The 69,358-nt window shown below is 54.6% G+C and overlaps 1 protein-coding gene across 1 annotated transcript; it reads left to right on the top strand.

The window, feature by feature from the left end:
- Positions 1-11,920: 11,920 nt before the first annotated feature.
- Positions 11,921-46,099, top strand: GABBR1 (gamma-aminobutyric acid type B receptor subunit 1). Its single transcript, XM_054721966.1, has 23 exons — positions 11,921-12,188; positions 12,435-12,525; positions 12,932-13,135; positions 13,760-13,945; positions 15,020-15,040; positions 16,164-16,324; positions 19,285-19,419; positions 19,687-19,857; positions 23,267-23,368; positions 23,744-23,809; positions 24,229-24,420; positions 37,348-37,590; positions 38,144-38,207; positions 39,728-39,805; positions 40,848-40,998; positions 41,388-41,520; positions 42,275-42,391; positions 42,471-42,578; positions 42,779-42,872; positions 44,175-44,302; positions 44,769-44,897; positions 44,990-45,133; positions 45,540-46,099. The coding sequence occupies exons 2-23, from the start codon at positions 12,435-12,437 to the stop codon at positions 45,711-45,713; spliced, it is 2,892 nt and encodes a 963-aa protein (XP_054577941.1). The 5' UTR covers positions 11,921-12,188; the 3' UTR covers positions 45,714-46,099.
- The last annotated feature ends 23,259 nt before the right edge of the window (positions 46,100-69,358 follow it).

Here is a 69,358-nt window from a genome sequence, read left to right as displayed (position 1 = left end):
AGTCTGAGTAAATCTGTGCACTGGTCCTTTAAGAGGAACTGCCTGGAGCCCTGAGGGAGGAACCAAGATGGTGGCATAGTTAAACAACTAATCTGCTGCCTCACACAACAATTTCAAAAACACAACTAAAAGACAAAAACGTCTACCACCCAGAACCACGGGAAAGCTGGCTGAGTGGAAGATTTACAACTAAGAAGAGAAAGAAGCACAATCACTGAAAAGCTGAGGTACGGAGGCACGCGAATCGGGCCGGCGGCGGGCGGCTGGGTGCGCGGCTTTTCTTCAACCCGCAGAGAGATAAGCTCCTGATCACTCTAAAATCCAGTTTCTGGGGACACTCGGGGGACCCAGGCACCTACGGGGAGAAGCTGGACTCTCGGCCATCAGGTCGGAAAGTGAGAGTGACTTTTTTGCAGTGGTGCGCCCAGCAATCATTGTTTACTGCGCTGGAGCGCGGGGCGCAGGGACTTGGAAACGGGAAAGGCAGAGATGGCTGACGGCAGCCATCGCCGTTGGCCACGCCCTAGCCTAGTGACGCCCTGAGACCCCACCCAGCCCTGAGGCCCCGCCCTGAGGCCCCGCCCCGCACATTCTACAAACCCGCCCCGGCTCCACACAGCGGCTTTTGCATATAAATGGCCTGTTCTGTGGCAGCTTAACCAACTGCAGCTCCAGTCAGACTGCTCCAAAACCGCCCAAGCAAAGGAGGAGAAAACTAGCCCTTGCTGTAGCTCCTGCTGGGGGACACACAGTACACAAGGGTACACCAAGAGTGTCCACCTCAAGTAACTGGGAGGCTGACCCGTTGAACCAATAGGACACCTAGTACACAAAACTACCCTACCAACTTAGGGAAGCAGAGAATATGAGAAGGCAAGGAAACAGATCACAAACCAAAGAAATGGAGGAGAACAAGCGACTGGACATAGAGTTCAAAACCACGGTTATAAGGTTTTTCAAGAATTTCATGGAAAAGGCCGATAAATTCAATGAGGTCCAACTAGAAATTAAACATACACTGACTGAGATAAAAAATATTATACAGAGACCCAAAAGCAGACTAGAGGATCGCAAGAATCAACTCAAAGATTTGGAATACAAAGAGGCCAAGGACACTCTTCCAGAGAAGCATGAAGAGAAGAGAATTCAGAAAGTTGAAGATAGTGTAAGAAGCCTCTGGGACAACTTCAAGAGAACCAACATCAGAATTATAGGGGTACCAGAAGAAGAGAGAGAGCAAGATGCTGAAAACCTATTTGAAGAAATAATGAACGAAAACTTCCCCCACCTGATGAAAGAAGTAGACTTACAAGTCCAGGAAGCGCACAGAACCCCAAACAAAAGGAATCCAAAGAGGACCACACCAAGACACATCATAATTAAAATGCCAAGAGCAAAAGACAAAGAGAGAATCTTACAAGCAGCAAGAGAAAAACAGTTAGTTACCTACAAGGGAGCTCCCATACGATTATCAGCTAATTTCTCAACAGAAACCATGCAGGCCAGACGGGAGTGGCAAGAAATATTCAAAGTGATGAATAGCAGGAACCTACAACCAAGACTACTCTACCCAGCAAAGTTATCATTCAGAATTGAAGGGCAGATAAAGAGCTTCACAGATAAGAAAAAGCTAAAGGAGTTCATCACCACCAAACCAGCATTATATGAAATGCTGAAAGGTATTCTTTAAAAAGAGGAAAAAGAAGAAGAAAGATAAAAATTATGAACAACAAATACATATCTATCAACAAGTGAATCTAAAAGTCAAGTGAATTAAAAATCTGAGGAACAGAATAAACTGGTGAACCTAATAGAATCAGGCATAGAATGGGAGTGGATTGATAATTCTCAGGGGGAAAGGGGTGTCTGTGTGGGAAGTATGGGAAGAGACTGGACAAAAATCATACACCTATGGATAAGGACAGCGGGGGGGGGGGAGGTAAGGGAAGAGGGGGGGGGTAGGAACTGGGTGATGGGGAGATATGTGGGGAAAAAGGAGAAACAATTGTAATCTGAACAATAAAGATTCATTAAAAAGAAAAAAAAGAAAAAGAGGAACTGCCTGGGTCTCCAGCAGCCTCTGCCATTCAGCCACAATCCCCACTGGGTTTTACATCGCAAAGTTATGGGGACTTCTCTTCCCAGCACTGGAACCCTGGGCTGAGGGATTCAGTGTGGGGCTGGGACTCCTTGCTCCTCACAGGGGGCCTCTGCAGCCAAGATATTCCTCCCAATTAAAAACATGCCACACGTGGGTGTCGGACCAGCCCGTCCCTTGCCTCTGCCCCATCCTACATCTCAATGTGCTTCTTTTCTACTTCTCTAGTTGTAGGGTTTCCATTCAGCTGGGTTTCAGGCGATTCTGAATGATGGCTGTTGTGGGTTTAGTTGTAATTTTGATGTGGTTGTGGGAGGATGGGAGGATCGCTTTACCTGCACCTCCACCATGGCCCCTCCTCCTCTTTGGTGATCTTTTATTAAGCTTATAACCAGATAGCAGGCACTGCTATTCCCATTCTTGTAGTGGGAATGCAATGAGCACCACAATCAGGGGCCTGTCTTTGCAGGGCTTAAGTTCTGGTCAGGAAGGCAGATATTAAATAAATAATTCCATAATTATTTTAACTGACACTGAATGATGAATACAATGTGCTGAGTCACCAGCAGGGTGAAGTGTGGGATCTAGTCTGAGGCCTCCCTGACGAGGTGACACTTAAGCTGTTAATGAGGTAAAGATGGCTTGGGGTGAGGAGGCTGAGGGGGACACTTGCAGGCATAAAGAGCCTGGTGTTATTGGAATGGGACTTGGAAGTATGTCAGCGAGTTAAAGGAATGCGACCAGCCAGCACGGCTGGGCATTGGGAGTGAGATTAGCCCCTGTTCTCTTCCTCGGTGTGTGACCTCGGGCAGTTGATTTAAACTTCCTGAGCTGCAGTTCCCTCATCATGGAGTTACTAGCACACAGAAATAGCTGAAAGCATTAGGTGCGAGGTTAGTTTTGCTGTACTTATGCACTAATAAGTTCTTATGTGTCTGTGCTGACTGAAGTGCACTAATACTGAAAGCATCTGCAGGGCTCTGCTGGTCATGCTGGCTCCTGGCATTTCAGAGTGGCAGCTGGGAAGACAGGGCAGGAAGGTTAGGAGACACTGTGGACTCTGATGCTAAAGAGCTTGCTTCCCATCAGCTCGACTTTCCCTTCTGCAGCATCGAAATGGGACGTCCGGGCCCTGGACCTGGCTGACCCACTGTGATAGGGGCATGGTTTCCAGAGAGGCCGTTATGGGGGTTCTCATGCTATTCTGAGCAGAATTTCTATTCTGTTGCCTCAGATTGTTCATTTGACTTCTAGAACATCTATTTGTAAATATTTTCTCATGTTTATACTTTCAGTTCCACACACCCTTTTCTGTAACTCCAAAATGCACAATGCTCTGGAAATCAAAAATTTTGTTTGATTTCAAACTCATTTGGTGGAAAACCTGCCCTGATTTGCATTCATTTTGTGGCAAAATCAGATGCGAAGCTATATATAGGCTTTGTCTACTTCACCTAATGTTAATAATCATGCATTTTTTGTCTGGAGAAACACAACTGTGCTTATTATGGGCATTAGACCTGCATATACATATGAAGTATTGGAGTCTTCAAGCTTCCTGTACTTTCTAATACAAAACTCTGGGAGATGTATCACTTTTACTGTATTATTTGGGCAGTGTGCTATGTGCTTTGAATAAATGTACAATCATTACAGGTAGCTGAATTTGACATAGTGGCAGAGACAATTTTATTGCAGCTAAATGAACAGACTAAATCCCTACCAACCAATTGCATACACATGTTATGCTGCATACGCTTTTCACACTGGTATGATTGTCTATAGATATTCAAATTCCATTTAAATATAATTATACTAGAGGCCCGGTGCACGAAATTTGTGCACTGGTGTGTGTGTGTGTGTCCCTCAGCCCAGGCTGCACCTTCTCCAATCTGGGATCCCTCGAAGGACATCCCTCTCACAATCCAGGACTGCTGGCTCCCAACCGCTCGCCTATCTGCCTGCCTGATTGCCCCTAAACACTTCTGCCTGCCAGTCTGGTCACCCCCTAACTGCTCCCCTGCCAGCCCTATTGCCCCTAATGAAAGAGGACCTTCCCCTGCCGGCCTGGTCACCTCCAACTGCCCTCCCCTGCTGGCCCGGTCGCCCCAAACTGTCCTCTCCTGCAGGCCTTGTCCCTCCGAACTGTTCTCTCCTGCTGGCCCGGTCACCCCCAACTGCCCTCCCCTGCCAGCCTGGTTGCCCCCAACTGCCCTCCCCTGCCAGCCTGGTTGCCCCCAACTGCCCTCCCCTGATGGCCTGGTTCCCCCCCAACTGCCCTCCCCTGATGGCCATCTTTAACCACATGGGGGTGGCCATCTTGTGTGTTGGAGTGATGGTCAATTTGCAGTCCTGGGCTACAGGCTCTCAGGGTTGGTAGAAGATGAAGAGAGGAAAGAAAGTGGACGTATGGGAAATAAAATGAACATGAAGTTTGGTAATTCTTTTTTTAATTACTGGTAAAATATATTTCTATTGATTTCAGAGAGGAAGAGAAAGGGAAAGAGAGAAACATCAATAATGAGAGAATCCTTGATCGGCTGCCTCTCGCACGCCCCCCACTGGGGACTGAGTCCGCAACCTGAGCATGTGCTCTGGACAGGAATCGAACCTGGGATCCTTCAGTCCACAGGCTGACGCTCTATCCACTGAGCAACACCAGCCAGGGCAGGTTGGTAATTGTTAAGTAATCTGAGTAGGAACTCCAAATCTTAATGAAAACAGCCAAAACCTGCAAAAGGAGGTGTGTCACCAAAGGCACAAAGGGTACAGGAGTGGGCGAGGCATGGGATCCAGGCCAGCGTCTTCTCAGATCCTCCGGGGAGAGGACCTTGTGTGTAAGGGGGAGAGTCCTTCGGGGAGAGGACCTGTGTGTAAGGGGGAGAGGACCCTGTGTAAGGGGGAGAGGACCCGTGTGTAAGGGGGAGAGGACCTGTGTGTAAGGGGGAGAGGACCCGTGTGTAAGGGGGAGAGGACCCATGTGTAAGGGGGAGAGGACCGGTGTGTAAGGGGGAGAGGACCGTGTGTAAGGGGGAGAGGACCTGTGTGTAAGGGGGAGAGGACCTGTGTGTAAGGGGGAGAGGACCTGTGTGTAAGGGGGAGAGGACCCGTGTGTAAGGGGGAGAGGACCTGTGTGTAAGGGGGAGAGGACCCGTGTGTAAGGGGGAGAGTCCTTCGGGGAGAGGACCTGTGTGTAAGGGGGAGAGGACCTGTGTGTAAGGGGGAGAGGACCTGTGTGTTTAAGGGGGAGAGGACCCGTGTGTAAGGGGGAGAGGACCCGTGTGTAAGGGGGAGAGGACCTGTGTGTAAGGGGGAGAGGACCCGTGTGTAAGGGGGAGAGGACCCGTGTGTAAGGGGGAGAGGACTGTGTGTGTACGGGGGAGAGCCCTTCGGGGAGAGGACCTTGTGTGTAAGGGGGAGAGGACCCGTGTGTAAGGGGGAGAGGACCTTGTGTGTAAGGGGGAGAGGACCTGTGTGTAAGGGGGAGAGGACCCGTGTGTAAGGGGGAGAGGACCCGTGTGTAAGGGGGAGAGGACCTGTGTGTAAGGGGGAGAGGACCCGTGTGTAAGGGGGAGAGGACCCGTGTGTGTAAGGGGGAGAGGACCTGTGTGTAAGGGGGAGAGGACCCGTGTGTAAGGGGGAGAGGACCCGTGTGTAAGGGGGAGAGGACCCGGGTGTAAGGGGGAGAGGACCCGTGTGTGTAAGGGGGAGAGGACCCGGGTGTAAGGGGGAGAGGACCCGTGTGTAAGGGGGAGAGGACCCGTGTGTAAGGGGGAGAGGACCCGTGTGTTTAAGGGGGAGAGGACCCGTGTGTAAGGGGGATAGGACCCGTGTGTAAGGGGGAGAGGACCCGTGTGTAAGAGGGAGAGGACCCGTGTGTAAGGGGGAGAGGACCCGTGTGTAAGGGGGAGAGGACCTTCTGTGTAAGGGGGAGAGGACCCGTGTGTAAGGGGGAGAGGACCCGTGTGTAAGGGGGAGAGGACCCGTGTGTAAGGGGGAGAGGACCTTGTGTGTAAGGGGGAGAGGACCTGTGTGTAAGGGGGAGAGGACCTGTGTGTAAGGGGGAGAGGACCCGTGTGTAAGGGGGAGAGGACCTTGTGTGTAAGGGGGAGAGGACCTGTGTGTAAGGGGGAGAGGACCCGTGTGTAAGGGGGAGAGGACCCGTGTGTAAGGGGGAGAGCCCTTCGGGGAGAGGACCTTGTGTGTAAGGGGGAGAGGACCTGTGTGTAAGGGGGAGAGGACCCGTGTGTAAGGGGGAGAGGACCCGTGTGTAAGGGGGAGAGGACCTGTGTGTAAGGGGGAGAGGACCTGTGTGTGTAAGGGGGAGAGGACCCGTGTGTAAGGGGGAGAGGACCCGTGTGTAAGGGGGAGAGGACCCGTGTGTAAGGGGGAGAGGACCCGTGTGTAAGGGGGAGAGGACCCGTGTGTAAGGGGGAGAGGACCCGTGTGTAAGGGGGAGAGGACATGTGTGTAAGGGGGAGAGGACCCGTGTGTAAGGGGGAGAGTCCTTCGGGGAGAGGACCTGTGTGTAAGGGGGAGAGGACCCGTGTGTAAGGGGGAGAGGACCTGTGTGTTTAAGGGGGAGAGGACCCGTGTGTAAGGGGGAGAGGACCCGTGTGTAAGGGGGAGAGGACCTGTGTGTAAGGGGGAGAGGACCCGTGTGTAAGGGGGAGAGGACCCGTGTGTAAGGGGGAGAGGACCGTGTGTGTAAGGGGGAGAGCCCTTCGGGGAGAGGACCTTGTGTGTAAGGGGGAGAGGACCCGTGTGTAAGGGGGAGAGGACCTTGTGTGTAAGGGGGAGAGGACCTGTGTGTAAGGGGGAGAGGACCCGTGTGTAAGGGGGAGAGGACCCGTGTGTAAGGGGGAGAGGACCTGTGTGTAAGGGGGAGAGGACCCGTGTGTAAGGGGGAGAGGACCCGTGTGTGTAAGGGGGAGAGGACCCGTGTGTAAGGGGGAGAGGACCCGTGTGTAAGGGGGAGAGGACCCGTGTGTAAGGGGGAGAGGACCCGTGTGTAAGGGGGAGAGGACCCGTGTGTGTAAGGGGGAGAGGACCCGTGTGTAAGGGGGAGAGGACCCGTGTGTAAGGGGGAGAGGACCCGTGTGTAAGGGGGAGAGGACCCGTGTGTTTAAGGGGGAGAGGACCCGTGTGTAAGGGGGAGAGGACCCGTGTGTAAGGGGGAGAGGACCCGTGTGTAAGGGGGAGAGGACCCGTGTGTAAGGGGGAGAGGACCTGTGTGTAAGGGGGAGAGGACCCGTGTGTAAGGGGGAGAGGACCCGTGTGTAAGGGGGAGAGCCCTTCGGGGAGAGGACCTTGTGTGTAAGGGGGAGAGGACCTGTGTGTAAGGGGGAGAGGACCCGTGTGTAAGGGGGAGAGGACCTGTGTGTAAGGGGGAGAGGACTGTGTGTGTAAGGGGGAGAGGACCCGTGTGTAAGGGGGAGAGGACCCGTGTGTAAGGGGGAGAGGACCCGTGTGTAAGGGGGAGAGGACCTGTGTGTAAGGGGGAGAGGACCTGTGTGTTTAAGGGGGAGAGGACCCGTGTGTAAGGGGGAGAGGACCCGTGTGTAAGGGGGAGAGGACCTGTGTGTAAGGGGGAGATGACCTTCTGTGTAAGGGGGAGAGGACCCGTGTGTAAGGGGGAGAGGACCCGTGTGTAAGGGGCAGAGGACCCGTGTGTAAGGGGGAGAGGACTGTGTGTGTAAGGGGGAGAGCCCTTCGGGGAGAGGACCTTGTGTGTAAGGGGGAGAGGACCTGTGTGTAAGGGGGAGAGGACCCGTGTGTAAGGGGGAGAGGACCCGTGTGTAAGGGGGAGAGGACCCGTGTGAAAGGGGGAGAGGACCCGTGTGTGTAAGGGGGAGAGGACCCGTGTGTGTAAGGGGGAGAGGACCCGTGTGTGTAAGGGGGAGAGGACCCGTGTGTGTAAGGGGGAGAGGACCCGTGTGTGAGAGGACCCGTGTGTAAGGGGGAGAGGACCCGTGTGTAAGGGGGAGAGGACCCGTGTGTAAGGGGGAGAGGACCCGTGTGTAAGGGGGAGAGGACTGTGTGTGTAAGGGGGAGAGGACTGTGTGTGTAAGGGGGAGAGGACGTGTGTGTAAGGGGGAGAGGACCCGTGTGTAAGGGGGCGAGGACCCGTGTGTAAGGGGGAGAGGACCCGTGTGTAAGGGGGAGAGGACCCGTGTGTAAGGGGGAGAGGACTGTGTGTGTAAGGGGGAGAGGACCCGTGTGTAAGGGGGAGAGGACCTTGTGTGTAAGGGGGAGAGGACCCGTGTGTAAGGGGGAGAGGACCCGTGTGTAAGGGGGAGAGGACCCGTGTGTAAGGGGGGAGGACCCGTGTGTAAGGGGCAGAGGACCCGTGTGTAAGGGGGAGACGACTGTGTGTGTAAGGGGGAGAGCCCTTCGGGGAGAGGACCTTGTGTGTAAGGGGGAGAGGACCTTGTGTGTAAGGGGGAGAGGACCCGTGTGTAAGGGGGAGAGGACCCGTGTGTAAGGGGGAGAGGACCCGTGTGTAAGTGGGAGAGGACCCGTGTGTGTAAGGGGGAGAGGACCCGTGTGTGTAAGGGGGAGAGGACCCGTGTGTGTAAGGGGGAGAGGACCCGTGTGTGAGAGGACCCGTGTGTAAGGGGGAGAGGACCCGTGTGTAAGGGGGAGAGGACCCGTGTGTAAGGGGGAGAGGACCCGTGTGTAAGGGGGAGAGGACCCGTGTGTAAGGGGGAGAGGACTGTGTGTGTAAGGGGGAGAGGACTGTGTGTGTAAGGGGGAGAGGACGTGTGTGTAAGGGGGAGAGGACCCGTGTGTAAGGGGGCGAGGACCCGTGTGTAAGGGGGAGAGGACCCGTGTGTAAGGGGGAGAGGACCCGTGTGTAAGGGGGAGAGGACTGTGTGTGTAAGGGGGAGAGGACCTGTGTGTAAGGGGGAGAGGACCTGGTGTGTAAGGGGGAGAGGACCCGTGTGTAAGGGGGAGAGGACCTGTGTGTAAGGGGGAGAGGACCCGTGTGTAAGGGGGAGAGGACCTGTGTGTAAGGGGGAGAGGACCCGTGTGTAAGGGGGAGAGGACCCGTGTGTAAGGGGGAGAGGACCCGTGTGTAAGGGGGAGAGGACCCGTGTGTAAGGGGGAGAGGACCCGTGTGTAAGGGGGAGAGGACTGTGTGTGTAAGGGGGAGAGGACCTGTGTGTAAGGGGGAGAGGACATGTGTGTAAGGGGGAGAGGACCCGTGTGTAAGGGGGAGAGGACCCGTGTGTAAGGGGGAGAGGACCCGTGTGTAAGGGGGAGAGGACCCGTGTGTAAGGGGGAGAGGACCCGTGTGTAAGGGGGAGAGGACCCGTGTGTAAGGGGGAGAGGACCCGTGTGTAAGGTGGAGAGGACCTGTGTGTAAGGGGGAGAGGACCTGTGTGTAAGGGGGAGAGTCCTTCGGGGAGAGGACCTTCGGTGTAAGGGGGAGAAGGAAGCGGACTGACGTGGGGAAGTGGGGTTAGATACTCAGTGGGGGAAGGACCTCAATGCATGTCCCTAAGGAATATGTGGGCCAGGAGTCTGGAAAGTGACAGAGCAGGGTGAAAAGTGAACAGGGAGTTTAGCTCCTGGTGGAGAAGCTGAGCACTTGTGGGGTAAATATGACCAGAGCTTCTGCCCACGTGACGGTGCGGGCACACTATTTCAACGCTTCAGGTTTAACGGAACCCAAACTAACAACAAACGGCGTACAGGTAACACCCATAGACGTTTGAACAAAGACTGACCCAACAGGACAAAAGAAGTGGCGGTAATTCCGGCCGCTGAGGCCACTCTACGGACATGGTGATTTTTCTTTGCAGCTGTTTAACGTCCACATGCTACGGCTGTATGAACTTTGTACCCTTTTTATTCTCAAATTCTCTCTTTTTCAATGTTAATGTCATTGGAAGATACTTTTTTAAAAATTATTTTTGTTACTCCTCACCTGAGGAGACTTTCCCATTGCTTTTCGACAGAGTGGGAGGGAGGGAGGGCGTAGGGGGCGAGAGAGAGAGAGAGAGAGAGAGAGAGAGAGAGAGAGGGCGAGAGAGAGAGAGAGAGAGAGAGAGGGTGAGGGCTGGGGAAGGAACCTTCAACCCAAGTAACGTGCCCTTGACCTTGACCGGGAATCAAACCGGTTCCCTTTGGTGCACTGGCGACACTCTAACCACTGAGCACACCAGCCACGGCGGGAAGATATTCTTTTAAACATGTTTTCATGACTATTCCTTTGAATTCCAATGCACTGAACGGGATCTGTGATTCGGACATTGCGGGTGTTTCTTTTTCTGCTGGTAAAGAACATCACCAAGATACTTTAAATGCCAGAATACAGATTCCTCTTTCCAGGGGCTTCCATCAGTCCACGCCCGCATTCCAGGCAGGACTCCGGGAAAGCGGGACACGCTGCCAGAATGCAGCACCTGGGAACTTGTTTGTGGGTTCCCGGGAGAGCCCCTCCGCTGCGCCCCTGCAGGAGGCCCTCTGGCCGGGAAGGGTGTCCTCGGGCTCTCGGCCCGCCAGGAGGCGGCCACTCAGTGGCGAGGTGGCTGTCCTTTTGAGTGTTAGAACCCTGCCCCACTCTCTACTCTCTTTGTAAAAGATATTTTTACTGATTTCAGAGAGGGAGAGGGAGAGGAGAGAAACATCCACGATGAGAGAATCATGGATGGGCTGCCTCCTGCACGCCCCCCGCTGGGGATGGAGCCGCATCCTGGGCCTGGGCCCTGACCGGAAGCTGAACCCTCAACCCGAGCCGCACACGGACTCCACTTCCCCGTTTTCTAGCCGAGGGTTCCCACCCCGTCCCTGGGGCGCGTTTTATAAACGTGCGGGCTTTCTTCTTGTGATTGCAGCCCCGCGGGGGTGCCACGGCCCCGGGCTCCGGGCTGAGGTGTTCCGGGCGCGGCCCGCCCGCTCCTGTAGGTGAAATCGTGTTTAATTATCCGAGTCTGAGAGGTAACGCGGCCCAGGCCGGCTTCACACCAGGGAACCTTCCAGGAGCCGCGGCAGCTGTGCCCGCAGCGCGGGTGGCCGCCGGGGACGGAGCGCGCGGCCGGGGCGCACAGTGTGTGCCTGTGATTTCACCACAATCACGTCTGGCCGCTCCCTTCACGTTCTCCGAAAGCCGCCCGCGTGCAGGCGGGTGACAGCGCCGACGGTTCAAACCCGCCCGGGGGGCGGTCATCACAAGACGTTCGTTAGGAAAAGGTCCAAGGCCGAGCCCTCGGGCTGATGGGCCCACAGGGCCTGGTTCGCCCGCCCCTCGCGGGCCCAGCGGACGCCGGCTCCTCTGCCAAAGCCCCGCGCAGGGCTCCGGGCGCCTCCCCGGCCCCCGAGCGGCCGGCCGTTCCTCCGCCGGGAAGCACCGATGGCCCCGCGGGACCCGGAGATGATGCGGCTCCCGCCGGCTCCGGGAGGCTCCCGTCTGCGGCTTCACAGGCCCCTCCTGTCTCCTTTCTCCCCGCGGCAGCCCCTCCGTCTCCGGCCTCCAGTGCGAGCAGCAATGCGGGGCGAACGGGCCCGGCCCGGCTCTCAGTCCCGCCCCCTCGCGCCCGCTCCCGCCGCTCGGCCCAGACGTCTCCCCTCCCCTCCGCCTCCGGCGCCTCCGGGCCCGTCGCCTCTCTCCTCACCCGGGTCCGAGCGGCCTCCCTCGGTGCACCGCCCTTCGCCGCCGGAGCCCCGCTCCCGGCTCCGCGCCCGTCCCGCTCCGGTGCCGCAGGGCCCCGCCGAGCGCGCGCCTCCCCGCGGTGGGCGGGGCGCCGGGCCGGCCGGGCGGTGGGAGGGCCCTCGCCGCTCTCCCCTCTCTTCCCCCGCCCGCCCGCCTCCCTCTCCCCTCCGCCCGAGCTCCCCGGTCCCCGGCACCGCCTCCTTCGCTCCGGGCTCCCCGCTCCCACGGCCGCCGCCGCGGGGAAGGAGAGACGGGGGTGGGGTCGGGAAAGGAGAGGAGGCCGAGAGCCGGGCGGCGCCCGGGTTCCAGGGCCGGAGGTCGGGAGGAGGGGAAGGTGGAGAGGAAGGCGGGGGAGAGACGAGGGGAGCGGGGAGGAGCGGCCGGGCTTGGGCCTTGAGGCGGGGACCGCGGGGGAGCTGGGCCGGCGCCGAGGTAAGAGCCGGGCCGGGGCGGGGCGGGGGCGGGGAGGTGGGGCCCCGCGAGGGCGGCGGCCCGGGGAGGCTGCGGGCGGTGCGGCGGCGCGATCCCCTCGCCCCTGGCCGCCAGCGCCGCCCCCGCTCCTCGCGGGAGCCTCCCGTTCCCGGCGCCGCGGGCCGGAGCCCGGAGGTACGGGGAGGCCGGCCCGGCCCGGGGCGCAGTGCCGGCCCCGCGGGGCTCACGCCGCCGCCTCTCGCTCAGATGCCGCCGCCGCCGCCGCTGCTGCTGCTGCTGCTGTTCCTCGGCCCGCAGGGCGCGGGCGGGGCGCAGACCCCCAACGCCAGCGCGGAAGGTGCACCCCCCCACCCCACCCCTCTGGGTCCCCGTCCCGGCCCCGCCAGCCTGGCCACCCCGTATCCCCGCTGCCCTTCGGCCACCCCGACGCCCGCGGGGCCCCTCCCTGCGGCCCGCGCGACGCCTCGGCTCCGCCCGCTCGGCCCCGTCGCCACCAGCCCAGCCCGTCCCTGGTCCTCCCGGCCCGTGGGCGCCTCTCACCCGCTCACTCCGCTGTCCTCCCGCTCAGCACCCCCCCCCCCCATCTCTCAGTCACTTTTCTCCGCACCCGACCGCTCCTTCCCTCCCCGCTTGTGGGCTCCGGACTCCGAGCCGAGTTCTGCTCGGTACCCCCCCCTCGCCCCCGTCCTCCCGGCCCTGGGACCCCGCCCTAGCCTCCCCCCGCGCCTCCCGCCTCCCCGCAGGCTGCCAGATCATACACCCGCCCTGGGAAGGGGGCATCCGGTACCGGGGCCTGACTCGGGACCAGGTGAAGGCCATCAGCTTCCTGCCCGTGGACTACGAGATCGAGTACGTGTGCCGCGGAGAGCGCGAGGTGGTGGGGCCCAAGGTCCGCAAGTGCCTGGCCAACGGCTCCTGGACGGAGATGGACACCCCCAGCCGCTGTGGTGAGTGCCTGCCCGGGCCCCACTGTCAGGACCGAGCCTCCCGCTGCCCCGCAGCCGCACCGGGCTCCCGGGGCCAGTGCAGACACATGCCCGTCGGCGGGACCTGCGGTGCGCGGCGAGGCGGCCTGCAGCCCGGGTCCCCTTTCCTCCACCGGACACCGCACATGGAGGCCACAGCCCGGTTATCCATCTTGGGAGTCCATTCTCTTCAAGGCTTATTAGTGCAGGTGATGCAGAAACGTTCTAAAGGATTGATCGCATTTCCGAATAGCTGTCTCTCATGCAGAGACTGCACACCCGGGAGTCCATCTAGCGTGAACACGAGGCACGTAACACACAAAAGGCCGATGTGGTCGCAGCTGAAGTCCCCGCCCTCCCCGCGCCGCCAGCACCGCCCACTGGAGAGCGCCTTTTGCGCGCTTAGAGCGCCCCCTTGGGCTCCTGCTCGGCGGCGCTGCCTTTTCTCCGGGGCCGTGGCTGCCGCGGGGCGCGGGGCCTGGGAGCCGAGGCCGGTCCTTTCCGCTCACGTCCTGCTCTGCGGGTGCTCGGGCCGTGCCCGCCGGCCGCCCGCCCCCCGAGGGGCAGCAGCCTCTCACCGGCCTCTCTGCTCCTGTCTCTCCACAGTCCGAATCTGCTCCAGGTCACATCTGATGCTGGAAAATGGGAAGGTGTTCCTGACGGGCGGGGACCTCCCAGCCCTGGACGGAGCCCGGGTGGACTTCCGGTGTGACCCCGACTTCCATCTGGTGGGGGCCTCCCGCAGCGCCTGCAGTCAGGGCCAGTGGAGCAGCCCCAAGCCCCACTGCCAGGGTGAGGGAGCTGGGAGCGGGTGGGAGGAGGAGGGCTCTGGGGAGGCGGAGGCCAAGGCCCAGCTTCTTCCTCACCCACCGACGGCCCCGGGCCCCCGCAGCCGCTCCCTCGGAGCCGGTGTTGGGTGGAGCTCCCTCTATGTGCCTTCCTCTTCCGTCTTCTGCCCCGGTGCTTGGCCTCACCTTTTCTCTTCTCCGTTAGGAGCCGCACCCTCCGGCACCCTCCTTAAGGTGTAAATTCCCGTTTTCCCTAGCCCCAGGCCCTTTCTAAACTTCGAACTTTCTATGCATAAACCGACCCCTCCCCACTTATTGGATAGCTGGGTTATTGTACGGACTCCGAAATAAATCACATCATACTTAGAGAAGTTAAGATTGGGAAGAACACATGGGCGGAAAGTTATCAGGATAAAATTAAAAAGGCTTAACACTGGGCCGAACTGTCAGCTCGAGGAGCCCCTGCCCCGCAGACAGCCCGGCCTTCCCGGTCCAGGCCCGCCGCCGGCCCCTGGGCGCCCCCCTCCCCGCAGCTCCGCCCCTGGGGTGCAGGCACACCTCGGCTTCCTCTGCCCTCGTCCACTCGGCTTCTCACCTAACTGTTGTGCAGTTTGTCTTTCCGTCCTGGCAGGTAGGAGGGAGCCCTCGAGGCTGCATTGGCCGCGGGGGAATGAGGCGGCCTGGGGCCTTGTGCTCTGACCGTGTGTCCGCGTGGCCACAGGCTTTGGTAAAATGCATGGGATATTTTAACAGCAACAGCTTAAAACAATTGTGTTTGTAATTGTTTTCTCTTAAAGCGAGACCCCACAATTTGTAACATTTAGGTTCCACCAATCAGGATCTGCCCGTGTCTTAGCTGTAGGCATTTGTCTCAGATTCTGTCGTCCTACGGAAAACCCCACACAGACCCAAGTCCTGACCCACAGCCCGCCTCGCTCTCCTCCCCAGGCACCCTCCCCCAGAGGCAGGCTCCCGCCCTCCCCGCCTCCGGCCCGGACAGGTGTGGGGGGCTGGGGGTGCGGCCGGGGAAGCCGGGCGCCGTGGTAACTCTTCTCTGATCCGTCTCTCCCGCTGCCAGTGACCCGAACGCCGCACTCAGGTGAGAGGAAAACCCCACGCGCCCACCCGCCCCCTCCACCCGCGACCGGCTTCTGCCGAGGCGATGGGATCCGTGTCCCCCCGCCCCCACCCCGTTCGCAGCAGCCCCTGTCCTGCCGGGTTCCCGCCTCCAGGCCCGGTTTTCTGCGCGGCCGCCTCCCCGCTCGGCTGCACTCCCCGGCGCCGCCTTCTCCCCGGCTCCCCGGCCCCGGCAGGGCCCCGGCTCCCCGTCCTCCCCCGGCTCCCGACCCCAGCACCTCCCTGCCCGGCCTTCACCTGAGGACGCCCGCCCCTCCTCGGCTTTCCCAGCCGCCCCCCTGCTCCCCCTCTCGCCTCGGCCCCTCCCGCTCCGTCCCACTTCCCCCCACCGCTCCCCCCCACCCCCAGCTGTCTGGTTCCAGAACCCTTCCCGGCGCGCGCCCTCCCCTCCCCTCCCCCACCACGCTCCCAGCAACCCCCCACTCTGTGGCCCGGCCCCTCCCCCTCCGCTCTCCTCCCCGCGGCCTCCGCCGTCCTGCTCGGCACGCTGCTCCCCTCCTTCCGGCCCCCCACCCCCTCCACGTACTTTCCTCCTCCCCGGGGGTCGCCTTCTCCCTCCAGCCCCTCCCCGCCCCTGCCCTCCCCTCCGCTCCGGGGTCCTTCCTCCGCAGAGCCCGCCTCCTTCCCCGCCCCCCTCTTCCCACCTCAACCCCCGCCCCCGCCGCGAGCCTCCGTGACGTCAGAGCCCCTCCCCGCCGCATCCCCCCACCGGGTCGGTCGGTCAGTCCGCGAGGAGAGTCCGCGGCGGCGGCAGAGCCGGAGCTGGAGCCGGGGGTGGGGAGCCCATCTTCCCTGCCTCCCTGAGGCCCTGGCCCCCTCCGCCCCACGCAGCCAGGGATGGAGGCGCCTCCGCGACGCCCGCTGCGCAGCCCTCTCCGGGACCGGTGTCCGCCCTGAGCGCGCTCCCCCAGCCGCGGCCTCCCGCCCCCTCCCCGCCATGGGTCTGGGGGGCGCCTGTCCCCTGCTGCGGTGGCCGCTGCCGCTTCTGCTGGCGCTGGCGGTGGGGGTGGCTCCGGCGGTGTGGGCCTCCCACTCGCCCCACCTCCCGCGGCCTCATCCGCGGGTCCCCCCGCGCCCCTCTGCAGAACGGCGCGCAGTGTACATCGGGGCGCTGTTTCCCATGAGCGGGGGCTGGCCCGGGGGCCAGGCCTGCCAGCCGGCCGTGGAGATGGCGCTGGAGGACGTGAACAGCCGCAGGGACATCCTGCCGGACTATGAGCTCAAGCTCATCCACCACGACAGCCAGGTAGCCCCGGGGCCGGGGGGGGGGGGGGGGGGGGCTTCAGTCCGACCACTTGGTTCCGGCCTGACCCCTCCCACGTGTGACCAGCGGGAGAAGGGCTGGGAGTGCAGGAGCGTGGGAGTCACGGGGGCTGGGGGTTCAGGATGAGGGTTTAGGGGTTCACGGTGGTTAATCCTGCTGCAAGGCAGACCCTTCTGCTCTCAGGGACCCACGGACGGACGCGCTTGGGTTTGGGGAAGCGGGATGATTTAGGGTGCCAGCTGATCCTGGTCCTCTGGGGAGTAAGCTAACCCTGGGATGGGTGTGTGTGTGTGTGTGGGGGGGGGTGTCAGGTAGGAAATGGATGGGGTCGCATTCACCACGGGAACAAGGCATCAGGTTGGAGCTGGAAGGAAAAGGGGCCGAATGAAGAGCATTTTGAGAGACTTGGGCTCTGGAGTTCGTTCATCCCCAAAACCAGAAGGGTCGCTGTGAGTCCCTCCCGCCCGGCCGGCGCAGGACGCCTGGGCTGTGGCTGTGGCTGTGGCTGTGGCTGTGGCTGTGGCTGTGGCTGTGGCTGTGGCTGTGCAGTGTGTGGCTGGGAGGCTCATTCGTGGTCAGAGACGCCGGGAGGATGAACTGGATTAGAGGCCCACAAGGGAGCCCCGCAGTGGCGGGGGCGGGGGAGGGCGGGGAGCAGGGTCCAGCAGCAGACGGGGGCAGGAGGGGGGTCCTGGGGGCAGGGAGGAGGGGGCAGGGAGAGCTGGCATGCCTGGGAGCTTGGGTCTTGAGCAGGTCTTCCCAGCGTCACAGCAGGTGGCCTCTCAGAGGGCGCGGGCAGAGTGGGGCAGAGTGGGGAGGGCGCCGGGATGGGAAGGAAGTCGGTCCGGGTGTGGTAGGGGCGGCTCCCCAAGGCTGTGGCCGGAGGAGGGAGGCTTGCGCTCACACTGATCTCTGACCTGTGCCCACTTAAGGGAGGCGGGGAGTGAAATAGAGCCCAGGGGAGGGCTGGCGACCTCACCTGGGGTGTGCTGAGCATTTACCTTCCTGCTTTAATCCACACCTAGCCACAGGTAAGTGAGCCAGGAGGGCAGACGTGGGGAGAGCAGGGCTGTCCGGAGCTTGGAGCCGGAGCTTCGGGTCCCGGGACAGTGCTTCTCCAACTTCAGTATTCCTAAGAATCACCTCCGCGCGTTGCTAAATGTACAGTCTGACTCCTGGGTTGGGGATGAATCCCAAGGACCTGCTTTTTACCAAGAAATCCCGCCCTTGCGGTGCCTGTGCAGCTAAACCCGGATGTGAGTGGGAAGAGCAACAGGCCACAGGAAGAGAGTTAGTGTCACTGGGAGCCGCAGGGGGGAGGCGGTCAGCTGGTGGGAAGGCCCAGCTCCGGAGAGCAAGAGAAGCACTTGGCTGTGGGAGGTGGGAGTCCAGGTGGGGTAGACTTTATGGTAGGACGCCTGGGGGGGGGGGTGCAGATGCATCCACCATACCAGGTGAGGCCCTGGAGGGGGGGCCCAGATGGGGGCCCTGAGAGAAGGGAGGAGAAAGGAGAAAGGAGCCAGGCAGCAGGGAGAGATGGAAAGGCAGACACACGGGTGTATCATTTCCCGTCTGCAAATCTGGGTCCTTGCGAGAGCAGAGAGCAGAGAGAGGCGGGCAGGAGGTGCTAGGAGGTGGGAGTCCGGTGGGAGGAAGCCTGCGGCTGCTTTGGGTGTGGGAGGGAGGGGGGTGAGAGCAGCAGGGGGGAGGTGGGCACAAAGGACAGACATCGAGGAGCACGCGTCGCCCTCTTTGTATGTGTCTTCCATGTTCTATATCCTCGTTCCTAACCACCTTCCTTCAGACAGGAAGGGGAGGGGCGCGGGGAGCTTTGGGGAAGCTGGGGCAGGGGCAGGGGTCACAGATCCTGGGAAAGATACACAAAGACGCCTGAGTGGGAGGGAAGAAGCACCTTCAAAAATCAGCCACTGAGTGGGCACTGAGCACTGCCCTTGGCGTGGGGGCAGGTGGGCGCTTCAGACTGCCAGCCCCCCACTGCCCTGAGCCCCCACAGTGTCCCGCGGTCAGGCCTCGTGCAGAGGGAGCAGGCTTTAGGGGGCCTTCTTTATTTCCTTGCAACTGGCTCCCCACTGAGCCTCCTGTCTGAGTCCCTCCGGCCTGGCTCCCCACTGGCTTCGTTGGGGCTCCAGCGGCTTTTGAAAGGTCATCTTTCAGAGGCGGCAGCGGGCAGTGAGGGGCCTCGGCTTCCCTGCCCCCCCCATCCTTTTCTTTTCAGGCTTTCTGTGTGGTTACTTTCCCATCCCCTTGCCTCTCCTCAGGCCCCCTAAAAGTCATCTCACTTCTTGAGAGTCATTCTGTTTATTCTCCCCAGTTCCTCCCTCATCCTTGTTTCTTCCCCCACGGCTGCCCCTGAGTCTCTTTTCCTATGGACCCATCAAAGGTCAGGCCCAGCAGGAGGGCTGGCTGCTGAGCAGGCCCCGGTGCACCTGCTCCTGCTGTCACTGGCCCAGTACAGAGGAGAGGGAGAAAAAGGAAGGTGGAGAGAGGGAGTTTGCAGATGTGAGGGAGGGGTTTTCATAAAATGGCTTTGAGGAGGCTGCCTGGGCCGTGGGGAGAGGTTATCCATTTCCTTCTACCCGTTGATGTTGGGGCGTGGGAACGTGGTAGGAAGCAGGCGTGCTGGAGAGAAGGTGGCCGGGTCTGGGTGAGCCGGAGGGGAGGGGTGTGGGCATGGTACTGCGGGTGGAGGGGAGGCTGTGGGTAAGCAGCAGCTGGAAGGCACTTATTTAACGGGTGAGGGGAACCGAGAAGACAGGAAACGACGCTCAGAGGCAGAACACGGCAGTAATGACAGAAGGGTTCAGCGGAGGGGTGGGTAGTTGGGGGAAGTAACTCGGTTTTGGGGGGAAATGGAGTAGGAGTTGCAAGGATGGGAGGAGCTAGGAGAGCCGACCCTCACTGCCCCCCCCCCCCCCATTTAGTGTGACCCAGGCCAGGCCACCAAGTACCTGTACGAGCTGCTCTACAACGACCCCATCAAGATCATCCTCATGCCCGGCTGCAGCTCGGTCTCCACGCTGGTGGCAGAGGCCGCCAGGATGTGGAATCTCATTGTGGTAAGAGGGGTCGGGTCAGAAGACAAGCCGTTTTTGGGGTGTGTTTAAGAGGATGGCTCCCAGGATTCAGAGCCCTTTGCAGACTAATCCGCCTCCTAGCACAGGCCCACCCTTGGCCGCCACTGGAAGGCGCTGGCGTCAGACTGCGAGGGTGTGCAGGCCTCTGACCATGGGTGCCCAGGGCGGAGGCAGAGGTGCTCGGAGAGAGCGGGCAGCTGTTGGCGGGGCCCATGGATGACGTCCCTGTTGCCCTCCTGCCCCTCGTAGCTTTCCTACGGCTCCAGCTCACCCGCCCTGTCGAACCGGCAGCGCTTCCCCACGTTCTTTCGAACTCACCCATCAGCCACCCTGCACAATCCCACCCGCGTGAAACTGTTTGAGAAGTGGGGCTGGAAGAAGATCGCCACCATCCAGCAGACCACCGAAGTCTTCACATCGGTGAGGGGCGCTGGGCACGGGCGCCCACTCCAGCTCCGGGCAGAAAGGGGTGACCTGGGACTCATTCTGGGAGAGACCTGGGTTCTTTGTCACAAGAGAACACATTCCCCGGGGCTGAGTGCATGTTCTTTCTATGCCAGAGGAGTGAGCACGTTGAATTTTAAGGATCCTTCAACTTTCTGGTTATAGGGCTCCCCCCCTTTGATGCTTTGTTCCCCAGACAGGTAGTCCCCAAATGACCCAGTTCTACTAAAGTAGGTTCACTCCAAAGTCGGGACACAATAAGGGAGAAAATCTGCGACAGGAACCAGGGAGGTAGCAGATTCGGAGGCACTCCAAGGGCTGGTGTGTGTGTGGATGGGAGCAGAGGGTGGAGCTATGAAGATGGCACGGGCATGGTGAGGGAGAGGGAGGGAGAGAAAGATGGAGACAGAGACAGAGAGAGGTAGAGAAGGGAGAGGGGGAGAGGAGACAGGGACAGAAAGATAAGTATGAACATGGGTCAGGTAGCTGACAAGGCCAGGCGGAGGGGAGGGGAGCTCGGTGAGGGAGAAGACAGTGGGTTTCTTCTCCTTTATTCTGTTCTTGAATCCTCTCTTTACTCTCACTTTCATGGTCCTTTAACACACACACACCCCCCCCCCCCCCTACACACACACTATCTTTTAGTGATTCAGGACACTCTTTTTTTGTCCTTTGTCTGCTCATGTGCCTCTTTTTTCTTTTTTTAAATAAATCTTTATTGTTCAGATTATTACAATTCTTCCTCCCCCCCCCCCATAGCTTACCTCCACCCGGTTCCCACCCCACCCTCTGCCCTTACCCCCACCCCACTGTCCTCATCCATAGGTGTACGCTTTTTGTCCAGTCTCTTCCTGCACGACCCACACCCCTTTCCCCCCGAGAGTTGTCAGTCCACTCCCTTTCTATGCCCCTGATTCTATTATATTCACCAGTTTATTCTGTCCATCAGGTATTTTATTGACTTGATTTTTAGATTCACTTGTTGATAGACATGTATTTGTTCTTCATAGTTTTTATCTTTACCTTTTTCTTCTTCCTCTTCTTAAAGAATACCTTTCAGCATTTCATATAATACTGGTTTGGGGGTGATGAACTCCTTTAGCTTTTTCTTATCTGTGAAGCTCTTTATCAGCCCTTCAATTCTGAATGATAACTTTGCTGGGTAGAGTAATCTTGGTTGTAGGTTCTTGCTATTCATCACTTTGAATATTTCTTGCCACTCCCGTCTGGCCTGCATAGTTTCTGTTGAGAAATCAGCTGACAGTCGTATGGGTACTCCCTTGTAGGTAACTAACTGTTTTTCTCTTGCTGCTTTTAATATTCTCTCCTTGTCTTTTGCTTTTGGCATTTTAATTATGATGTGTCTTGGTGTGGTTCTCTTTGGATTCCTTTTTTGGGGTTTTCTGCACTTCCTGGACTTTAAGTCTATTTCTTTCACCAGGTGGGGGAAGTTTTCAGAAGAAGAGAGCAAGATACTGAATACCTATTTCTTCAAATAGGTTTTCAGTATCTTGCTCTCTCTCTTCTTCTGGCACCCTCGTAATTCTGATGTTGGTACACTTGAAGTTGTCCCAGAGGCTCCTTACACTATCTTCATATTTTTGAATTATTTTTTCTTTTTATCTTTCTGGTTGGGTGTTTTTTTGCTTCTTTGTATTTCAAATCTTTGACTTGATTCTTGCAATTCTCTAGTCTGCTGTTGGATCTCTGTATATTACTTTTTATTTCAGTCAGTGTATGCTTAATTTCTAGTTGGTCCTTTTTCATATCCTTGAGGGTCTCACTAAATTTATCGGCCTTTTCTAGAAAATTCTTGAAAAACCTTATAACTGTGGTTTTGAACTCTATTTCCAGTCATTTGCTTTCCTCCATTTCTTTTATTTGTGACCTGTTTCTTTGTCTCTGCATTTTGGCTGCTTCCCTGAGTTGATAGAGTGGCTTTGTGTGCTGGGTGTCCTATAGGGCCCAGTGGCTCAGCCTCCCCAGTTACCTGAGGTGGACACTCTTGGTGCACCCCTTTGTGGGCTGTGTGCACAGTCTTGTTGTAGGTAAGCCTTGATTGTTGTTGGTATCACTGGGAGGACTTGACCTCCAGGCCAATTGGCTGTGAGGATCAGCTATGTCTACAATTGAAGAACTTCTGTGCTGGAGACACCCTTATGGGGCAAGACTTGTTTCAGTGGGGCTTTGGTGCTCACTGAGTCTGCCACCTGAGTGGTGTCCCTTATGGATCTGAGGAGTTTTAATCGGGATGGTCCCACTCTGACCCCTGGGTACACTGGCTCTTGGATCTCCAAGGAGGTGCTAATTTAGCCTCTGCCTGAGGCCACCCAGCAGGAGCTACGGAGAGATCTGCAGATTCCTCCTCTTTGTTTGGGTTTTGGAGGTGCCCAGATGAGGCCCAGCTGTGAAGCAATGCAAGCTGCTGTGGGGCCTTGGGCCTTCTTTTGGATGTTCTGGGTCTCTCTGACTCAGCTGCAGTTTGTTAGGTAAGTTTAGATTTCAAAGGACCAGGCCATTCATATGCAAAAGCCTCTGCGCTCAGCTTGGATGGGGCGGAGTCTCAGGGCAGAGCAATCAGCAATGGCTCCGTGCGGCGGGATCTCAGGGTGGAACAAACAGCTATGGCTTCCCGTCAGCCCTGCCCTAAGAGGCCCCCGGGTCTCAGTGTCCCTCGGTAATCACTCCAAGCACCTCTGAGAGAAAGCCGCCCTCGAGTTCCGCCTGCTGCCAGACAGTCCAGTTTCTCTCCGTATGAGTCTGGGTCCCAAGTCTCACCCGGAAGTGGAGTTCAGAGAAGTCGGGAGCTTTTGTCTCCCTCCCGATTGAAAAAGCCAGCCGCGTACTCGGTTGCCAGTGCGTGCGCGCGCCTCCGTACCTCTGCCTTCTGCAGCTCCTGTGAGTCTCAGTGTGCTTTTCTCTTTCCTTCTAGTTGTAGAATTTCCATTCAGCCAGCCTTCCTGTGGTTCTGGATGATGTCCATTTTGTCTTTTAGTTGTAGTTTTGAAGTGGTTGTGCGAGGCAGCAGTTCAGGTGTTTACCTATGCCGCCATCTTGGTTTCTCTCACGTGCCTATTGAGGTTGACATCATCCTGTCTATCCAGGCCCTGCCTGTCTTTTATGGTTCCTGTTTGCTGTCAGTGGTGAGAGGGCTGAGTGGGTGACTTGTCGGACACAGAGGTGCAGGAGGGCTCCCCGTGCACATCCTTGCTTGGAAGCTACCTCCCGAGACTCCGGGGCCATCCTCCGACCACTCCCACCCGGGGCAGAGGATGTTGGCGGAGGGAGGCTCGCACTGCCGTTCCTTTGTGGGTGTGCGATCCCAGGCCAGATCTCTGGTCTTCACCTGCTGTGCACCCGTGTTTCTGTCCCATTCCCACTGAAGACTTTGGACGATCTGGAGGAGCGAGTGAAGGAGGCTGGAATTGAGATTACTTTCCGCCAGAGTTTCTTCTCAGACCCAGCGGTGCCCGTCAAGAACCTGAAGGTGGGATGGCCGGGATGGCCCGGGGCACAGTGGTGGGTTGGTGAGAAGAGCCGGTGGGGCGATGTTGGTTTTCTGTTTTTACGTTGAGATGTAGTCGACATAACATCGTGTAAGCTTAAGGTGCCCACATGCGGGTTTGATACATGTAGAGATTGCAGTAGGGGCCCCCCTGGCGTGGGCTGATGCCCGCATCAGTCACCTCATCTTGGTTCTGTGAGACAGTAGCCTCTCCTGGGAAGCTTATCTCCACATTCCAGACGACATTCACCCACTCCTGCTGAACAGACCGTGCACACCGCCCTGGCGGGAGGCCACAGCGTGCAAGCCCCCGCATCGCCCTGGCACTCAGGAGCTGTTTCTCCCTCCTTCCTACAGCGCCAGGATGCCCGCATCATCGTGGGACTTTTCTATGAGACGGAAGCCCGCAAAGTGTTCTGTGAGGTGGAGTTGGAATCTGGAGAGGGAGGGACTGGGCGGGCTCTGGCCCTGGGCGCTGCTGGGGCCTCCTCCATGGCTCTGCTGAAGTTGATAGCAGATGATCTGAGGTGATGATTAATAGTCTGTCCCCGTCGGTTGGCTCTGACTCCACCTCTTGGCTTCTCACACACATGACACTTTCTCCAGATCTCATTTTTCTACCACTGTGTTTCCGGGGGTCTGTAGCCCCAGTCTTTCCTTACGGGCTGCAAGAGGCCACTTGAAAACAGAGACTGGGAGGAGGCGAGCCTTTCCCGCTCCCCGCCTGAGACCTGCAGATTTCTCGTCATTTCTCCCTTCCCTGATTCCCCAGAGGCCGGATAGTGACGCACGAGACAGGACCAAAACACAATGGCAGACCCAGTCCCCTCCTCTGCATCCAGGTGTACAAGGAGCGGCTCTTCGGGAAGAAGTACGTGTGGTTCCTCATTGGGTGGTACGCGGACAATTGGTTCAAGACCTATGACCCGTCCATCAACTGCACAGTGGACGAGATGACCGAGGCGGTGGAGGGCCACATCACCACCGAGATTGTCATGCTGAACCCTGCCAACACCCGCAGCATTTCCAACATGGTGAGAGGTGGGGGCTCAGCGGCCGGACCGGGCAGCGGGGAGCACTGAGGGAGCCTTGAAGGGGAGGGGAGCAGGCGGCCTGTGCCCACCTTGAACTTGTTTATATTGTTTCCTCTGCATTCCACTTCTGCTCTGACTTCCTTGGGCAAGAAAGAGAGGCAGTGAGGTGGTGCGATGAGGGTGGTCTGCTGAGTGGAAGGGCTGTTACCATGGAAACAAGGAGCTGTTGGCAAGAAGGGAGCTGAGGGAGAGGTGTTAATAACAGATGCTGCACACGCAAGCACACCTTTAAGGAGCACCATTCTGGGCAGGAATAGAGTTCATTTTCTTGGTGGCTTCAAAGCTTTTTTCTGGCTGGTGCTCAATCAGCAGTTCTCCTCTTTTGGATAATCCTTCTAGAATTTCAGGTGTAAAGGGACTTTAGAAGTCATTCAGCCCCAGCCCTGCAGGTGAGGGCCACAGGTGAGGGTGTGAGGGGAAGAGGCACTACATCATTTTTTTTAAAATTTTACTTATTTCAGAGAGGAAGGGAGAGGGAGAGAAAGATGGAAACATCAATGATGAGAGGGAGTCATTGATCAGCTGCCTCTTGCACACCTCTTACTGGGGATTCCAGGCATGTGCCCTTGATTGGAATCGAACCCGGGATCCTTCAATCCGCAGGCCAATGCTCTATCCACTGAGCCAAACCAGCCAGGGCAAGGCACTACAGCGTCAGGAATACAGAGTCTTGGGTGAGCTGGACAGGACTACCTAAGTGTCTGCTTATTGTGCCCAGGGCGGTCCCAGGTCTGGAATGCCTGCTTTGGGCAGCAAGCTGAGGGTGAGGTAATGGTTATAAAGCCCCCAAATATCTCGTTAAAACAAAGTTGTGGTAGTAATTGCTTTTGTGTAGTAAACCAGGAGCTTGATACATAATTTTAGTGATCCTCACAGCAGTACTCATGTCAGGTTTTCATTTCCATTTTATAGGCCAGGAAACAGAGTCAGAGAGGGTAGTGACCTACTGTCCAGGCCATGGAACCGTGGGTGGGCAGACTCGCTCCAAACCTGTGCCCCCATCGCCTTCCGGGGAAACCAGGAAGTCTGACTAAAAAATTCCTGCTTTTCTTGGCTGACACTTTCTGAGCGAGAGAGAAAGGAGATTTGAGAAGTTGATCCTGGCAGTGGATTGTGCTTGAAGGCCCACTTGCCGTGTGGACTCTGCCTATGGACACGGTTCTGGGGCGTTCTGAGGGGTTCTGTGTGTGAGGCATCTTGGTTGGAAAGTTCCCTGGGAAAATTCTGAAAGGTCACTTGACCCGGGAGTCGTCCTCGAGAGCCTGGGGAAGTGGAGGAGCTGTAACTGAAGTGAAAGGCTTGTTGGTGCCCTGAGCCCAGAACCTTGCAGTTGTGGCTTCTGCCTCCTAACAGGGAGCTGGGGAGCCCCTGCCCGGAGCAGGGGTGTGGGTAGGGGGTGCAGGGACTTCTGGGCTTTGGAGCAGAGTGAATTTTGGGTGGAGGTCTTCTTTCTCTTGGTCTCTAGAGAAAGATGCTGCCTGCCTTCGAGCTCCCAGGCTCTAGGGACACCAGGCCTGCTCCGTAGCCTGAAACACCAGGGGAGAAGCCCGATTTTCCAGAGGAGAAGCAGCCATGACACTTAACTAGGGAAGAGACTGTAGGCGAGTTAAACGGACCCGGAGAGGTGGATCAGAAGCAAGGGTCGTCTTAGGGGCCCAGAGTCATGGCGACGTAGAAAAGGAGCCGCGTGGGTGGCCGTGAGTCGAGGTGACTAGTCCTGAGCGCCCAGAACTGCCCGGCAGGTTGGTGAGTGTGCAGGTTACTGGCCTCTCCCCTCGGGAGTTCTGGTTCCGGAGGTCTGGGTGGGCCGCCGGGCTGACGTCTCTGACACGTTCCTGGGATGTTGATGCTTCCGGCTTGGGGACCGTATTTTGAGGACCACTGGTTAGGGCGGTGGTTTTCAACCAGAGGTTGCAACGTCTAGGGGTGATTTTGGTTGTCACAACTGCTGTCTAGTGGACAAGCCAGGGATGCTTCCAAAGCACCCTACCCTGGCCGAAACCGGTGTGGCTCAGTGGACAGAGCGTCGGCCTGCGGACTGAAGGGTCCCCGGTTCGATTCCGGTCGAGGGCATGTACCTTGGTTGTGGGCACATCCCCGGTGGGGAGTGTGCAGGAGGCAGCTGGTCGATGTTTCTCTCTCATTGATGTTTCTAACTCTCTCTCCCTCTCCCTTCCTCTCTGTAAAAAATCAATAAAATATATTTAAAAAAAAACAAAAACAAAAGAACACACACCCTCCCCTGTCCCAGACAGTCCCCGGCAACGGAGAGCTGTCCTGTGCGCCCACCGAGGAGCCTGGCTGAGGAGCCAGCCGAGCGCAGCGGGGAGAGCGGCGCTGGGGAATGGAGATGGCTCTGGGCTAGAGGGGCCAGTGGGTGGTGGGAGGAAGATTGTGAGTACAATGAGTAAATTCTTTCTGTTGTGGCTGTTAATCCTCACCTGAGGATGTTTTTCCATTGATGTTTAGAGAGAGTGGAAGGGAGGGGGAGAGACACATGGATTGGTTGTCTCCCTCACCCACCCTGACCAGGGCTGGGGATCGAGCCTGCAACTGAGGTACACGCCCTGGACAGAAATTGAACCCGGGACCCTTCAGTCTGTGGGTGGAGGCTCTATCCACTGAGCCAACGAGGCTGGGCTAAATGAGTAAATTCTGACAGCAATACGGGTCCCATCAGATCTGGAGAAAATACAGAATGAAACTTACCTCATTAGATACATGTTAGGTCTCTGTGGAGCATCCACTCTTACATGCAGGAACTGCCAGACAGGGCTGCTAAATAGTTTCATGGATTTGAACTTGGTGACGTCACTCATTTCTACGGGTTGTGGATTTTTGTTCTGTTTTCCTTGAGCGGCCTGGTAACGTTTTTATTTGAGAAGCGCAGCCATGCCTTTGCTGGCCCGAGCGGAGCCGTTTCTGGTAGCTGGTTAAGTGGGCTCGGGTGCCAGCAGCGGCGGCCCGTGGCGGGAGGGGCACAGCGAGCGGAGGGGTGAGTCCCTGCCCGCCGGTGGCCTTCTGACAGTGCTTACTTCGAACTGCGGAGTGGATGGACCTGGAGGCCGAAGGGCACGGGGACCCTGCCCGGTGGCCCAGTTGCTTAGAGCGTTGTCCTGGCATGTAAGGTTGTGGGTTTGATCTCCGGCCAGGGCACATAAAAGCATCCCAAGGATGTATATACAAGTGGAACAGCAAATTGATGTTTCTCTCTCCCTCTCGCTCTAAAAAGTCAATCAAAGATTATTTTAAAAAGCCTCAGCCCGCTGCTGTCCTCTCGGCGGCACCGGCTCAGGGACTCGGGCTGTGGGTGCTGCTGCGCAGCTGGACTTTTCTGTGCCTGTTTCCTTCTAAAAGGGCCGTGCACCGCATTTAAAGGCGAAGTAAGTGATGCATGTACCTTAGAAAAGTGCCTGGTGCTTACAGACGTTGTAAACGTCAGCTGTTGTTATTACTATTAACTATTCTGTGTAGGGAGGCATGGTATTAATAAAGCATTTCAACAAAAGAATAAGAAATTTGGTGATTTGATAACGCCAAGGTCGCGGGTTCGATCCCCGTACAGGCAACCAAAAAAAGAAAAGAAAAGAAAAAAAAGAAATTTGGTGATTTGAAAGAGTCTAAGGTGATTTTAAGGATTCAGTCTTATGTGCTGGGAAGTGTTACGGAGTGAGGAAAATCGAGCTTTTGGTCTTAGATATTACTATTATTTTTTATATTGTTTAAGTATTACATATATTAGTACATATATCTCCTTTTTTCCCCCCATTGACCTTCCCGCAGCCTCCCCTACCCCCTGTCACATGCCCTCATCCCCCCCCCCCCCCCGTGTCTTGTGTCCATTGGTGTGCTTATATGCATGCATACAAGTCCTTTGGTTGATCTATTTCCCCCCCTCCCCAACAGTTCCCAGCCTTCCTGCTGTAATTTGACAGTCTGTTCAGTGCTTGTGGGGTTTTTTTGTGTGTGTGTGTGTTTTTTTTTTTTAAAGAGAGGAAGGGAGAGGGATAGAGAGTTAGAAACATCGATGAGAGAGAAACATCGATCAGCTGCCTCTTGCACACCCCCTACTGGGGATGTGCCCGCAACCAAGGTACATGCCCTTGACCGGAATCGAACCTGGGACCTTTCAGTCCGCAGGCCGACGCTCTATCCACTGAGCCAAACTGGTTTCGGCTGTATCTGTCTTTTTGTTCATCAGGTTATAATGTTCTTTATTTTTCATAAATGAGTGAGATCATGTGGTATTTTTCTTTCATTGACTGGCTTATTTCACTTAACATAATGCTCTCCAGGTCCATCCATGCTGCTGCAAATGGTAAGAATTCCTTCTTTTTTATAGCAGCGAAGTATTCCATTGTGTAGATGTACCATAGTTTTCTAATCCACTTATCTGCTGATGGGCACCTAGGCTGTTTCCAAATCTTAGCTATTGTAAATTGTGCTGCTGTGAACATAGGGGTGCATATATCCTTTCTGATTGTGGGATATATTCCTAAAAGTGGGATCACTGGGTCAAATGGGAGTTCCATTTTCAGTTTTTTGAGGAAACTCCATACTGTTCTCCACAGTGGCTGCACCAGTCTGCATTCCCACCAGCAGTGCACGAGGGTTCCTTTTTCTCCGCATCCTCTCCAATACTTGTCGTTTGTTGATTTGTTGATGATTGCCATTCTGACAGGTGTGAGATGGTACCGCATTGTCGTTTTGATTTCCATCTCTCGGATAATTAGTGACTTTGAGCTTGATTTCATGTGTCTCTTGGCCTTCCTTCTGTCTTCTTTCGAAAAGATTCTATTTAGGTCCGTTGTCCATTTTTTATTGGATCATTTATCTTCCTTTTATTAAGTTGTATAAGTTGCCTGTAGATGTTGGAGATTAAACCTTGATCAGTGATAATATTTGCAAATATGTTCTCCCATACAGTGGGATTTCTTGTTGTTTTATTGATAGTTTCTTTTGCTGTAAAAAAGCTTTTTATTTTGATGTAGTCCCATTTGTTTATTTTCTCTTTAGCTTCCATTGCCCTAGGGGCAGTATCGATGAAGAAGTTCTTTTGGCATATGTCTGAGATTTTGCTGCCTGTGGATTCCTCTAGTATTTTTATGGTTTCCCGCCTTATGTTTAAGTCCTGTATCCATTTTGAGTTTATTTTTGTGTATGGTGTAAGTTGGTGATCTAGTTTCATTTTTTTGCATGTATCTGTCCAATTTTCCCAACACCATTTATTGAAGAGACTGTCTTGACTCCATTGTATGTTCTTGCCTCCTTTGTCAAATATTAATTGAGCATAGTGGTTTGGGTCTATTTCTGGATTCTCTATTCTATTCCATTGGTCTATATGTTTGTTCTTGTGCCAGTACCAGGCTGTTTTGAGAACAGTGGCTTTGTAATACAGCTTGAGGTCTGGTATTGAGATCCCTCCTACTTTATTCTTCTTTTTCAGGATTGCTGTGGCTATTCAGGGTCTTTTTTTATTCCAGATGAGTATTTGGAGAGTTCTTTCTAGGTCTGTGAAATATGCTGTTGGTATTTTAATGGGGAGTGCATTGAATCTGTAGATTGCTTTGGGTAGCATGGACATTTTAATGATGTTGATTCTACCAATCCATGAACATCTGTTTACGTCTTCCTCTATCTCTTTTATCAGTGTCCTGTGGTTTTCTGTGTATAGGTCTTTCATCTCCTTAGTTAAGTTTATTCCTAGGTATCTTAATTTTTTTTTGGTGCGGTGATAAAAGGGATTGCTTTTTTAGTCTCTCTTTCTGTAAGTTCACTATTGGTATATAGAAATGCCATAGATTTCTTGGCGTTAATTTTGTATCCTGCTACATTGCCGAATTCATTTATTAAGTCTAATAGTTTTTTGATGGAGTCTTTCGGGTTTTTTATGTACAATATCATGTCATCTGCAAATAAGGACAGCTTTACTTCTTCTTTTCCAATTTGGATGCCTTTTATTTTTTCTTCTTGTCTAATTGCAATGGCTAGTACTTCCAGTACTATGTCGAACAGGACTGGTGAGAGTGGGCATCCCTGTCTTGTCCCTGTTCTTATGGGAAATGGTTTTAGTTTTTGCCCATTGAGTATGATGTTTGCTGTGGGTTTATCATATATAGCTTTTATGATGTTGAGTTATGATCCTTCTATTCCCACCTTGTTGAGAGTTTTTAATCAAAAAAGGGTGTTGGATTTTGTCAAATGCTTTTTCTGCATCAATTGATATGACTCTGTGATTTTTATCTCTCAATTTGTTTATGTGATGTATCACATTTATTGATTTGCGGATATTGTACGATCCTTGTATCCTGGGATAAATCCTACTTGGTCATGGTGTATGATCTTTCTGATGTACTGCTGGATCCGATTTGTTAGAATTTTTTTGATGATTTTGGCATTATGTTTTTGAGGGATAGTGGCCTGTAATTCTCTTTCATTGTGTTGTCTTTATCTGGTTTTGGTATTAGGGTGATGTTGGCTTCATAGAAGAAGCTTGGAAGTGTTCCTTCATCTTGAATTTTTTGGAATGGTCTGAGGAGGATAGGTTTTAGTTCTTCCTTGAATGTTTGGTAAAACTCTCCTGTGAAGCCGTCTGGCCCCGGGCTTTTGTTTGCTGGAAGCTTTTTGATGACTGCTTCAATTTCTTCCATAGACACTGTCCTATTCAACTGTTTAGATTCTTCCTGATTGAGTTTTGGAAGGTTATATTTTTCTAGGAATATGTCCATTTCCTCCAGGTTGTCCAGTTTGTTGGAATAGAGTTGTTCATAGTATTTTTTAACAGTCCTTTGTATTTCGGTGGGGTCTGTTGTTATTTCTCCTCTTTCATTTCTGATTTTGTTTATTTGGGTCCTCTCTCTTTGCTTCTTGGTGAGCCTGGCTAGAGGTGCATCGATCTTGTTTATCCTTTCAAAGAACCAGCTATTGGTTTTGTTGATCTCTATGTATTGTTTCTTTCATCTCTATGTTGTTTATCTCCACTCTGATCTTTATTATTTCCTTCCTTCTGCTTACCCTGGGCTTTTCTTGTTGCTCTCTTTCTAACTCTTTGAGTTGTAGGGTTAGGCAATTTATTACCATTGTTTCTTGTTTTTTGCAGTAAGCTTGTAGAGCTATGAACTTCCCTCTCAAGACTACTTTTGCTGTGTCCCATAGATTTTGGATTGTGGTGTTTTCATTATCATTTGTTGCCATGATGTTTTTTATTTCTTCTTTGATCTCTCTGGTAACCCAGTCATTGTTTAATAGCATGCTGTTTAGTCTCCATGTGTTTGATTTTTTTGGATTGTTTTTATTGTAGTTGATTTCCAGTTTTATGCCACTGTGATGTGAGAAGATGCTTGATATGATTTCTATCTTCTTGAATTTGAAGAGACTTTGCCTATGACCCAACATATGGTCTATCTTTGAAAATGACCCATGTGCACTTGAGAAGAATGTATATTCTATGGCTTTGGGGTGAAATGTGAAGATGTCAATTAATTCCATGGTTTTGAACTCTATATCCAGTTGTTTGCTTTCCTCCATTTCTTTCATTTGTGACCTGTTTCTTTGTCTCTGCATTTTCGCTGCTTCCCTGAGTTGGTAGAGTAGCTTTGTGTGCTAGGTGTCCTATAGGGCCCAGTGGCTCGGCCTCCCCAGTTACCTGAGGTGGACACTTTTGGTGCACCCCTTTGTGGACTGTGTGCACAGCCTTGTTGTAGTTAAGTCTTGATTGTTGTTGGTATCACTGGGAGGAATTGTCCTCCAGGCCAATTGGCTGTGAGGATCAGCTGTGTCTACGATGGGAGAACATCTGTGCTGGAGACAGCCTTATGAGATAAGAGTTGCAAAATTTCAAAATCCTCTGTGCTCAGCTTGGATGGGGCAGAATCTCAGGGCAGAGCAGACAGCATTGGTTTCCCGTCAGCCCTGCCCTAAGAGGCCCCTGGGTCTCAGTGTCCCTCGGTAATCGTTGCAAGCACCTCTGAGAGAAAGCCGCCCTCGAGTTTTGTCTGCTGCCAGATAATTCTGCTTCTCCCCAAATGAGTCTGGGTTCCCAGAAACTCGCCCAGAACTGGAGTTCAGCACATTCGGGAGCTTCTGTCTCCCTCCGGCTTTAGAAAGCCAGCCGCTCACTCAGCCGCCCGTGCATTCAGCAGTCAGTCCTCTCTGTGCGCGTGCGCCTATAGACCTCTGCTTTCCTCAGCTCCCCTGAGTCTCAGTGTGCTTTCTCTTCCTGACAGTCCAGGTTCCCCCCGAACGAATCTGGTTTCCCCAAAGTCTCACCCGGGACTGGAGTTCAGTGCAGTCGGGAGCTTCTGTTTCCCTCCCGCTTTAGAAAGCCAGCTGCGCACTCAGCCGCCTGTGCACTCAGCCACCCATCCTCTCCGCGCATGCGCGTCTGCAAACCTCAGCCTTTTGCAGCTCCTCTGAGTCTCAATGTACTTTCCTCTTTGCTTCTAGTTGTAGAATTTTCACTCAGCCAGCTTTCCTGTGGTTCTGGGTGGTGTCCGTTTTGTCTTTTACTTGTAGTTTTGATATTGTGCGAGGCAGTAGTTTAGGTGTTTACCTATGCTGACATCTTGGTTTCTCCTCCTCTTGGTTCTTACTCATATTATTGAATTTGTCTTCCATTTTTTTCAGCCACCTTATGACCATTTTTCTGAATTCTTTCTCTGACAGGTTGTTTGCCTCCATTTTGTTTACTTCCTTTTCTGGTGATGCCTGCTTTTCTTTCATATGCGGGCTGTTTCTTTGTCTCCCCAGGGTCTCTCTTCTCTGGGTGTCTGGTTATGTAGTTCTCTCTCTCCTGCATTGATTTAAAGGCACAAAATACAACACAACCAGGTACAATGCACAAGGCACTGAACAGAAATGTATTCACGATATTAATAACCCCCAATAAAGGTGACCACCAGAGAAAGGCAAATTGGAGGCTAGGAGAGAAAGAAGAAGAGAAAAGAAAAAAAAGAAAGAAGTGCCAAAATGAAATTGGGAAAAGGAAAAAAAAAATAAGAGAGAAAAGAAAGAGAATAAGAAAGAAGAGGGGAACACACTATATATATGGGGAGAAAACTCCAATAGAACAGCTACTAATTCCAACAAGTGCCAGCAACAGGTACATGGAGATGGATGCAAACTACAAACAACAACTAATATCAAGCGAGGCAAGGGAAAACAGAAGCAAAAAACAAACAAAAACAAAACAAACAAAAAAAACAAAAGAGAAGAATTAGCAAAACAATCTTCCAAACAAGCATAAAAAATGATATAATCAACATTCAAGCAAACAACAACAAAAGGACGGAGAGAAAAACAATTTTTTTATAGTTAAGACAGCGAGAGAGAGGTGTGTATGGATTGGAAATTAGACATATAAGAAGGGTGAAATTTTAGCAAGGGGTAAATAGAAAGAATAGGGAAAATCTAAAGCAGGAAAGGGTTAAGATAAACAGGACAACAAAAGGGGAAAAGTGAGTGATGGCATGAAGGTAGAGTTGAGATAGAGTAAAATGATGCTAAGGGAAAGATGAAAATAGAATATAGAACACTAATCCCAAAGTAAAATAAAGAGGAAATAAAATGACTTAAAAAAAAAAGGTAAAATAGTAGTAGTAATAATACTGATTGAAAATAAAGATGTAATAATTAAAAAGGTAAAATCAACTGAGGAAAAAAGAAAAAAATTAGTTTCTTAAGTAAAAGATGAAAAAAAATAAAAAATAAATAAAAATAAAAGAAATGTGCAGTAGTGAAGGTCATTCCCTTCCTCTGCTGTTGTGTGTGGCTCGCCTGTTTCCTAGTCAGGACAGTATTGCAGTTCCCTGCGTTCCACTGCTCCTCAGTGGTGTAAGCCAGTCCTGATTTTTAAGCAGGCGGTGTGTTTTAATTTCTTATATTCCTTTATTTGTGTTTACACAAGAGTCTATTTGTGATTCAATCCCTGGGTGGCAGTGTTTCTGGGTTGACCTCCGCGTCTATAGGTCCTCTCTAGCCAGTGCTTAGATCCTGCTTTCCCTGTGGCACTTAATACCCATTTGGGGGAGTGGGCTGCCCCAGAGCTGGTTCTCTGATGGTTATTCCCTGCTCTGATCCCCAGGTTCCAGAAAAACAACTTTCCCCTGCAGTCTCTTAGGGTGTCCCCAATAGGGTGATCCTATGTATTGGGCTTAGCAATCAGAAGCAAGGATTTAAAGAGGAAAAAAGCGTAAGTGTGTGAACTCCGGGGCTGCCCGCACGTCTGTGCAGTCTTTTGTCCCCCTGGGTCCAAGCAGCCAGCACACTTTTACCATTTTTGGGCTGTCCCTCCGCATAAGATCAAAATGGGTTGCTTTTTAGAGATCCCTTCTGTTAGCAGCTCTGAGGACCCCCTTCCACATTCCCGGATCACTCCAGCCCCAACAGCCACAGACTTTTCTAGGCACAGACTTCCCCGGTCCTCCGGCTCCCGCAGTGCGCACATTTCTCTCTCCCGCCGGGACGAGAGACCTCACCTTACCCCCGGCGAAATCTGACCTCTCCGTGGTGGGGTGTAGAGCTCCTCTGAATCTGCGTGTTGGTGCCAATTGGGGACCAGTGTTCTGGGGCTCCCAGCTGTTTGTTTGGTGGTTGCTGCAGTTGTAGATTTTCAGGCTTCCGATAACATCCACTTTCCCCTTTAAGATGGCGCGGGCTCCGCGTCGGAGCCGGTCACTCCGGGAGGGAACCCAGCCGCAGTGGGGGCTGCCCGGTCAGGGGAGCCCCGTCCAGCAGTCCCCCACCATCTCCTGGAGTATAGCTGTCCCTCAACTCGCCAACAAACACTGCCCGTGCGACCCTCAGCTGTTCTTTCTATCTGCTTCGGGACACGTCTGTCTATTCCGCCGCCATTTTTTTGAGTTGATATTTTTTTATAGTTTTTTTAAACAATGTTCTTATTGATTTCAGAGAGGAAGGGCGAGGGAGAGAGAGAGAAACATCAGTGATGAGAGAGAATCATTTTTTGGCTGCCTTTTGCACGTCCCTCCTGGGGACTGAGCCCACAACCAGGGCATGTGCATTGACCAGGAATCGAACCCTGACCTCCTGATTCATAGATTGATGCTCAATCACTGAGCCACACCAGCTGGACAACAAATACATTTTTTTAAGCTATTCACTGAGCAATGTCTTTTTTAAAAATATATTTTTATTGATTTCAAAGAGGAAGGGAGAGGGAGATAGAGATAGAAGCATCAATGGTGAGAGAATCATTGATTGGCTGCCTCCTGCATGTCCTCTACTGAGGTTCAAGCCCGAAACCTGGGCATGTGTCCTTGACCTGAATTGAACCCAGGACTCTTCAGTCCGCAGGCTGACTCTCTATCCACCGAGCCAAACCAGCCAGGGCCTTACTTTATTTCTTAAAGCAGCTCAAGTTCACAGCAAGACAAGTGGCAAGCGCAGAGATTTTCCACATGTCCCTGCCCTCACACACACACAGAGCCCCCACTGTCAGCATGCCCGAGTGGCCCCTGATGCACCTACATTGACAGTGTCATGAGGGCTCACTCTTGCAGTTGTGCATTCTCTCTCTCTCTCTCTCTCTCTCTCTCCCCCCCCTACGGAACCATACAGAGCATCTTCAGTGCCCTAATCCAGTGGTTGGCAAACTGCGGCTCTCGAGCCACATGTGGCTCTTTGGCCCCTTGAGTTTTTAGCAAAGGCCAGCTTAGGAGGACCCTAATTATGTTAATAACAATGAACCTACCTATATAGTTTAAGTTTAAAAACTTAGGCTCTCAAAAGACATTTCAGTCGTTGTCCTGTTGATATTGGCTCTGTTGACTAATGAGTTTGCCGACCACGGGCCTAACCCAATGGACATCCACCTGGAGGTCACCGTGCTGGGTTCTGAGGAAGGAGAGAGGTGGGGCCTGGTCCTGCCCTCCCGGGCGGGAGAGCCAGCCTGTCTGTCTGCAAAGCCAGGCTGTGCCCGCGGCACCACACTGCCCGGCCTTTGCGTTTCCTACTCCTTTGTGTCCAGAAAGTTGACTAGAAAGCAAAGTGGGCGGGGCCTGGGGAATGAAGACTCTTCATTCATTTCCTCAGGGTGAGTGTATGTTCACATATTCAAATCTAACTGGTACCCCTGTCTTACCTGGGCCTTGCCGAGAAGGGCCACTGAGTGTGGTTTTGGGAGGTAGGGAAGGGCAGGTGTGATTTTCTCCATTATATGGGAGACATCTCAAAACACTTAGGGGAATTCACCTCTGGTCAGCTAGCGAAGAGACTGCCAGGTATAGGAACTCGGGTCTCTGGCCCATTTCATGACAGAGGTAAAGGAACTGTCATTCTGTTATTCAGCTTTCTTGGAAAAAGAGGATTTCCAAGAAAAAGGGCTGGAAGGGGTGTGGGTAGGGATGGAGTAATAGACCGTGAAGCTGTAGGGTGATGTCCGCAGGCCCAGACTGGGGAAATGCCTGAGAGTCCGTGAACGGAACGCCCGGGCGGCGGAGGCCCGCACTGAGAGAAGGCCTCCTGCGGACAGGGTGGCGCCACCGCCTCTGGTCTTTCGGACCCGGACGGCTGTTTGGCCGGGCGAGCTCTGCTGGGAAGGCTGAAGCTGAGGGCACAACCATTCCCTGGCTTTGCTTTTCTCTCCACATTCCAACCTCCATTTATCGCGCACAGTGTCAGCTCTGTGCGTGGTCCTGAGCAGCTGTGCACACGAAGTATTGGCCCCAGCTGCTCCCTGCCCTGGTCTAGTGGCTTCGGGTGTAAAGCAGACACGGGTGTAGCTAAAGGTTTTACGTGTACACTCACTCAACCTGACAGCAGGAACGTAAACCATCGATTCAAGTCAAGATGTTGGAACCAGAAGCCGTGTTACCCGGCCCTCCCCCACGCCAACGCTTTCCTCCCTAGACATCCCAGGAATTTGTGGAAAAACTGACCAAGAGGCTGAAGAGACACCCCGAGGAGACGGGGGGCTTCCAGGAGGCCCCGCTGGCCTACGACGCCATCTGGGCCTTGGCCCTGGCCCTGAACAAGACGTCGGGAGGCGGTGGCCGCGCGGGCGTGCGCCTGGAAGACTTCAACTACAACAACCAGACCATCACCGACCAGATCTACCGGGCGATGAACTCCTCGTCCTTCGAGGGCGTCTCCGTGAGTGCAGTGCCTCCCTCACACTCGCCGTCCTCCTGAGAGAGCCTCCGGGGGCATGCCTGTTCTCTCTCGGCTGCCTCCCTGCAGCAGTTGGTCTCAGGCCACGGAGTGGGGACCCCAAAGCCACCTGGGACTAGAGGGGCAAAGCCCTGTCCCATTGCTTTCAGCCCTCTCATTCCTTTTTAGCCCAGATGTTTATGTCAGATAAGAATTGTCGGGCTTTGAAAGAGGAAAGAGATCATTTGCTTATTCCGTTAAAGTGGGGAATCCACCCAGGGACTCGGTGACCCGCTCAGGCCACACCCCCCGGAGCCAGGCTCCTGGTGCTCGGTGGGGATTCTTCCATCCAGATCTCATGGTGAAGCTTCTCAAAAGAAGAATGTTTCTGAATCCAGGGTATGGGTATCTGGGGTGTGTCCTATATGCAGGCCAATGCCATAAATAGAATTCAGAACCTCAATTAGCTTCAAAAACAGCAGCATTCAAAGTGAGGCCCGAGCTCCCTCACGCTTGCTTTTATCCCCTTGTGCCTCCGCCTGTTCCTCTCCCTCAGGGCCACGTGGTGTTCGATGCCAGCGGCTCTCGGATGGCATGGACGCTTATTGAGCAGCTCCAGGGTGAGCCGGGGGGTGGGGGAGGCGAGGGGCAGGTGGGCTGGGCTAGGAAACCAGGAGACACCACAGGACGGCCTTGGTGCCTCGCTCCTCCTCTTCAGCTGACCCCGGGGACGGGGACGGAGAGCAGCTCGGTGAGGGTGGGTTCTGTGAGCTGCAGTGGTCCGCATTGGCTCCATCTGACTCAGGAATTCCCTTTGGTGGCTTGGCTTGAGGAGTTAATGACCTGCGGCTTGCATACCCATAGACTCTAGGAAACCTGCTATTTTTTTTTTTTTTCAGAGTTAATTTCATGAGCATATTTTTTTTTTAATTGGTTTTTAGAGAGAGAAAGGGAGAGCAAGAGAGAGAGAGAGAGAGAGCGATGTGAGGGTCAAACATTGATCGGATGCCTCCATTGAGCCAGGAATTGAACCCATGAACCTTTGGTCCAAGGGCCAATGGTTTAACCACTGAGCAACTGGCCAGGGCAGAAACCTGTTACTTTTAAAGGGAACTTACAGAATTTTCTTGCTACATACGTAAGTAAACATTCTTTTTTGTTGTTGTTGTTAATCCTCACCTGAAGATCTTTTCCATTGATATTTTATGGAGAGTGGAAGAGAGAGGGAGAGACAGAGAGAAACATTGATGTGAGAGACACACATCGATTGGTTGCCTCCTGCACGAGCCCTGACCAGCCTGGAGAGGAGCCTGCCACCAAAGTATGTGCCCTTGACCGGAATCGAACCCGGGCCCTTTAGGTCCGCAGGCCGATGCTCTATCCACTGAGCCAAACTGGCCAGGGCATAAGGAAACATTCTTAATTTGTTTGTAGTGTGTGTGGTTTGGTTTTTCTAGGCGTGTTTTCTTACATCCGGCGCACTGAGGTGTTTGCAGACCTTCCATGAGTTGATTTCCACCCCTCCCTGCTCAGCCGCTCAGCTGGCCGAGAGCCAGCCCTTGGCTTCCTGTGAAAAGTTTCTTTCTTCCCGGCTCCCACCTCCCACCTCTCAGAGCTTCTCTGTACCAGGAGGAGCGGGAATGGCCGTCGGCCATGGGGAAGGGGCGGAGTCTGGTGGGGAAGCAGGGTGACCTGGACAGTTCTGGAACAGAACTTCAGGAGTGACCGAATTGCACTGGGCGGCACTTCGAGAGGCAGGTGCCACTTACTTGTGGAATTAGAACCCAAGCCAACCCACCAGGGAGGAACGGAAGTGAAAGCCACTGGGAACAGATTCCGAGATTCTGTCACGAGGGAGGGAAACACGTCCAACGCTGAAAGCTGGGGCCACGGGAGAGCGGTCTCGCTGTGGGCGGTGGGCGGTGGGCGGTGCAGCGATGGCGGCCTCCCACGAACAAGACATTGGTCTGTGGGACCCTTTACACTGCTTTTACGTCACTGCCCATTCGCGTGACTCTCAGGCCCTTCCAAGGCTTTCAGGGCGCGGGGTGAAGGGAATCGGTTGCAACCACAGAAAGCTGCTTAGGGAAGGGGAGGGCTGGGAGGCTCCCGCCCCACGGCTCTCCTCTGGTCCGCCCAGGTGGCAGCTACAAGAAGATCGGCTACTATGACAGCACCAAGGATGACCTCTCCTGGTCGAAAACAGATAAGTGGATTGGTAAGTGGGCCCCATATCTTCCTTCAGCCCCTCTGAGCAGTCACGAGCAGGCCATGCCCTTGAAAGAAGGCGGGTGGCAGGTGCCATGGGGCGGAAATGCTCCAGCGGGTGGACCGGGGTTGGGTGAAGAGGGAATAGAATGTCCAAGGTCTGGGCAGAGGAGACGGGCGTATCGCGAGCGGGAAGAGGCCGTGGGTAGCGTGCACTGTGGGAACAGTCACCGGGATGGCCGGCAGGGCTGGGAGACGGGCCCTCCGTTGGGGTCTCCCCAGTGCCTGGTGCCTTGATGTATCAGGCCTGGAATTGCCTCTTTATCTGTCAAGAAAGCAGTTGCTTAAACCACAGGAGAGATGAGTGTTGTCTGCTGGAATGTCCATGTTAAAGAGGGCAGTAAGGGAGTTCTCTGAGGGCTTGGTGGCTGAAATAATAGGAAGTGGGGAGATACCAAAGGTGGGCAAGGCAGGTCCTGGTAAAACGGGTGGGCATCGTGAGGCACGGCGAGCCCCGCCCCGAGCCCCGCCATGGCTGGTTCCTGGAATTAGGGCAGGCCCCGGGCTATAAATGCTGCATGGCCTGAATACACCTTTCCCAGGCCACACACGCTGAAATTAGCCTTTTCCCCTGTGGACTCTGACACACTTAAGCTTCCTCTCGATACTGGAAACACCTTCGGGGATGCCCCAGCCAGGCCTAAAAGCCACAGGTCAGCTTTTGTGTCCTCTTCCCTGGAGCCGAGAGGCCAGACCAGATCCTTGGAGGCTCTTAGCTTTATGACTCTCCAATCATAAAGCTTTTGATTTGAATTATAGGAAACCTCATAATCTTCTCAGCGATCCCTCCTTTCCCTTCCCATTTCCCTTTCCTACAAGAAAGACAAAGCAGAAAAAACAAACAATCGCAGAAAAGACTATGAGGCCCGACTCTGCCAGCCCTTGGAGGGCGCAGCCGCCCTCTCTGAGCATGTCTGCCGCCGCCTCCCCCACCCCACCTGCCTCCCTTCGTGCTCCTTCCTTCTTTCCCTCTCTCCCTCTGCCCCCTGCAGGAGGGTCTCCCCCTGCTGACCAGACCCTGGTCATCAAGACATTCCGCTTCCTGTCGCAGAAACTCTTTATCTCCGTCTCGGTTCTCTCCAGCTTGGGCATTGTCCTAGCTGTTGTCTGTCTGTCTTTTAACATCTACAACTCGCACGTCCGGTAAGTGTGTCTTCTGACGTTTGTTGTCCTGCCTGCCTCTCCCAGATGGTCATTGAAGGGAGTGAGTCAAACCGTGTCACTGAGGCCCGGGGCTGGGTCTTCACTGACCTGCCGCTTCCCCTCGGTCACTGCGCAGGTCACTGCGCACGGACAGCGAAGCCAGAGCTCCCGGCCCTGCAGCTCAGGGCCGCCGGCGGGCAGGGCTGGGGTGGGGTGCGCTGGTCTGGGCGGGAGGCCCTCCCTGCCCCCGCCGCCGCCCAGGCCAGCGGGCTTTCTCCGGGCCCTGCTGCCCGCCCAGCCTGTCTTCCTGCCCCGCGGCCTTTGGAGCCGACTCCCTTCAGAAGGGGCTGATTCTGCTCTCCTCTCCCTGCTCCCTCCGCCTGGCCCAGCTACATCCAGAACTCCCAGCCCACCCTGAACAACCTCACGGCCGTGGGCTGCTCGCTGGCCTTGGCGGCTGTCTTCCCCCTCGGGCTGGACGGGTACCACATCGGCAGAAACCAGTTCCCCTTCGTCTGCCAGGTGAGGCCTGTGCCCGCAGGTGCGTTTGTTCTGGAGCGTGCTTGTCGGGTCACTTGTGGGCTCCAAGGTTGCCGGGCCCTGAAGACAAGAGCAGGGTCGGGTCCCCACGGAGGACAGCGGCCGCTTGACTTGTATTGGGGGCCGAGAACAAGAAGTGGATTTCCTGTGGAGCCTGGGGGGGTTGGGACGGACAGCGGTAAAATCCGGACCCACCGCCGGCACAGTGGGAGGCAGCCGTGGTACTGGGTTGGCCCTTGGGACGGTGCAGGGAGGAGCTGGCGGGTGGGAAGGGCTGCTGTCCGCAGCGTCTCCGGTCTGTCGTGCTGGTAGGAAACAGCCCGGTCCCCCGCCCACCTGGCTCGCGCCTCTCCTCTGCCTGGTGCCAGGCTCTGCCCCACGCTCTGCACAGGGTCGCTCACCGGCACCCCAGGCCGCGGGCAGGCTGCTTCCAGGGGAGGAGGCGGCGGGGTCAGCGGGGAGCTGTGCAGAGGGCGGCCCGCTGGCACAGGAGAGCGGCTTGAACATTGAAGGGCTCTGGTTTGCCAGCTGGGGAAGTGAGGGGGGCAGGGCAGTGGCACAGGCCAGCAACAGAGGCCTTAGACCCGGAGGTTTTAGCCAGATCCCTGGGGGCAGAGTAGACGGGGGAGGGGAGGGGTTTGCTGAAGGCAAGGAGCCCTTCCTCGGCTCTCCCTGCCCCCCCCTCCCCCCACTGGCTCCTCGAGCAGCGCCAGCACCCTCTCCCTCTCCCTCCCAGGCCCGCCTCTGGCTCCTCGGCCTGGGCTTCAGTCTGGGCTACGGCTCCATGTTCACCAAGATCTGGTGGGTGCACACGGTCTTCACCAAGAAGGAGGAGAAGAAGGAGTGGAGGAAGGTGAGTGCTGGCCCTCCGTCCTCCCCTCTCCCCTGTGCCTGGCGGCCGGACCGGGGTGACGGGTGCTGTGCTCCGCCAGACCCTGGAGCCCTGGAAGCTGTACGCCACCGTGGGCCTGCTGGTGGGCGCGGACCTGCTCACCCTCGCCGTCTGGCAGATCGTGGACCCCCTGCACCGGACCATCGAGGTACCAGGCGCCGGGGCCGGGGGGGGGGGGGGGGGGGCGGGCTGCGCAGCCCGGGGCACGCCAGGGTGGCCATCCCTAAGGCCGGGAGCCTGTCCAGGCCTAGAGCGGGATTTGGCCTCAGCTCTGGCATCTCCTAGGAAACGGGGCAGAGCTGGGGGACATAGGGTGACACCCTTTTCCTGTGGCCTCATCTCCGTTAGACGTTCGCCAAGGAGGAGCCGAAGGAAGACATCGATGTGTCCATCCTGCCGCAGCTGGAGCACTGCAGCTCCCGCAAGATGAACACGTGGCTCGGTGGGTGTGGGGGGTGAGGGTGTGAGCGGTGTGGGGGGTATGGGTGTATGGGTGTTTGTGTGAGTGTGTGTGGGGTGGGGGGGTGTGAGGGTGTGAGCGGTGTGGGGGGTATAGGTGTATGGGTGTTTGTGTGAGTGTGTGTGGGGTGGGGGGGTGTGAGGGTGTGAGCGGTGTGGGGGGTATAGGTGTATGGGTGTTTGTGTGAGTGTGTGTGGGGTGTGGGTGGGGGGGTGTGGGGGTGGGTGGGGATGTGTGTGTGGGGGTGTGTATGTGGGTGTGAGAGTATGTGGGGGGGTGTGTGTGGGGGTATGGGGGTGGGTGTGTGAGGGTTTGTGTGGGGTGTGGGTGGTGGTGTGTGAGCGTGTGTGGGTGTGTGTGTGAGGGTGTGTGTGGGTTGTGTGGGAGGTGGGTGTGTTGAGGGTGTGTGAGGGGTGGGTGTGGGTGTGGGTGGGGTGTGTGGGTATTGTGTGTGAGTGTGCATGGGGGTGTGGGGTGTGTGTGGGGTGTGTGTGAGGGTTTGGGTGGGGGTGGGGGTGGGGGTGGGGGGTGTGTGGACGCGGGGCAGGTGGGCTGGGGAAGAGGCAAAGGCTGGCATTCCAGGGAGTGACCTGCCATGCCTGCCTGAGAGGGCAGCCTGTGGCTGCGAGGAGCTGGGGGGAGGGGAGCTCGGGGAGGAGCTCAGGGGAGGAGCTGGGGGAAGAGCTGGGGGGTGGGGGGGAGCACAGGGGGGGAGCTCAGGGGAGGAGCTGGGGGGGAGGGGGAGGGGAGCTCGGGGAGGAGCTCAGGGGAGGAGCTGGGGGGGTGGGGGGAGCACAGGGGGGAGCTCAGGGGAGCAGCTGGGGGGGTGGGGGGGAGCACAGGGGGGGAGCTCAGGGGAGGAGCTGGGGGGAGGGGGGGGTGGGGGGGAGCTCAGGGAGGAGCTGGGGGGGAGGGGGGTGGGGAGCTCAGGGGAGGAGCTCAGGGCCTGCGGAAGGGGCGGCAGAGCTGTGCTACGGGGGAAGGGCCGCTGGGAGGGGCTCGGGCTGGGAGCAGCTCCCCGGAGAGGGGCTGCCAGGCGGAGAGGGGCTGCCAGGCGGAGAGGGGCTGCCAGGCGGCCTCGGTCCCTCTGCCTCAGCTCCCTCATCTGTGGCCACAAAGGGCAACCCCCTCAGTCTGCAAAGCTGGGTTCCCAGCGGAGGGTAAGGGTCATGACCCGGCGCCCAGGCCGGGAAGGTGGGGGGGCAGTGGACAGGCGGTGAGGGGGGCGGGGAGCGGAGCCCTGGCGGCGGCCGCGCCCCGCGGTGACCCCGGGCCGTGTCGCAGGCATTTTCTACGGCTACAAGGGGCTGCTGCTGCTGCTGGGCATCTTCCTTGCTTATGAGACCAAGAGCGTGTCCACCGAGAAGATCAACGACCACCGGGCGGTGGGCATGGCCATCTACAACGTGGCGGTGAGCGCCCGCGCCCCGGGGGAGAAGGCCTGGGAGGAGGGCCCGGGCCTGGTCCGAGGGGGCGGCACCGCGCTCAGGGCTTCTGGGCTTCTAAGGCGCAGCTCTGCGGCCGGTCCACAGCCCGAGGGGTGCTGCCCGGGGCGGGGGGGGGGGGCAGAGACAGGCGCAGTCGCTGTCTGCGGGTCACGGCTCACAGGTGACCCGGAGTGAGGTTCCCGCCAGGTGTGCGGGCTGGCTCTGCGCCCCCCGCCCCCAGCGCACTGGCCGGGGAGGCGCTCCGCTCCGCTCCGCCGCGGGCCGGGCCTGGAGGGGCTGCTTTGGGGCCGCTTGTGGGCGATTCCTCCCGGCTAGCGGAGGAGGATGTGTGCGCCCTTTTGGAATGGAGAGCCACCGCAGCCTGACCCACAGGCTCTTGGGGAGGGCAGCCTGGCTCTCGGCCCCCCTGAGACCCCCGCCCGCCCGCCAGGTCCTGTGCCTCATCACCGCGCCCGTCACCATGATCCTGTCCAGCCAGCAGGACGCGGCCTTCGCCTTCGCCTCGCTCGCCATCGTCTTCTCCTCCTACATCACGCTGGTGGTGCTGTTTGTGCCCAAGGTGAGCCCGGCTCCTCCCCGCCCCCCAGGCCGCCGCCCCGCAGCCGGGCGCTCACGTCTGTGCTGCCCCCCCCCCCCCCAACACCCGCCCAGATGCGCAGGCTGATCACCCGCGGGGAATGGCAGTCGGAGGCTCAGGACACCATGAAGACGGGGTCCTCGACCAACAACCACGAGGAGGAGAAGTCCCGGCTGCTGGAGAAGGAGAACCGGGAGCTGGAGAAGATCATCGCGGAGGTGCGAGGCCGCGGGGGCCGGGAGGGACCTGGGGGAGAGTGCGGGAGGCGGGGAGGGAGGGTCGGCGAGAGGACTCCCCGCCCTGAGACCCAGGGGAGGGAGGGCTCTGCGGGGGAGGGGGGGCCTGGGAGCCCCAGCACGGCCTCCGCTAAAGGCAAAGGGGGCGGGGCCGGGCGCCTGGCCGCAGGGACCGCGGGAACCTGGTTGGAAGCTGTGCGCTGCGCTCCCTTCCCCAGCCTCCTCCCTGCTTTGTCCTCAGTGGAGCCCCAGTTTGGTCTTTGGGCTTTTCTTGTTCTCAGTTCCTCGTTTTAATTCCTTTTGTCCACCCCCCCTCTATCCCCGCCCCCGTTTCCTCTCCCCGCCCCCCCATCCCGACTCCCGGCCCCTCCCGTCTTCCTTCCGCCAGAAAGAGGAGCGCGTCTCCGAACTGCGCCGCCAGCTCCAGTCTCGGCAGCAGCTCCGCGCACGGCGCCCCCCGCCCACCCCCCCGGGCCCCTCTGGGGGCCTGCCCAGGGGCCCCCCTGAGCTCCCCGACCGGCTGAGCTGTGATGGGAGTCGAGTCCATTTGCTTTACAAGTGAGGGGTGTGGGGGGGCCAGGGAGGCGCCCCGTCTCCTGTAAATGCAGCCCCTCTGGGCGTGGGGCGCTCACCCCTGGGCACAGGCCTGCTCTCCGGGTTCATCCACCAGATGCCGTCACTCCTCCGCCATCCAGCGCCTCCTGGGACGCCTCGCCTCTCCCCTCAGCCTCACCCCCTCCCTTCCCGCCACCTCCCGAGAGTGCTCCGGGCTGGGCTGTGTGTTGGGGTGACGGCAGGTTTGGGGGTGTCCCGGTGGGTAGTTGGTGAGAATTCTGACCAGGGCCGCACCCCGGGCCGCCCACATGGCTCGATGGGCCGTGGGGAGCGGCTGTGTCCGGCACACGTGTCTCTCGGGGTCCCCCTGAGCCTCAATAAACCAGTGAGCACCTGTCCCCACTGTGAGCAGAGTGGGCCGGCGGCCTGGGGCTTCCTGGGGGGGGGGGGGGCCTGCGGGGCGGGGCGGGAGGAGGTGCCCCTCTGAGGGCTCGGCAGGGCGAAGCCCACCCCCTTTCGGCTGAGGCCCCCGCAGGGACCAGGGTGGAGGGCAGGCCCCGCTCAGCTCTTCCCTGCAGACGGTGAGCACCGGCCCTCCCCAGCGGCAGCGGCAGCGGCAGGGGCAGCGGCAGGGGCAGGGGCAGGGGCAGGGGCAGGGGCAGCGGCAGGGGCAGCGGCAGCGGCAGGGGCAGCGGCAGCGGCAGGGGCAGGGGCAGGGGCAGCGGCAGGGGCAGCGGCAGGGGCAGGAGCAGGGGCAGGGGCAGCGGCAGGGGCAGCGGCAGGGGCAGGGGCAGGGGCAGCGGCAGGGGCAGGGGCAGCGGCAGGGGCAGCGGCAGCGGCAGCGGCAGCGGCAGCGGCAGGGGCAGGGGCACCGGCCCTCCCCAGCGGCAGGGGCAGGGGCAGCGGCAGGGGCAGCGGCAGGGGCAGCGGCAGGGGCAGGGGCAGGGGCAGGGGCAGGGGCAGGGGCAGGGGCAGGGGCAGGGGCAGGGGCAGGGGCAGGGGCAGGGGCAGGGGCAGGGGCAGGGGCAGGCCCGTGCTCGGGGCCCTCGGCGAGGGGCCGGGTGGAGCTGACCTGCAGGGACCATTCTAGGCCCTGGGAGCAGCACAGGAAGCATGGCCGCTGGAGACCCACCTCCCTCCCGGGTCAGGCCTGGCTCCGGAAGAAAGGAAGTGGCCAGGGGAGGAGCAGGCAGGCCTCGGGCTTTGATAGTAACGTTTTCATCGTCATTCTTTGTGGGGTTTGAGACGGTTTACAGTTTATTTGAGTCAAACTGACAACATATACCAGGGGCGGATCTCATGCCGGAAGTGCTTTTCTGAAGCCCCACTTCCCCTCCGCCTCCGGCTCTGGTGTTTTAGGCGCTTTTTGCCAAAGGGCTGCCTCGGGCCATTGGACTCGCGTGGCGTTTCCCTCTTCGCACCCTGACCCTCGGGGGGCAGAGGCCTGGCGGGGGCGCTGCGCCCAGAATCGCCACCTTCACTGCTTTGCACGGAGGTGCACAGCCGGTGGTAGGGCTGCTGGGGGCGTGAGGGGGGCGCGGGGCCCGGTGGGGGGACCCCCCGCAGCGGCTCTGGGCGGAGTCTCCCGCGTCTCCGCCCCGCCTCCGCCCTCGGGCTTCCCCTCTGACCGGAGGGCCTCGCCCTCGCACTGGGAGCCACGCTGTGGGAGCGTCCCTTTCCAGTCCCATGTGGGGGGCGGGGGACCGTTGCTGGGACAGGCAGCTCAGTGACAAGGCGGCTGCCTGAGGGCACGTTCCACGCGGGGCTGCGGGTGGGTGAGCAGGTGAAGAAGCAGGGCCGGTGGGTGCCCGGTCATGGCTCAGGCCTCCGCCAGCCCGTGGGGAAGGCACCTGCTCACCGGTTACCTGGCGAGGAGCCTGGCCAGGCGAGGGTGCCTCCCGGCCAGGTCCCGGCCAGCGAGGACCAGAGCCAGCACCCAACTGCACGTGTTGCGGCCTGTGGCTGCCTGACCTGTCGCCCCCAAAGCGGCCTGAAAACGGGAGTCCTCTCCCGCTCCTGTGGGCCGGACACCGAGGAGCAGCAGGAGAGCCCGGGAGGGCGGATAGAGGGAGGAGGACAATCGGCTCAGCTGAGCTAAAGGTCGGCCTTTGCCGGGCAAGCTGCGCCCTGGGGCGGCCGCCTGACTTGCTTTCGCGTGGGGAGCTGCAGCTGCAGACCGCCCTGTGCGGTGCGGCAGGGCTGAGTTGTGCTCCCGCCATGCAGGCCCCTGAGCTGGTCAGGCCAATCTGTGGCCCCTTTTCACCCACAGACCATCTCCCAAGATGAGCCCCGCACCGCTGGCCCACGTGGCGACGCTGTGGCCGATGTGGGCTGCGAGGTGCCAGGACTGGCAGTCCAGGGAGACAGACGCTGAGGCCACACCCTGGGTGCAGCACGCAGGCGCCTTCCCAGCCCCATGGGGGGGCGGGGGGGGGGGGAGGAGCTTGCTCCCTTCCACCCGGTCCTCCAGCTGGAGCCTGTAAACCGGGCTGGCAAAGGCCGGGTCAGCAAGAGAGCCACAGATGTGTAGGAATGTGCCCCCCACGGGAGCACCCACCGGTGAATAACCCCGAGCGGTCGGAGGGGCTGCCCACGGGAGCAGGTTGGCGTGCGCCGGGGGCCAGGAGAGGGGGCGGGCCAGGGTCTGCGGAAGACGGCTGCACAGATTTAAGTCCAGGCCTCCCTGCTGCAGGGAGCGGCGCCTTGACAAACACCTTTCCTTTCGAAGGGAGACTTGGGCCTTGTTTTCAGAGCTTTTCCTCAACCTGCCGGTTCTCAATGGCCTTCCACTCACCTGTGCCCGAGGGGCCTGCGATGCTGAAACTGGACACCAAAACGTGGCTGCTGTCAGCTTGAGCCACATTCAGCAGAGGCAGGGTTGAATGACATGAGCATTTATTCCAACGATGCCAGCAGCCGGAGAGCAGCCGGCTGGCCGGCCGGAAGTGCCTCCTGCCTCCAGGCACTGATTGTACAGGATAAGGAGGAAGGCTGCGTGCAGGCGGCGAGGGGGCAGGTAAGGGCTGCAGGTCCCTGGCCCGAGTGTCTCCCGCAGGATCTTGAAGTCTGATACAAGGTAGTGAATTTTCTGTTACAAACAGCTGTTCTCGAGTCCGGAGAACCGTCAGCGGACCTGAGGCAAACCCCGGGAGGGGTCAGGGTCCAGGCACAGCCACCAAATGGAGGCATCTCCTGTCCTTTGTTGTCAAAATGCACTTTCTTTTCTGAGGATGGACCTCCGGGCCCTGAGGCCTGTCCTTGTCGCAGCCTGTTTCTTTCTTGCAGCACTCCCGCCGGTTTCCCAGGGTCTGTCAGTCAGGGACCCTCATTGGCCAGCGTTGGTCCTGCTGCCCTTCAGGGTGGAGGGGTCATTCTGCAGAGGGGACCCAGGCAGGCTGGCTTCCCTCGGGGTGGGAGGGATGCCACAAGGTCAGGGCCGATGCCTCTGCAGATGCGAGCGGGGACTAGACTGGAACAGGCAACTGAAGTCAGGTTCAGAGTAACACAAGTGCTGTGTTAGGTGGGGAGGTGAGTGCTCACCCCATGGACCTAAATCTTACAAGTCTTTTATTTACTTATTTTTTTTTAAATATATTTTTTATTGATTTTTACAGGGAGGAAGGGAGAGGGATAGAGAGCTAGAAACGTCGATGAGAGAGAAACATCGACCAGCCGCCTCCCGTACACCCCCTACTGGGGATGTGCCCGCAACCAAGGTACATGCCCTTGACCGGAATTGAACCTGGGACCCTTCAGTCCTCAGGCCGACGCTCTATCCACTGAGCCAAACCGGTTTCAGCTCTTACAAGTCTTGAAAAAATTTTGTAATCCTATGAGTTATTTTTAAAATTTTATCATTTAAAAAAATATATTATTGATTTCAGAGAGGAAAGGGGAAGGAGAGCCCGCTGCCTCCTGCACACGCCCTGCTGGGGATTGAGCTTGCAACCTGGGCATGTCCCCTGGCCAGGAATCCAACCCAGGATCCTTCAGTCCGTAGGCCGATGCTCTACCGACTGAGCCAAACCAGCTAGGCCAGTGGTCGGCAAACTCATTAGTCAACAGAGCCAAATATCATCAGTACAACGATTGAAATGTCTTTGGAGAGCCAAATTTTTTAAACTTAACTATATAGGTAGGTACAGTGTCATTAACTTAATTAGGGTCCTCCTAAGCTGGCCTTTGCTAAAAACTCAAGGGGCCAAAAAGCCGCATGTGGCCCGCGAGCCGCGGTTTGCCGACCACTGAGCTAGGGCTGTCATTTATTTTTTAACCTTTTTCAATTACAGTTTACATCTAACATCTGAGTGAGTGTCAGGTGGTCAGCACAGTGGCGAGAACCACACACTCCGCAGAGGGTTTGTTCGCCACCTTAGCCAGCTGCTGACAAAGGAGCAGGGAGGCCGGGGGCAGACCTTCCTTGCACCTACTCCCAGGGCCTGGAGTTCATTTGCAGCTCCTCAGCCCGCCTTTGGCGGAGGGAGGGCAGTGCAGACTGGAGGTGCGGAAGGAGAGGCTGGGGTGGGAAGCATGAGGGGAAAGCAGCAGCTGGGAGACCTGCATTTACTTAACCACACTCCCCCAAACCGAAGCAGCCTTTTCCAGGAAAAGGAAAATCCCGCCCTAGGAGATACAGCGCACCCCGCCCTCAGGAGCCCTGCCTGCCACCCCTGCATCTTGGCCTTTGCAAAGGAGACAGCCCAGAGGCCAAACCTGCAGTTCTGAAGTCTCCGGGGGGGTCTGTGACCGGGCTGGGGGAGGGCCGTCCGCCCACTATCCCGGGAACCTGACTGGTGCCTGTCCCACGGGGGAGAGCTGGGAGACGCCCCAGTTTCCCAGCTGGTCCCACAGCCTGCATAGGCGGGTCTCTGCCCAGCAGAGCAGAGTCCTGTTCTGGGCCACTGGCAGAGGAGTAGCTCGTGGCCGGGAAACACACCCACCAGCTCCCTGAGAGCTGACCAGCACCTCCCCTCACGGGAGACCCAGAGGTCTAGACTCTCCTTAAGCCCTTCCAAAACACACTTGAGTGATGAAGATTGACAGCTGCCTGGCAAGCTAAGGCGGGAATCTGGAGAAGCTTACTGCCCCAGCCTGGGCCCTCGGCTAACAGACCTGCCTTGGAGGGCCAAGGCCTGTGGAGACACGAGCTGGGTCACTTGGAGCGTCAAGCAGGTGCTGGGAGCCGAGGGGAGGACTGTCTGACCGGCTAGCGCCCGGGCGCCCGGGAGCCCAGCAGCAGCAGCACGGCCAGCCGCGGTCATTGCGGGAGCAGGGCTCGGCGGGAGCTCCAAGAGGCACTAAACTGCTGAGATGAACACACTTCACTCTTCCCTTTCTCTTTTAAAATTTATCTATCTGCATTATTGATTTATTTATTACTTAGTCTGTTGTTTCATTCATATATCTACCTTTTCCTACTCATTTTTTCCTTTTTTTCTCCTTTCACATCTCTTTTTCCTTTTCCTATTTTGGGTCTATCTGGTTTCTCCTATTTTCCTTTTCAAATTTTTTTCTTCCTCTTATTTTTAAACCATCTTCCTTCCCCTATTCTTTATTGTTATTTTCTTTATTTCATCTCTGCCCCTTCATATCCCCCCCCTGCTTTATTTGTTTGTTTTCTTTTCCCTCATATTTTTTCTTCTATGATTTTTGCTCTTTTTTTTTTTCTTTCCTAATTCTCTCTCCTCTGGTGGCTGCTTTTGTTGGTGCTGTAGGGTCTTGTGAATGTTCTGTTTTGTTTTTTAAAAAATATATTTTATTGATTTTTTACAGAGAGGAAGGGAGAGGGATAGAGTTAGAAACATCGATGGGAGAGAAACATCGATCAGCTGCTTCTTGCACACCTCCTACTGGGGATGTGCCCACAACCAAAGTACATGCCCTTGACTGGAATTGAACCTGGGACCCTTAAGTCCACAGGCCAAACCGGTCAGGGCTCTTGTGAATGTTTTTGTCTTGTTGTGTATTTTGTTCTGTTCTGTCAGCATCTCCACAACAGTTTTCATGATGTTGTTCAGGGGTGAGCCTCATAGTTAGCCAGCCTGAGAGGATATTCCATTCATGAACAGGACAACAACATTCAAGTCCTAACTACAACAGGAAAACCCAAATAATTCAACTAAGGGGCTTTCCTAGAGCACCCAGCTCAGGAGATCTGAGAGGCTGCACATGAACCCTTCCTACATAAGGCCACCCCACAAAGTCTGGGAGGCATAGCAGTTTGATCTAATATGTATCAACAAATTCAAAAGGTCAGCAAAAATGGGGAGATAACCCCTAAATGAAAGAAAAATAGGAACTGCTAGAAAAGGAACTAAATGAAATGGAGAAAGCAATTTGTTAAAGAATTCAGAGTAATGGTTATAAGGGTGCTCAAACAACTTAGAACTACAAGCAACTTAATGAGCATATTATGGAACTTAATGAGAATTAGAGCAGCAAAAAAAGAAAAAAGAGTTAGCCCTGCCAGTGTGACTCAGTCGTTAAGCATTGACAATGAACCAGGAAGTCATGGTTAAATTCCTGGTCAGGGCATGTTCCTGGGTTTTGGGCTCAATTCCCAGTAGGGGATATGCAGGAGGCAGCCAATTGATTATTCTCTCTCATCATTGATGTTTCTATCTCTCCATCTTCCTTCCTCTCTGAAATCAATAAAAACATTAAAAAAGGCATAGAAACCATCAATAAGAATCAAGTGGAAATGAAGAAAGACATAACTGAAATAAAAAATACCCTGGAAGGAATCAACAGAAAGACTAGTAGAAGCAGAGGACTGAATTAGTGAATTAAAAGACAAGGTAGAAAAAAACATTCAGAACAGCAACTGGAAAAATTTAAAAAGTAGGAAGAAAGTCTAAGGTAGTGGTCGGCAAACTGCAGCTCGGGGGCCACATGTGGCTCTTCGGCCCCTTGAGTTTTTAGCAAAGGCCAGCTTAATTAACTAATTAAGTTAATAACAATGTACCTACCTATATAGTGTAAGTTTAAAAAATTTGGCTCTCAAAAGACATTTCAATCATTGTACTGTTGATATTTGGCTCTGTTGACTCAGGAGTTTGCCGACCACTGATCTAAGGGAGCTTTGCATCATAGGGGATCCAGAAGGAGAAGAATCTGAACAAGGAATAAAGAACTTGAAGAAATAATGACAGAAAACTTTCCTGTCACTCAAGTTCACAAAACACAGAGAGTCCCAATCAGATGAACCCCAAAAGACCCACACCTAAGCACATCATAATTAAAATGGCAAACATTAAAGACAAAATATATTTTTGAAAATTCTTCATTGTTGAGAGTATTACAGATGTCTCAGTTACCACCCAGCCCCAGGCCTTCACCACCTTACCGTCTGTGTCCATAGGTAATATCTTCGGGTAATCTTTTACCACTCCTCTTCCCCCCATCTCTCTGAGATTTGTTAGTCTGTCAGAGCTGCTGTGCAGGAAACACCCTTATGGAGCAGGACTTGCTTCAGTGGGGCTCGTTGAGTCTTCCTCTTCAGTGTGTCATTTGTGGCTGTGTAGAGTTGTGGTCTGAAGCTATCCACCAGGTGCGCTGACTCTAGGGTGCAAAGTCAGCCAGTGCCTGGGGCCACCCTGAAGGAGCTACAGAAGGATCTGCAGATGGCTGCTATTTGGTGAGGCCCAGCTGTGAAGCAAGGCAGGCTGGTGCTAGTGCTGAGTTTTGGGATTTTTATTGATAGTTTGGGGCACACTCACCAGCTGCTGCTTGTTTGAGAGATTTTATCAGAATCTGAGGCATGAGCCAGGACAGGACATTCATAAGGAAAAGGTGCTACAAACAGCTTGAGTGGAGTCTCAGGGAATCCCCAGGGTGGAGCAAAAAGTGTATTCCAGACTGATGGAGAGTCAGCTATGGCTTCCAGTCAGTCCTGTGATAGGGGAGGTCCCAGCACAGGAACAATGACCCCTGAGAACACCCCAATTTGGGAGAAAGTTGCTGCTGAGTTCCTGCCCTGGTGCCAGAAAATCCAGTTCTTCCTCATATGTGTCTGGGTCCCCCAAAGCCACCCAGTGCTGGGAGTCCCAGGAAGGTCATGTGCAGGCCTTTTAAGTGGAACACCTGGGTCTCCAGCAGCCTTTGTGTCACTCAGCCACAATCCCTGCTGGTTTTCACAGACCATAGTTGTGGGGATTTCTTTCACTGGGCTGGGGGACTCATTGGGGCTGGGCCCCTTGCTCCTCACCGGCAGCCTTGGCAGGGACGATCTTCCGATTTAAAAAATGGCACACATGGTGTTGGACCAGCCTGTTCCACACCTCCACCCCTCCTACCTGTCTCAATGTGCTTTCTTCTTTACTTCTCTATTGTAGGACTTCCATTCAGCCAGCTTTCAGGTGGTTCTGAGTGATGGCTTTTCTGTTTTAGCTGCAATTTTGATGTGGTTGTGGGAGGTGGTGAGTACAGGCATTTACCTACACTGCTATCTTGGTTCTCCTTAAAGAAAGAATCTTTTTAAAAAAAATTGATTTCAGAGAGGAAGGGAGTGGGAGAAAGAAACCTCAATGATGAGAGAGAATCATTGATCGGCTGCCTCTTGCACACCTCCCACTGGGGGTTGAGTCCACAATGCCAAGATGTGCCCTTGACCAGAATCGAACCCGGGACCCTTCAGTCCACAGGCCAACACTCTACCCACTGAGCCAAACCAGCTAGGGCAAGAAAGAATCTTTTTAAAAATATATATTTTATTTCTTTTTTAACAGTGAGGAAGGGAGAGGGAGAGAAACATTGATGAGAGAGAAACATCGATCAGCTGCCTCCTGCACACTTCCTACTGGGGATGTGCCCACAACCAAGGTACATGCCCTTGACCGGAATTGAACCTGGGACCTTTCAGTCCATAGGCCGAGGCTCTATCCACTGAGCCAAACCGGTTAGGCAAGAAAGAATCTTAAAAGCTGAAAGAAAGAGAAGGTTACCTAACTCGGAGCTCTCTTTAGACTGAGCTGATTTCTCAATAGAAAGACTTGTGGTCAGAAGGGAGTGGCATGAAGTATACAAAATAATGAAAATCATGAAACTGAATCCAAGACTACTCTATCCATCAAGGCTATCATTCAAAATGGAAGGTGAAATAAACAGCTTCCCAGACAGCAAAAGACTAAGAGTACATTACCACCAAACCAGCACTGTAAGAATTGCTAAAGGACTGTTGTAAGAATAATAAATATAGAGAGAGTAACACAGGCATAAAGAAAAAATGAACACAAATAAGTACCTGTCAATAATAACATTACATGTAAATGAATTATATGCTCCAATACAAAAACAGGGTGACTGAATGGATAAGAAAACATGACCCATATATATGCTGTCTATAAGAAACCCACCTCAGAACAAAAGACTCACAAAGGATGAGAGTGAAGTGATGGGAAAATGGAAATGGAAAATGGAAAAGATGCAAATGGAAAAGAAAAAAAAAGGTGAAGTAGCAATACTAATATCTGAAAAAATATTCATAAAAATGAAGGCCATAAGAGAATGAAGGGCACATCATAATACTAAAGGGATTGATACAACAAGAGGATATAACCCTGGAGATTATATATATATAAAACTTTGGAGGATTTTAAGGGAGAGATGGACAGCAATACAATCATAGTAGGGTACTTTAACAGCTCACTGACATCACTGGGTAGATCTAGACAAAAAAATTAAGGAAATGGTGATCCTAGATGACACACTAGGTCAGATGGAATGAATTGATATTAATAGGACATTTCACCCCAAGGCTACAGAATATACATACTTCTCAAGTGCACAGGGTCATTCTCAAAGATAGACCACATGTCAGGACACAAACTTAGTTTCTACAAGTTCAAGAAAGTTGAAATATCAAGCAGCTTCTCGGATCACAATGGCATGAAATTAGAAATCAACTGCAATAAAAACATTCAAAAACATTGAAACACATGGGGTCTAAGTAGCATGTTATTAAACAATGAATGGCTTACCAAAGAGATCAAAGAAGAAATAAAAAACTGACCAGAAGTAAATGAAAAAACACACACACAGAGAACAACCTAACATCCATGGGACACAGTGAAAGCAGTACTGAGAGGGAAGTTCATAGCACTATAGGACCATGTCAGAAAAAAAGAAAAACTTCTAATAAACTATCTAACCATACAAACTAAGGAATTAGAAAAAGAACAGCAAGAAAAGCCCAGAGTAAGTAGGGGGAAAGAAATAAAGATTAGAGCAGAAATAAATGACATACAGGTGAAAAAAATAGTACAAAAGATCAATAAGACTAACAGTTGATTCTTTGAAAAGAAAAACAAGATTTAGCCAGACTGATGAATAAAAAAAAAGAGGACAAAAATAAATAAAACCAGAAAAGAAAGAGGCAAAGTAACAACTGACTCCACAGAAATATAAGAGATTGTAACAGAATATTACAAACAACTATATGCCAACAAATTGGACAATCTGGATGAAATGGATAAATCCCTAGAAACATACAACCTTCCAAAAGGAAATAAGGACGATTCAGAAAATATTAATACATGGACTGGCTGGTGTGGCTCGGTTGGTTGAATGTTGTCCCATGCACCAGGAGGCCGCTGGTTCGATTCCCAGCTGTAGCACATATCTTAGTTGTGGGCTTGATCCCCAGTAGGAGCCATGCGGGAGACAGCCAATTGATGTTTCTTTCCATTGATGTTTCTATCTCCCTTTCCCTCTCCCTTGCTCTCTTTGAAAATCAATAAAAACATATCTATCTCTCAACCTACCTATCTATATATGTGTATCGATTATAACTAACGAAATTAGAGCAAACAACAGTCCTGGGCCGATGGCTTCCCCGGTGGATATTACTAAACAATCACGAAGAATTAACACCTATATTCCACAAACTATTCCAAAACATCCAAGAGGAAAAAGGACTTCCCAGCTCATTTCACAAGGTCAGCATCATCCCAATTCCAAAACCAGGTAAAGACACTACAAAGAATAAATTATAGGCCACTATCCTTGATGAATGTAGATGCTAAAATCCTCAACAAAATATTAGCAAACCAGATCCAGCAATACATTAAAAAGATCATACACCATGATCAAGTCAGCTTTATTCCAGGATGCAAGGTTGGTATGTAGGTCTCCTCAGGCAAGGGAAACAGAAGAGAAAAGAAACAAATGGGACCACATCAAACTAAAAAGTTTTTGCACAGCAAAGGAAGCCAACAACAAAATGAAGAGACAACCACACTAAATGGGAGGCCACTTTTGCCAATGATACATCTGATAGGGGTTAATATGCAAAACTTATAAAGAACATATAGAACTAAACAGCAGGAAGACAAACAATCCAATTAAAAAACGGGCAAAGGACCTGAATAGACACTTCTCCAAAGAGGACATACAGATGGCCAAGAGGCATGAAAAAATGCTCAAAGTCACTAATCATCAGAGAGATGCAAATCAAAATGACAATGCAGTACCATCTCACACCTGTCAGAATGGCTACCATCAACAAACAACAAGTGCTGGGGAGAATGTGGAGAAAGGGAGCCCTTGTGCACTGCTGGTGGGAATGCAGACTGGTGCAGCCATTATGGAGAACACTATGGAGTTTCCTCAAGAAAACTAAAAGTGCAGGTGCCATTTGACCCAGTGATTCCATTTCTGAGAAACCTGAAACAATGATTCAAATGAACACAGGAACCCTATGTTCATTGCAGCATTATTTACAATAGCCAAGATCTGGAAGAGCCCAAGTGTCCGCCAGCGACGAGTGGATAAAAAGCTGTGGTCCACCTACACAATGGAATATTACTGGGCTATAAAAAAGGAACTCATCTTTTGCAACAGCCCGGATGGACCTGGAGAGCGTTATGCTAAGTGGACTATACCAGTCAGAGAACGACAAATGCCATATGATCTCACTTATAGTGGAATCTAATGAACAAAAGAAACAAAATAGAAAGAGACTTGTAGATACCGAAAACAGGCTGACAGCTGTTGGGGTGGGGGTTGGGGGGCTGGGTGGAGAAGGTGGAAAAGGTGGAGGGATCCAGCAGAAAAAACAATCTCATAGGCGCAGAGAGCAGTGTGGTGATTGGCGGAGGCAGGGAGAAGCAGAGGTAGAGTGGGGATAGGTGGTGACAGAAGGACACCACGTGGTGGTGAGCACACAGTACAGGGTACAGATGATGTTATAGGACTGTACCCCTGACACCGTGTAATTTACTAACCAACGTCATCTTAATGAATCCAATAGAAATGTCTTTTATTGATTTCAGAGAGGAAGGAAGGGAGGGAGAGAGAGGGAGAGAGAGAGAAACATCAAGGATGAGAGAGAAGCATTGATTGGCTGCAGGCGGAGCTGAGGGGACCTCCTTCCCGTGCACGAATTTCATGCACTGGGCCTCTAGTTAATACATAAGAATACAAGAAATTTTAAAAAGACTTTCAGGCCTGGCACAAACTCCTTTCATCTCTCTGGCTTTCAACTTTTTCAGTTAGCAGGGCGAATGGGGAGGGGGAGGGGGAGGGGAAGGGGGAGAGGGACGGGGAGGGGAGGGGAAGGGGAGGGCTGAACAAATGAGCTCCAGGTTAGGTCCCAGCGCCGCCCTCCTGGCCGGTTTCCCCAGGACTTTGTGCTCGTGGCCGGCTCTCCACAGAGGCCAGGAGGGGGCTGCTCTCTCCACCGTCGCTGCCAGGGGTTCTGCTGCATTAACCCCGCCAAGTGCAAGCCGTTCACGTGGTTGCCATGGCAAGCCGAGCCGCAGGCACAGTGGGTAGCCAGTTCTACATTCGGAAGGAGGCCCCGGGTCCGGAAGGAGCCCGGCAGCCAGGCTGGTTTCTCTTCCTGCGCAGACTCCCGAGCCAGCGGGCAGGCGTGTGCGCCCCACAAGAGAGCGAGGGTCAGGAGAGGCCGCCTCCTTCGGGAGGCATCTGGGGGCGCAGGGTCCGCCTCCCGCAGCCCAGGGACCAGGAACGAGACGCCCCCGCCCCGGGCCCAGGGCGCCCGCCCCCAGCGGAGCGCAGCCTCCTGGCCGCGGGCCTGCGGTGGCCTCGGGAGGCGCGGGAGCCCTTCCCCTGGGATCGCACCTTTCCTTCAGTCATTCCTTAAAGGTGCAGCGCGTGCGTCATCTGATACAGCTCCAAGGGCAGTTCTGGGGCACGCCAGGGCCACCCCAGGCCCCTAAATCCGGAATTCTGTGGGTAAAAACCCTCTCCAAGTCTGAAGCGCCGCCTTAGCGCAAGGGTATCTGCCCGGTATTTCAGGACCAGGCTGTGCCCTCGAGTCCCGGGAAGGTGCAGTTCCCGCTCTCCGCCACACGGGGGCACGACGATCCTGAAACCCTGAGTCTGCGCGGTGGAGAGCGGTTAGCTTTGCTGAAGGGAAAGGCCTCTGCCACGTGGTGCTCTCCAGAAAAGTCCAGAAGGATGGGAAAGACAAGGAGAACGTGTTCTAAACAATAGCTGTGACCCAGTTCCCGGAGCCAGCCCAGGAAAGTTAGGGTGGCCCAAATAGTCTAGAAACGGAAATGCTAGCTTTCACCAACAACTGTAAAAATAACTTTTCTTAATCTAATGAACAAAATAAACTGACCCACGAAATAGGTCCAGAGGCATGGAGGCGGCTGGCTCTCGGAGGGGAGGGGCGGAGCGGCGGGGAGAGATTAACCACAGAACTTACATGCATATGTGCAGGGCCCACGGACCCTGACAACAGCCTGGGCGAGGCTGGGAGGAGGGGGGACATCTCTGGTGCTGTCAACAATTAAAAGTAAAATTAAATAAAAAACCACGAGGAGACACCAAACAAACAAAAACCCTTCTTCCAGTGGAGAGGCAGGTTCTTCAGAGGGGAGGGCGGAAGGGGAGGTGGAAGAGGGTACAGGGGATAAATGGTGACCACACAGCATACACTTACAGATGATGTGTTATAGAATCGTACAGCTCAAACCTGTATAATTTTATTAACCAACTAGAGGCCCGGTGCACGAAATTCGTGCACTGGGGGTGGGGGTGGGGGGTGTGCCCCTCAGCCCAATCTGCACCCTCTTCAATCTGGGACCCCTCAGGGGATGTCCAACTTCCAGCAGTCGGACATCCCTCTCACAATCCGGAACCTCTGGCTCCTAACCACTCACCTGCCTGCCTGCGTGATTGTCCCTAACCCTACTGCCTGCCTGCCTGCTCGCCCCTACCTTGATCTCCTGCCAGCCTGATTGCCCCTACCTTGCCCTCCCCTATCAGCCTGATCACCCCAAACTGCCTGTGCCTTGGCCCCCAGTCTGGCCTCCCTCTGGAGGCACCACCCCCATAACCCCAATGTTGCTGCCACTGCAGCTGGTTATGGCTGCCTGAGCCTTGGCCTTTGTAGCCACTGCGGCTTTGTCTGGAAAGATGTCCGGAAGACAACCACTCTAATTAGCATATTATCCTTTTATTAGTATAGATTTGGGGACCATTACAACCACGCAGAACTTGAAGAAAACACATGGCCCTGGTCAGTTTGGCTTAATGGAGAGAGCATCGGCCTGTGGACTGAAGAGTCCAGGTTTGATTCTGATCAGGGGCACACATGCCTGGGTTTTGGGCTCAATCCCCAGTAGGGGGCCTGTGGGCGGCAGCTGATCAGTGATTCTTTTTTTTTTTTTTAATATATTTTATTGATTTTTCACAGAGAGGAAGGGAGAGGGATAGAGAGCTAGAAACATCGATGAGAGAGAAACATCGACCAGCTGCTTCCTGCACACCCCCCACCAGGATATGTGCCAGCAACCAATGTACATGCCCTTAACCGGAATCGAACCTGGGACCTTCCAGTCCGCAGACCGACGCTCTATCCACTGAGCCAAACCGGTTTCGGCTGATCAGTGATTCTTATCATTGATGTTTCTATCTCTCTCTCCCTCTCCCTTTCTGACATTTTAAAAATATATTTTTTTTAAAGAAAACACATGAGCTTCACTTTGGGCTTTGTCATCTTACAATATCCTTTGTGCAGTGTTTTAACTTCCCTCAACTTTCCTTTACCCACCTTTAAAGTGCAATCTATTTTGGGGAAGATGATCAGGAAAGTGATTCCAATGGGTAGAAGTTTTTTTTGGAGGGGATGGGTCATGAAGATATTTAAAAATTGAGCATGGTGATGGTTGTACCACTCTGAATTTACTTTAAAAAACCAGTTCATTGTACACTTTAGGTGACATGTACAGTATATGGGTTATATCTCAACAAAGCTGTTCTTTTATTTCTTTTTAAATAAAGACCAGTCTTATAATCAATTGCAGATGTTTACAGAGGCCCCTCAAGATTTGCTCACCATGTCCCAAATCACGGCTGTGATTCCCAGTTGCCTCCAGTCCTGGTGGATCTGGATGGTGTGGTTTGCAAAGGAGAAGGTGGCAAGAGGCTTATGGAATTTCTGCAACCCCATTCCCCCGGTCTCCTCATAGGGCACCAGGGCCATTCCCACTGTGCCAGCTCTGCTCCCTTTAACCTGTTGGGCAAAAGAATCCTGCGTGCTCTGGCCAGAAAGTGCATTCTTTCTTAGGTGGCCCGAATGCTTTTTTTAAGGTCGTTTTATGGATTCAAAAGAATAAACAGAGATGTGGAAAGCTTTTGTCAAAATCCTTTTACATGGTTCTTCCAGTCTCATGGGAAATGAGATGTGGCTCTGAATTCATCCCAAAGTGTGTCTTTGGGCAAAAGCACCCAGAACGGCACAACTCCTGCAGAATGCCCCACACACTTTGCTGTCAGGACTCAGGGGGGCTTGAGGGTGAGCGAGGCGGCGGTGCCAGCACAGGACCTGGGAGAAGGTAGCGCTTTCTACACTGCCCAGGCCACGTGGACTACAGCAGTACCCGCCCAGGTGGGCAGGGTGTTTCTGCTGTTTTGTTTTGGTCTGGCCTCCACCCCGTCAGCCACAGACCTGTGCCTGCACTGAGACTGAATGCTTTGATGGCCCTACTTTTTGGTGGACAGTGGATGCACTCCCAGAGACTGGCAGTTAGACTCTGGTGGCTTCTGAGTCCCTTGTGGGGAGAGTCCGGCCCTAGGTCAAGAACAGACTCAGGCGTCCTCGGCCAGGAGGCCTCCTTGGGCTAGGGGCCGCCACAGTTTGAAGGCTGGCCATGACCCCAATCCTGGCAGGGGTCTCCTCTGGGGTGCTGGCAGGCCTGGGCTAGGGCTGAGGGAGGTTTAGAGGCTGGTCACGCCCCCGATCCTGGTGGGGATCTCCTCTGGGGGGCTGGCAGGCCTGGGTTAGGGTCACTGGCGGTTTGGAGGCCGGTCACGCCCCCGATCCTGGTGGGGGTCTTCTCTGGGGTGCTGGCAGGCCTAGGCTAATGGCCACCCTGGTTTAGAGACTGGTCACGCCCCCGATCCTGGTGGGGGTCTCCTCTGGGGTGCTGGCAGGCCTGGGCTCTGGCGCCGCAAAGGGAGAGGTTCCTGAATCTGCTTCCCACACACCTAGGCTAGGATACATCTTGTAGGAGGCGGCTTTAATGCCCGGTGACCAGGTCCTCCGGAGCCTCGCTTTCTGGGCTGCAGTCCCACGTCTCCCAGTGCCCCAGCCTCAGATGCGCCCATGCAGTTGCCCCCACCACCAGCCACCTCAGCGCAGGCCACAGCAGCTGAAGCCAGCCTCTTGGAAGCCAGGCCACCACACCCACCACCTCTAGTAGCTCTCTGCTGCTCTCTCCCTGTGCCCTGTCCACTGGGGTGGGGGAGTGCTCCCAGCCCAGAGGCCTTCCCTCCCTCCGCAGCCTGGCTTGGGAAGCTGGCCTCATGCTGGGGCTACTATGCCAGCATGCCCACTCGGCCACTATGGGTGCGACTCGGGCCCCACGGAGGCCAACCTGGAGAACGTGGACCCCAGCTCTGCATCCGGCTGCTGCAGATGGCCTCGGTGGTCAACTACCACCTGCTCCTTCCACGGGCCCCATTGATCCCTCTCAGCACCAGCCATTTAGGCGAGGGTGGCGATAGCCCAGGGACCTCACCCCTGGAGCGGCTGGCTGGGCCCGGCCACGCTCCCCAGGTCGCGATGGGTCCCGGTAACCCAGGGAGGCTGCTGGCTGTGCCCGGCCACGCCACCCGGGTCGCGATGGGTCCCGGGACCCCCGGGAGGCTGCTGGCCGTGCCTGGCCTCGCCCCCCCGGGTCGCGATGGGTCCCGGGACCCCCGGGAGGCTGCTGGCCATGCCCGGCCACGCCCCCCCGGGTCGCCATTGAACCTGGGACCCCCGGGAGGCTGCTGGCCGTGCCCGGCCACGCCCCCCCGGGTCAGGATGGGTCCCGGGACCCCGCGGAGGCTGCTGGCCGTGCCCGGCCACGCCCCCCGGGTCGCCATTGAACCTGGGACCCCCGGGTGGCTGCGGGCCGTGCCCGGCCACGCCCCCCAGGGTCGCGATTGAACCTGGGACCCCCGGGAGGCTGCTGGCCGTGCCCGGCCACGCCCCCCCGGGTCAGGATGGGTCCCGGGACCCCGCGGAGGCTGCTGGCCGTGCCCGGCCACGCCCCCCCGGGTCGCGATGGGTCCCGGGACCCCCGGGAGGCTGCTGGCTGTGCATACCACGTCCCTCTAGGGTTGCCATCACTCACCAGGACCCCCGGAACTAAGAGGATTTGGCGCCGCCATCTTGGTTTTCTCAATGGCCAGTTAGGCCACCCGGAGTCCCACCCCCAGCCTCTGGCAGGCCCAATCATGGGCATAGCGGAGGTGCGGTCAGTTTGCATGTTTCTCTATTATAATGTAGGATGTCAGCCCAACAAGTTCAATGAATTTTTTTAAGAAAAAGAAAAACATAAAAAAATGGTGGGAGAAAAATTAAACTATTTCAGAAATGAAGGCAGATTTGCAAATAGCATGAAGGAGAATAAATCATTGTTAAAAAAATCAAAAAAATATTTTTAAAAGTCATGGAATACTTAAGAAAATTAAATCTGAAAAAGGAGAGGGAAAAACAAAGACAGCTTATTGAAGGGAATAGCTGTGCACAGGCAAACACAGGAAGCACTAACCTCCAGCAAGTGAGCCCACCAAAACCCAGTCACAACTTTCACCGTCAAAACTTCTGACCTTCCCACTGACAGCTGTCAGAGGGGAGGGGCTTGCAGGACAGGGTGAGAAAGGTGACAGGAGAAAGGAAGGAAGGAAGGAAGGAAGGAGAAGGAAGGAAGGAAAGAAAGAAGGAAGGAAGGAGGGAAGGAAGGAGGAAGAAGAAGGAAGGAAGGAAGGAAGAAGGAAGGAGGAAGGAAGAAGGAAGGAAGGAGGAAGGAAGGAGGAGGAAGGGAGAAGGAAGGGAGGAAGGAAGAAGGAAGGAAGGAGGAAGGGAGGAGGAAGGAAGGAGGAAGGAAGGAAGGAGGAAGGAAGAAGGAAGAAGGAAGGAGGAAGGGAGGAAGAAGGAAGGAAGAAAAGAAAGAAGGAAGGAAGGAAAGAGAAAGGAAGGAAGGAAAGGAAGAAAGGAAGGAAGGAGGAAGGAAGGAGGAAGGAAGGAAGGAGGAAGGAAGAAGGAAGGAAAGAAGGAAGAAAGGAGGAAGGGAGGAGGAAGGAAGGAAGAAGGAAGGAAGGAGGAAGGAAGAAAGGAGGAAGGAAGGAGGAAGGAAGAAGGAAGGAGGAAGAAAGGAGGAAGGGAGGAGGAAGGAAGGAGGAAGGAAAGAAGGAAGGAGGAAGAAAGGAGGAAGGAAGGAGGAAGGAAGGAGGAAGGAAGGAAGGAGGAAGGAAAGAAGGAAGGAAGGAGGAAGAAAGGAGGAAGGAAGGAAGAAGGGAGGAGGAAGGAAGAAAGGAAGGAAGGAAAGGGAATACACTCAAAAGAAGTTCTAAAGTCAGTAAACTGGGCAAACCAAAGAATGATTCTGCGGGTATAGTAGACGGGAATGAGAAAGATGAGTGACATTTGCTCACGTTCATAATCTATTTATATAAAAACCCTGAGTGCAACACCGTCAGGACAGACGTTGACCAACCGGAAGGAAGGCAGTCCTGCAGGGGTCGCTTTGGCAATGGCTGTGCCCTCCCCGAGCTGTTTCCCGCCAGGCCTGAGAGAAGAACCCACCCTCGGAGTTCCAGGAGCGCCCAGAGGCAGTCAGTCAGTCCTGGGTTGTCCAGGCCTAGGCCAGAGCGGGGTAGAACTCTGGGTCTGGCCCAACAGGGGGCGTGGCCAGCCTTCAAACCAGACCCTGACAGCGGGCAGGAGGGAGCCCCATTCCTTAGGGAATCGACAGGTGGCCAGCTTGCTGACAGGGGCCTGCCAGCTAGGAATCCTATTCACCTGCACAGCTGTATGAAGCTTTAATACATTATATTAGAGGTCGTGGTGGTACTCTTTTACCCACAGCATCTACAGGAATTGCTGCAAAGTTACTTCTCGATGGAAGAACCTTTCATTCCCAATATAAATTACCAATTCCATTAAATAAAACTTCAACTTCTAGACTCGATATAAACAGTGAAGTTGCTAAAACCATTAAAAAGGCCCAACTTCTCATTATTGATAAATGCACCATGGCATCCAGTCATGCTGTAAACACCATAGACAGATTACTAAGAGAAATTATGAATCTGAAAGTTGCATTTGGTGGGAAAGTTCTCCTTCTCGGAGGGGATTTTCGACAATGTCTCAGTATTGTGCCGCATGCTATGCCATCGGCCATAGTACAAACAAGTTTAAAGTACTGTAGTGTTTGGGGATGTTTCAGAAAGTTGTCTCTTACAACAAATATGAGCTCAGAGGATTCTGCTTATAGTGAATGGTTAATAAAACTTGGAGATGGCAAACTGGATAGCAGTTTTCATTTAGGAATGGATATTATTGAAATTCCCCATGAAATGATTTGTAATGGATCTATTATTGAAGCCACCTTTGGAAATAGTATATCTATAGATAATATTAAAAATATATCTAAACGTGCGATTCTTTGTCCAAAAAAGGAGCACGTTCAAAAATTAAATGAAGAAATTTTGGAGATTTTCACACATATTTGAGTGATGATTCCATTGATTCAACAGATGATGCTGAAAAGGAAAAAATTTCCCATCGAATTTCTTAATAGTATTACTCCTTCGGGAATGCCATGTCATAAATTAAAATTGAAAGTGGGTGCAATCATCATGCTATTGAGAGATGTTAATAGTACATGGGGTCTTTGTAATGGTACCAGATTTATTATCAAAAGATTGCAACCTATATATCCTGTGAACAAGTGATATGCCATTATAATTGTATACAAGCTGGTATGTGCAACAATGTGGATATTCCTTATCTTGTGTAATAAAATGCTTGAACACTGAAAAAAAAAAAGATTGCAACCTAACATTATGGAAGCTGAAGTATTTTTATTTTATTTTATTTCTTTATTGATTAAGGTGTCACATATTTGTCCTCATCCCCCCATTCCCATCCCCCAACCCACCCCCTGTTGTCCTTAACCATTGGTTAGGCTCGTATGCATGCACACAAGCCCTTTGGTTGATCTCTCCCCCCTACCCCCACCCTCCCCTACCCTCCCTCTGAGGCCTGACAGTCGGATCGATGCCTCCTTGTTTCTGGGTCTGTTCTTGTTCATCAGTCTATGTTGTTCATCATTTCCCCTAGATGAGTGAGATCATGTGTTACTAGAAATATACTTATAAGAACCGAATGTGAGACGAGCAATAATAGTTATGCTGACCGGCAAATGAATCAGTCTGTAGTAAGTTTCTTTCTGGACCAACAGTTCTTTTGAGACCCGATTTCAATGTCCACCAGTTCCTTATGTGTACATGTCGGCACTGACTTTTCAGCTCTGGGTGGTGGACAAATGGTGGTAATGCAGGTTCGACTCCCTCTGGTTTGGTCTCACCCGGACCCAGGGGCACGGTGGAAGCTGAAGTATTAACAGGATCTGCAGAGGGAGAGGCTGTTCTGATTCCAAGAACTGATTTGTCCCCGTCTGACACTGGCCTCCCATTTAAATTAATTCGATGACAGTTTCCCATGATGCCAGCATTTGCGATGACTATTAATAAATCACAAGGACAAACTCTAGACAGTAGGAATATTCCTACCTGAACCCGTTTTCGCACATGGTCAGGTATATGTTGCTTTCTCTCGAGTTCGAAGAGCGTGTGACGTTAAAGTTAAAGTTGTAAATACTTCATCACAAGGGAAATAGTCAAGCACTCTGAGAGTGTTTTCACTCTTACTGTGGTGTACAGGGAGATAGTAGAATACGTTTAATCACTTTGTCAGTCATTGTTTGCATCACTGTTGTTTTTATATCATGTCTCTGTTGTGATATACTTTTGTTACTGTTTATTTATTAATAAATTTATACATTATGTTCATATACATTTTACTAATTTCCTTTCATCTCTCACACTTGTATTACACAGAAAGGGCAAATAGCAATATTAAAATATTTCCTCTAATTAATTCCCTTTTAATGTGCACAAATTTCGTGCACGAGGCCACTAGTAGCTATCATGAAAGAAATAGGATTATAATAACTACTCATTGGTAAAAGAGAGGTCATCATTTTTACAATTAGTTGATTAATAAATGAACTCATATATTTAAAATTTTTCTTTCCAATATTCCGAGTGAGAATTATAATTTATTTGAAGCTTCATCCAATTCAAAATATTTACACACAAATAGTATACCATATTGCCTCCAAACTGGCATTTTCAATATTAGATTCGATTTTTATTTATGTTGCTGTTGGCACTATCTACATTACATAGAAGTTTTAAGAAACAAAAGAGGGCATATTTACTCTCCATCTTATTGAACCTTATTTATATGTGTGTGAACATAGCCTAGATCCCATTTCAGCTTTCTCTTTCTGTTTAAGTTTCTAAAGTATTTTAAAATTGAGAGCAATGCATAATAATGTTTACTTTGGAAAATGTCATTTATTTGTATTAATGTAGCGTTACATTGATAAATTTATTCATTTTGATGCCAATAACTAGCACATCACCATTTGCTTCGTTTTCTTTAAGAACTGTGGAACGTAATATTACCCAAGATAAATGCTCTGTGTTTTCCATGTGACAGTAAGTTCATGTAAGGGGAAAAGATCTTTTTCTGCATACACTATTCTGTCTAAAATAATAAGCGCAAATTGCAACTGTCGAAAACAATTTCTGATTTTCCAGGTGGGGGCCTGCGCAAAGACTGGTGGTGACACCCCCTCCCCCTCCCCCCTCCTCCTTCCTCTCTCTGCCCCGCTCCCCCTCCCCCTCCCCCCTCCCCCCTCCCCCCTCCCCGCCTCTTCCCCTGAAACCCGCAGCCCCAGGGGGGCCTGGCACCGGAACCGCTGCTGCCTGGGTGTGACCGCCGCCTGAGTGCTGGGAGGAGCAGGTGTTTGCTGGTTGACGGTCCGATCACCAGACTCCCCGAGTCCTGCCGGCCCGAGAGCCTGGGCAGCAGGGAGCCCGCGGGGAAAGGCGGGTGCACAGCTGTGCACAGCCCGCCCCGGACCGCCCGAGGCCGTGTCCTGCCTGCAAACGGGAGGCTGAAGGCCGGGGCGGGAGGGGACAGCGAGGCGACTGGCGGGTGCGCAGCAGGGCGCCTAGGGCGCAGCTCTCCAGGCCCCGTTGGGCGGAACCGGCCGGAGGACCGCCTCAGGGGGGCCGGCTTCCCGGCGCCTGTGGCTTCGCCCGTGCGGTAGGCCCGACGCTCCGTGCGGCCCTGGGGATTCGGAGAACAAACCTAGGGAGCAGGATGGGGCGCGTTACAGGCCGAAACTCTGAGCGGGGTTCTTCCACCCCGTCTCAGGGCCCAGCGCTCAGCCGCCCCCTCCCGCCTGCACCGCACACAGCGGCCGCCAGAGGGCGCGAGCGCGTCTCGCTTCTCCGCCCCAGTCACACCGGCCTCCGCCTGCTCACCGCAGCCTCGGGGGCAGGGCGTGGGGGGCCGGCGAGGCCCCCCGGGAAGGCCGTCTGTGCACAGGGCGGGCCGGGCAGGGAGGAGCGGGGCAGCGGGATCCTGTGAGCCCCAGGCCCAGGCCCGGCAGTGCCCACTGGCAGGGGAGTCAGCTTAGCCCTGAGGCTATTCACGTCTGTGTGAGAATCTGCAAGAGTTCGCCCTGGGGGTCCGAGGTCAGCAGGGAGACCCTCCCCATTAGGAAGAGCTCCTGTGCTTCAGGGAACCCGCATCCTCTGCAAACAGAGGCCTGGAGGGTGGCGAGGGCCCGGACCTCCTCCCTGCGGAGGAGGAGCGGGAGCGCGCTCAGCAGGCGCTGTGACCTCCCTGGGTGGAGACAGGAGGCACCGCTTGGCTCACTCCGCCCAGATGGCGGCGGAGGAGGAGGAGGATGCCACGGGAGACTCCCTGGGCCTGCCTGCCTGCCATCAGGCGTCTTCCAGACGGACTCTCCCTGCAGCACCCCCCCCCCCCCCCCCCCCGCAAACAGGAGCCAGGTCTCTACACGGGGAATCCGCTCCATCGCCCGCCGCCTGGCCAGCTGACCAGTGCCCGCCACAGGGCACCTGTCCCGTCGGTTCAGTGTGGTTGGTGCTGGGTGGGGTAAGCTGGGAACCTTCTTCCAGGAGGGGGCTCTGGAGCAGGTTTGAAAGGTAAGGAGGGGCTAGACCGTGGATAAGCAGGTGGACCTGGCGCGGGCCGTGAGGAAAAAAGCGTGTGACCAGTACAGTGACATGGGAGAGGGACGGTAA

This window comes from Eptesicus fuscus, chromosome 10 (genome assembly GCF_027574615.1).
Source record: "Eptesicus fuscus isolate TK198812 chromosome 10, DD_ASM_mEF_20220401, whole genome shotgun sequence".
NCBI classification, from domain to species: domain Eukaryota; kingdom Metazoa; phylum Chordata; class Mammalia; order Chiroptera; family Vespertilionidae; genus Eptesicus; species Eptesicus fuscus.
Note: the sequence above shows the minus strand (reverse complement) of the source record. Positions and strands in the feature narration are given on the sequence as shown.

What these genes read in the sequence shown, in the direction of transcription:
- GABBR1 (XM_054721966.1), top strand. Translation starts at nt 12,435, where the DNA reads ATGCCGCCGCCGCCGCCGCTGCTGCTGCTGCTGCTGTTCCTCGGCCCG. An exon ending in TGGTGCTGTTTGTGCCCAAG is followed by an intron (nt 44,898 to 44,989) that starts GTGAGCCCGGCT and finishes ACACCCGCCCAG; the next exon opens with ATGCGCAGGCTGATCACCCG. An exon ending in TGGAGAAGATCATCGCGGAG is followed by an intron (nt 45,134 to 45,539) that starts GTGCGAGGCCGC and finishes TCCTTCCGCCAG; the next exon opens with AAAGAGGAGCGCGTCTCCGA.